General features: G+C 43.2%; 5 protein-coding genes across 6 annotated transcripts in view; 2 read left to right on the top strand and 3 right to left on the bottom strand.

Annotated features, from left to right (window-relative positions):
• Positions 1-14,634: 14,634 nt before the first annotated feature.
• Positions 14,635-17,947, bottom strand: LOC139063924 (general transcription factor II-I repeat domain-containing protein 2B-like). The gene has a single exon (XM_070547041.1). The coding sequence runs from the start codon at positions 16,820-16,822 to the stop codon at positions 15,017-15,019; it is 1,806 nt and encodes a 601-aa protein (XP_070403142.1). The 5' UTR covers positions 16,823-17,947; the 3' UTR covers positions 14,635-15,016.
• A 3,299-nt stretch (positions 17,948-21,246) lies between these two features.
• On the bottom strand, positions 21,247-47,659 carry gba2 (glucosidase, beta (bile acid) 2). Its single transcript, XM_054747689.2, has 17 exons — positions 47,245-47,659; positions 37,301-37,392; positions 36,408-36,523; positions 33,857-34,075; positions 33,527-33,766; positions 33,339-33,441; positions 33,119-33,272; positions 28,110-28,235; positions 27,854-28,038; positions 27,603-27,707; positions 27,402-27,509; positions 27,178-27,329; positions 26,992-27,098; positions 24,542-24,684; positions 24,285-24,400; positions 23,955-24,146; positions 21,247-21,597 (listed from the first exon to the last, which is right to left on the bottom strand). The coding sequence occupies exons 1-17, from the start codon at positions 47,436-47,438 to the stop codon at positions 21,382-21,384; spliced, it is 2,568 nt and encodes an 855-aa protein (XP_054603664.2). The 5' UTR covers positions 47,439-47,659; the 3' UTR covers positions 21,247-21,381.
• A 1,159-nt stretch (positions 47,660-48,818) lies between these two features.
• Positions 48,819-55,251, top strand: rgp1 (GP1 homolog, RAB6A GEF complex partner 1). The gene is made up of 9 exons (XM_015946770.3): positions 48,819-48,972; positions 49,162-49,277; positions 49,559-49,692; positions 49,796-49,879; positions 53,445-53,594; positions 53,750-53,896; positions 54,015-54,142; positions 54,216-54,393; positions 54,910-55,251. Exons 2-9 carry the CDS (start codon positions 49,162-49,164, stop codon positions 55,131-55,133), a joined length of 1,161 nt encoding a protein of 386 aa, XP_015802256.1. The 5' UTR covers positions 48,819-48,972; the 3' UTR covers positions 55,134-55,251.
• Positions 55,252-55,665: 414 nt separating this feature from the next.
• msmp1 (microseminoprotein, prostate associated 1) lies at positions 55,666-57,044 on the bottom strand. The gene is made up of 3 exons (XM_015946771.3): positions 56,805-57,044; positions 56,608-56,716; positions 55,666-56,003 (listed from the first exon to the last, which is right to left on the bottom strand). The coding sequence occupies exons 1-3, from the start codon at positions 56,908-56,910 to the stop codon at positions 55,823-55,825; spliced, it is 396 nt and encodes a 131-aa protein (XP_015802257.1). The 5' UTR covers positions 56,911-57,044; the 3' UTR covers positions 55,666-55,822.
• Positions 57,045-63,745: 6,701 nt separating this feature from the next.
• Positions 63,746-69,872, top strand: part of pik3c3 (phosphatidylinositol 3-kinase, catalytic subunit type 3) — an 11,843-nt gene continuing 5,716 nt past the window's right edge. Inside the window, exons 1-16 of one of the 2 annotated variants that reach the window (XM_054747688.2) lie at positions 63,746-64,030; positions 65,446-65,634; positions 65,718-65,861; positions 65,934-66,063; positions 66,207-66,233; positions 66,663-66,749; positions 66,870-66,965; positions 67,034-67,105; positions 67,260-67,364; positions 68,209-68,301; positions 68,385-68,570; positions 68,919-69,049; positions 69,202-69,283; positions 69,372-69,439; positions 69,525-69,630; positions 69,802-69,872. The exon at positions 69,802-69,872 is cut by the window's right edge and continues 46 nt beyond it. In XM_054747688.2, coding sequence (XP_054603663.1) covers positions 63,966-64,030; positions 65,446-65,634; positions 65,718-65,861; positions 65,934-66,063; positions 66,207-66,233; positions 66,663-66,749; positions 66,870-66,965; positions 67,034-67,105; positions 67,260-67,364; positions 68,209-68,301; positions 68,385-68,570; positions 68,919-69,049; positions 69,202-69,283; positions 69,372-69,439; positions 69,525-69,630; positions 69,802-69,872 — 1,652 coding nt within the window. In that variant the 5' untranslated portion in view covers positions 63,746-63,965. The remainder of the gene's footprint in view (positions 64,031-65,445; positions 65,635-65,717; positions 65,862-65,933; positions 66,064-66,206; positions 66,234-66,662; positions 66,750-66,869; positions 66,966-67,033; positions 67,106-67,259; positions 67,365-68,208; positions 68,302-68,384; positions 68,571-68,918; positions 69,050-69,201; positions 69,284-69,371; positions 69,440-69,524; positions 69,631-69,801) is intronic. The other variant, XM_015946767.3, reaches the window with a different exon arrangement.

Raw genomic sequence — 69,872 nt, forward strand, 5'->3', positions numbered from 1 at the left:
TCACTGAGGCTTTCTCATAAGCATAATGCAAAGCAGCCAATCCTTGATAACAAGGGGGCCATCCCTGTGCCACATTGTCAAGTTTTGCACTGTAGTACGCAATAGGTTGTTTCCGACGTCCACTGCATGTGTCCTGCATTAACACTGCAGAGGCATACATGTCATGTCTGTTTGCGACGTACAGCAAAAATGGTTTTGTGTAGTCAGGTGTTGCTAAACTTGGCGCAGTTTGCATGTCTTGTTTGATGGTTTCAAAAGCTATCTTAGCTTCATTTGTCCATTTTAGAGTCGATTTTAAAGACTCACTTCCAGCATCTTTAATCAGTGCCCTAAGTGGTGCGGTTTTTTCAGCATAGTTTTCAATCCACTCGGAGTTGAAACCAGTCATTCCCAGAAATGTCATCATTTGTCCAACAGTTTGTGGTTGTGGAGCTTTGCTCACACCTTCCATGTGTTCTGGTGAGATGGCGACAGTCCCATGGGAGATTACTCTCCCTAGGTACTCTACCTGTGGTTGGCAGTACTGAAGCTTTGTCAGAGAGGCTTTGTGTCCTCCCCGAGCTAACTTCTGGAGGACTTTAATGGAGTCACGATGGCAATCATCGATTGTTCGTGCGCAAATCAGTAGGTCATCAACATACTGAATCACAGTGCTGTTCACCTCGATGCCTTCGAGGCTCTGTTTCAAAATCTGATTAAAGATGTGTGGACTGTGTTTTAGCCCTTGTGGTAGCCTTCTGTACGTGAGCTGTCTCCCACGAAACGTGAAAGCAAAAGGATATTGTGATTCTTTGGCCAATGGGATGCTAAAAAATGCTGAACACAGATCAATTACCGTGAAGTATTTAGCTTCCCCATCGATGTTACTCAGTAATGTGCTTGGATTTGGCACGTCTGCGTCAAAGTCAGTGATCACTTCATTTACAGCTCTTAAATCATGTACCAGTCTGTACTTGAGCTTGTCTGCTTTTAGCACTGGCAGAATTGGAGTGTTACATATGCTATAGGTTTCTTTTAGTACTCCTGCTTGAATTAGACCTTCAATAGTTGCATTTATACCCTCTTCTGCTTCTGGCTTGAGTGGGTATTGGGGTTGATAAGGCAGTTGTTGCCTCCCTAAGATGATGACCAGAGGGGCAACTGGTTTCCTGTTCAATAACGTGTGTCTGTGATAAAGAATAGAAAAAGGGACACACGTTGAGCTGATGTCAGTTTCACAACAGGAAGGTTTATTCTTCTCTCCAATTTTGACAAAACATGAACAAAGGGTGGCTTAAATCCATTTACAACATCAGATTCAAAATGGATCACAATGAACACATTTATTTCACCAAGATAAACAAAACACAATAGGGTACTCTGTACTTTGTTTTAACTACATTTACAACATCATAAAATTAACTCATTTTTAAACATTTTAATTCTCGTTCAGCATTAACTTATTTATGTGAAATGTATTTCCACTGTTCTTATACAATCTACAACTATATAGAGTGCAATGCTCCTTTAATGGCGTTCACTACTACTGTGCAGTCAGCATTGATCAAACAGTTTCCTTATAACACTCTATAAATGTCTTCATCTTAAACCACAAACTTGTTCTTGTAACCACAACATCAACCAGAAGACTAAAACGTAGCATAAAACCAATTTATCAGAGTGCCTACCACCTTAAGAGTTCACAGTCCCGAAGTCTCTCACACTTAGCTTCCCCACACACACTCAGTATCCCACATTAGCCCAGTCCGCTAGCATTAGCATCATTTTACCCGCAGCCTCAACCCACAGTTCAGACACAACTCAGAACAAATCCAATTTCTTTAGCGAGTTGCGCTCAGTACCCACATGAACAACATACTCTGTTTGTAAGGTCTGCAGTATACATTCACTTAAATGCCTTTACTAACCTGTGATAAAGAATAGAAAAAGGGACACACGTTGAGCTGATGTCAGTTTCACAACAGGAAGGTTTATTCTTCCTCTGTGCCCCAAAACGCTACTCGATACCACTGCGCGTAATGCGCCCTCTAGCGGCTGTATGCGGAATAGCATTGTAAACTGACAGGTACACACATACAATCATAACAGTTTTCCCCATCTTATTTCTGATACCAGATTTTACTAGAAAGCTATTTTCAACTCTCTACACTCTCCCCCACTTCAAGGAATGGCTCCTGACATTTGTTTCTTCATGTGTGGACCCATCAGTTTATGGGTGCGAAGTTATTGTGATAGTACGGCTGTGAATAGATGGGGTGAAAGAATGATGGGACGCTGTGTGTCCACATCCAGGGTTGGCTAGCCGAAAGGGTGTTCATATCTGCCCTCCAGTGGCAGTATGATGGCTGACCCAGTACGTTGTACGTGAGTCTTTCCGCTGGTCTCCCCCTCCTTTGTGACCTCCTTACAATGTCATTTTCTCTGTTTTCTCCATCACTTTCCTCCTTGCCTTTTTCTGCTAACTCCTCAGCTTCTACAACATCTTGTTCACCCCCATCTTCTGGCCTGTCAAGTGGGCAGAACTCTCTTGCTGTCGCACGTAGCTTGGGCTCACTGTTAGACTTCTGCTTTGGAATGACAGTTTCCTGTTGCTGAGGTTGCTCCTGTTGAATGGCAGGTCCTTGTTGTTGAGGGTTCACGAGTCTGTAGCAGGGAATCTTGCTCCGGAGGCCGTAGTGGTAGGTATAACTACCTTCCTCATCAGAGCTACTTGTCGCTGTTTCATGGACCTTTCCTACAGGTTGTCTTCGCTGTTTTGCTTTTGTCTTTTCTTCCACAGGAAGTTCTTCCTCGAAAGGTAAGTCGTTCACTGGTAGTAGAAGGTTTCTATGAAGAACCCGCATGGCTTTACTACCTCTCTCTGGCTGTACCTTATAGACGGGTCCATCTCCCAGTCTCTCCACCACGCGATGTACCACTTTCTCCCAATATGCGCGCAGTTTTCCTGGCCCTCCTCTCTCTGACAGATTTTTCACCAGTACTCTGTCACCTGGCTGGAGGGTGGCACCTCTTACATGTCTGTCGTACTGCTTCTTGCTTTTGGCTGAGGACTGCCGGCTGTTATTTGCAGCTATTTGGTAAGCAACTCGCATCCTCTCGGCCCACTTTTGAACGAACGTTTGGTGGTTTTGTGCCTCAGTGTCTTTGCCTTGGTGGAAAAGTAGGTCAACTGGTAGCCGTGGAGCCCTGCCATACAAGAGAAAAAATGGAGAGTACCCTGTTGCGTCATGCCTTGTGCAATTGTAGGCATGCACGATCTGAGGCAGATGATCTTTCCATTCACTCTTTTTCTCTTCTTGTAGGGTGCGCAGCATTTGAAGAAGTGTGCGATTTAACCGCTCCACTGGATTGCACTGAGGATGATAAGGAGTGGTGCGTGAGTGTGCAATTCCTGATAGTTGTTGCAATCTTTGGAACAGGCTGTTTTCAAACTCACGTCCTTGGTCATGATGCAACTTCTCTGGATACCCAAAGCGAGGAATAAAGTCCTGAAATATCTTTTCAGCAGCTGCCTTCCCTGATTTGTTTCTCGTTGGGTATGCCTGCGCAAAGCGCGTGAAGTGATCAACGAGAACAAGGATATACTCATATCCTCCTTTGCTTGGCTCCAAGTGCAAATAGTCAATAGAGACCAACTCAAAAGGTGCACTGGTGGTGAGGGATCCCATTGGAGCTCTCTGCGGGATATTGGGATGCTTCTGTTTAATACACTGGCATTTTTTTGTCACGTATTCTTCCACATCTTGCTGCATGTACGGCCAATAGAACCGTTCTCGGGCCAGATGGATCACCTTTTCAGAACCTACATGCCCCATGTCGTCATGTAAGCTTTTCAGTACTACTGATTTGAGCTGTTCAGGGAGGACCAGTTGTCGGTTTTGGTTTGTTTTTCTGTAAAGTAGTCCATTTTCTACTTCTAACTTGTTCCACTCATAGAGCAGTCTCCTCGTCTGTTTAGACATTGTTTTTTTTTCTTTTTCATTTGGAGTCCAAGCTCTCAGTTTCAAAGAAATAACTTCTTTAATAGCTGGATCTGCCTGCTGTGCAGCGGTGATATCCCTGGGAATGATGTCTGAAACGCTAGTGTGTGGTACAGCATTCCCATCATCACCGTTTAGTTGCAATGCAGCCACCCAGGGAACATCATCGTCTTGCACCAATTTTGTCCCCTGCCACACAGCAGAGACCACCTCCGGTGACACTGTCTCTGTATGGTCATTCATCTGCTGCTGCAGGTTCACGGGATACCTGGACAACATATCGGCATCCGCGTTCCTCTTCCCTGGTCGATACTTAATGTCAAAATGGAAATCTGCCAACTCCCCAACCCATCTATGGCCCACAGCATTCAGTCTTGCGGAACTCAAGATGTAGGTCAAGGGGTTATTATCGGTATAGACCGTGAAAGTTGGTGCATAATACAGGTAATCCCGGAACTTGTCGCAAATAGCCCATTTAAGTGCCAGGAACTCAAGTTTGCCCGAGTGCAGATGATAGTTCTTCTCTGCCGGTGTTAAGGTCCTGGAGCCGTACCCAATGACACGCAGTTTGTTGTTTTGGCGTTGGTATAATACAGCTCCCAGACCTTCGTTTGAAGCGTCTGTGTGTAACACAAAGGGAAGATCGAAGTCTGGGTAGGCCAGGATGGGGGGGTTTGTCAACATGTCCACCAACCTGGACACCACGTTCTGATGTTCAGTAGTCCAGGTGACAGGTGAGCGAGAGGGAAGTTGCCCCTTGTTCCCTTTGGTCACTGGACTTTTCCCCTTAACAGTCTGAGGCTTGATGGCATGACCTATCTCAGCTGGGCTTTGGAGAATTTCAAACAAGGGCCTCGCTAGTCGTGAAAAGTCTTGGATAAAGGACCGGTAGTAGCTGAGAAATCCAAGCAACGTCCGGACTTCTCCCACTGTGCGAGGCTTCTTGTCTTTCAGGGCTAGCACTGCTTCCAAATCCTTTGGATCGAGCTGAATCCCTTCTCCTGACACCACTCGCCCAATATATCGAATTTGTCTCTTAAAGAGCTCACATTTAGCTGGGCGGAGCTTAATGCCGTGTTGTCGCATCTGGTAGAACACTTGTCTTAGATGGTCTACGTGTTCGTCAAACGTTTTGGAATAGCAAAGGACATCATCCAAATATGGCACACAACACTCATCTCTGATGCCCTCTAACACTCCCTCCATGCACCTCTGAAAGGCAGCTGGTGCATTTGTCAGTCCAAAGGGTATTCGTACCCATTCGTAGAGTCCCCAGGGTGTGCTAAAGGCAGTGAGATGTCTTGACTCCTCACTCACAAACCCTTGATGATACGCACTCCCTTGGTCCAAGATGGAGAACCATGAATTGCCCCCTAGGCTGTCCAACAAATCCTGGATCCGTGGGAGTGGATGGCGATCTGGGACAGTTTTGCGGTTAAGCTCACGGAAGTCAACACACAGGCGAAGACTGTTGTCTTTTTTTCGCACACACACTACAGGTGACGAATGGGCGGAAACAGACTTCCTAATCCACCCCCTGTTCAGGAGATTTTGGATATACTCCTTCACCTCCTTAAACAGTGGCCGTGGAATGGAATTGTAGCTTTTTTGGACTGGAGTGTCATCAGTCGTATTGATTTTGAGCTGTAAGCCAGGGACACACCCTATGTCTCCTTCCTCACGAGCAAACACGTCTGATTCCTCATAAAGCATTTGCCGTACCGTGCTCTGGTCAGGCTCAGGCAGGTGATCTAAATCAACATTTGGATGCCATCTTTCCTCCGCACTACCAGCACGGCCATTTTCCTTCCCATTACTTTGTTCTTCACTGGTTGGACTTGTTTGGGTAGCGCACAGAAGGGTGTCATGGTGTGGTTCTCCAGGCCCCTGTATCGTTGGATGGATGTTTACAGGCGTGCTTTCCACCACTTCTTCAATGGATCCTAACACTGCTTTTGGAGGTAAAAAAACCTCATGCCTTGTGGAATTCTGGATTGGTATTCTCACTATTTTTGAGGCGCCAGCCGGCACATCAACAAGCGCAGGAAATAACTCCAACCCATCTGGCATTTGCCAGTCTACATTGGGCTCAAACAACATGACTCCTCCTCCAGGAAAAGCTCTCATGCGGCATTTCACCTGACAGATCTGACTGCGGGGGATTGTGAGTCCCTTCTTTCCAACTCTTAATACTGGACATTCTGACTCTTCCAGGGGTGACTTTGTGTGAACCACTGACACCAGACTTTCAGCATTAATCTTCTGAATTCTCAGAGCTTCTGAAAGGAGACTTACTAAGTGGCCATCGTCTCTTTGATCACCATTCCCTGCAATCATCTCCTGTATCACATTGAAGCCTAGTAGCGGGCTGCTTAACCCTCCGCGACTTACTAGCATGGGAACATAAATAGCAACTGAGCCGTGCCTGCTACTTGTGATCTCAAGAAGAACTTCTATCCACCCTTCAAATGGCACCTCTGTACCATTAGCTGCAGTAACTTTGAGTGGGTGGTCTGAAAATAGGCTTTCTAGTGGCCTAATTGTCACGTTTGGTAAGGCTTTTTGCACCCAAGACTTCTCCACAATACTTACTTGGGCCCCACTATCCAACAACATTTGAAGTTTGACCCCATCAAGATAACAGGTTACCATACATCTACCCCCAATCAGCTGAGCGACACGCTCCCTTTTGGACGCTTGGCACGATCTGGAGGTCTTGGTTGAAGAAGAACTTTTCTCTTTGGAATGCTGCTTCTCTGGGATTGGGGACTCTGCATTCTCCAAGGTCACTGGTGGTCCCCCCCCAGCGACCTCACCCGGTTTCCCGACAGAGTTCCCTTTTGTAAGCAGCCAATAGCTCTGTGTCCCTCTTTTCCACATCGGAAGCAGTGTGAGCAGACGTCGTTTCCTTGGGATACACATTGGTGACATTTCCCTTTAACTTCAGGCTTGGCTGACTGTTTGATGTGGAGAAAAGAGTTGTAAGTGTTTTCGGTCGCCACATTCGCTACTGGTGTGAGGGCTTTCTCCAAACTTTTGGCCAAAGATGACACTTGGGCTGTTAACTCCTGTATCGCATTGCGATTGGCCTGCACCTCTGCCTGCACTTGAGTGGCGTTCTGTTTATCACTGTCCAGCTGGGCTGTGTTGATACTGATTGCTTTTTGTTTGTATACCTGTCCCAACCTGGTTTTCCTCTCAGTGTCCTCCCTCAGTGATCTTGTGATCACCTCAAGTATAAAGTCATCAGTCACATTCATGTCTGAAATATGTGGTTTAAGATCTCGTCTGATGTATGAGCATTTTTCATTCATCCCCTGGTAAAGTGAATGAAGAAACACCCCCTGCACCAGTTTACCATCATATTGAAAGTCTGTACCTTGTTTAGAAGCAAACATTATACGCTGCTTGACCCCCATTAGTCTATACATAAACTGTTGTGGGCTTTCTTTGTCATTTTGCTTTGCGTTACTTAGTTCCTGGAACAATTCAGTGCTGCTTTTATCCCTAAGATGTGCTTTAAGGAACCTTGTTAACTCAGCAAGAGTCAGGGTGTCTTTGGTCATGAGCATATCTTTAAAGGTACCAGGCTTAATTACCTTGAGCACGGTTCTGACAACCTCAGTTTCTGAGAACCCCTCAGCTAGACCTTCATCAATTTGTTTACATAGACAGTTAAAACTCAAATCAGAAGCTGAGTCTGAGATTTGACCACCATGTATCTTAAACTCTCTATGTGGTAACAATGCCGCAACATCTGTCAATTTCACTAAACCAGTTACAGGATCAGCAATCACTGATGTTGAGACTCTCTTATTCATTACTGATGCCACTACTGCTGGTTCAGTCTCTGGTACAGCCACAGCATCCCCTTCATCAGAAGCTTGACCACGTTCAACAGTTACCTGGGATGCTTGCAGGTCATCAATGAGGTCACGAAATGCAAGCAGACGAGACATGCCCTGATCTTCGAGGCTCTTCAGTCGTTTACTTCTCAGAAAGTCAACGATAAAGTCAAAGAGCTCCACCTCGGTTGCATCCTCACCGGGAGCATCTTCCACCTCTTCTTCTTGACACCATACTGCAAGTTTATGTAGCAGGTCCCTGTTAGCGGCTCTGGTCAGCTGATGAAGCTGGTTCTGGATCTCCCACTGTAGGTCATGTAGAGTGGCCATGTCTGGATACCTGGCGTCAACCGTCACTACTGTTGTGCATCAGAAGGATATGGATCCCGCGATTCTTGGCTGATTAGCACCTGACCACCATGGTGCTAATCCCGGACGAGCCCCCAGAATTGTTGCCTCCCTAAGATGATGACCAGAGGGGCAACTGGTTTCCTGTTCAATAACGTGTGTCTGTGATAAAGAATAGAAAAAGGGACACACGTTGAGCTGATGTCAGTTTCACAACAGGAAGGTTTATTCTTCTCTCCAATTTTGACAAAACATGAACAAAGGGTGGCTTAAATCCATTTACAACATCAGATTCAAAATGGATCACAATGAACACATTTATTTCACCAAGATAAACAAAACACAATAGGGTACTCTGTACTTTGTTTTAACTACATTTACAACATCATAAAATTAACTCATTTTTAAACATTTTAATTCTCGTTCAGCATTAACTTATTTATGTGAAATGTATTTCCACTGTTCTTATACAATCTACAACTATATAGAGTGCAATGCTCCTTTAATGGCGTTCACTACTACTGTGCAGTCAGCATTGATCAAACAGTTTCCTTATAACACTCTATAAATGTCTTCATCTTAAACCACAAACTTGTTCTTGTAACCACAACATCAACCAGAAGACTAAAACGTAGCATAAAACCAATTTATCAGAGTGCCTACCACCTTAAGAGTTCACAGTCCCGAAGTCTCTCACACTTAGCTTCCCCACACACACTCAGTATCCCACATTAGCCCAGTCCGCTAGCATTAGCATCATTTTACCCGCAGCCTCAACCCACAGTTCAGACACAACTCAGAACAAATCCAATTTCTTTAGCGAGTTGCGCTCAGTACCCACATGAACAACATACTCTGTTTGTAAGGTCTGCAGTATACATTCACTTAAATGCCTTTACTAACCTGTGATAAAGAATAGAAAAAGGGACACACGTTGAGCTGATGTCAGTTTCACAACAGGAAGGTTTATTCTTCCTCTGTGCCCCAAAACGCTACTCGATACCACTGCGCGTAATGCGCCCTCTAGCGGCTGTATGCGGAATAGCATTGTAAACTGACAGGTACACACATACAATCATAACAGTTTTCCCCATCTTATTTCTGATACCAGATTTTACTAGAAAGCTATTTTCAACTCTCTACACAATCTTGCATTTGGCTTCAATTCCACTTGAACTGGAGTTGCCGATGTTACCAGTCCAACATCCGTGTCATGTTTAGACCATAGCTGGAACCTGTTTTAGCATGTCGGCTTTCAACTCGTTTTGAGCTGTTTCTGATTCTGCTACACCTTGCATGTGTTTTTTGTTTGTGACTGTTACAACCTGTGGTTTTGACATCATAGTGGTATCGCAGAGAATTTTTATCATTTCTGCATTTTTTGTAGTGTAGATTAGCGGGTTATCTGTTTTCTGCCACTCTGTTTTAGTTGCTGTTAACATCATTGGTCCAAGATCTCTTGACTTAAAGCCTTTGTTTACCATTAAGGTAATGTGTGGTGCTGATTCTGGCACAGTGTGCCATTTTTCAATAAATGGGTTTTCTTCCACATTCACAGCTGCACCTTGCTGTCCTATCACGATGTATTGTGACACTAGCCTAACGTGCAAGTCTTTTGTTTCTTTGTCCCATTTTTCTTCAAAGATTCTACTGCATGATGGATCATAAGTCATTGTGCAGTGATAGTCACTGAACGGTACAGTAGCTTCTGGGATTTGAGCTTCAATAAATTTTTCCCATTGTTGAAACATCTCTGAGACTGGCTTGTTAATGTCACCAAGCCAGTAGACCTTAGCGTGTTCTGTCTGAGCAGTCATTTGAAAGTTTATTCCAGAGCTATCTACATAAATTCCTTCTGGTGTGCACCAGATTTTTGTTTTTAATTTACACAATGCATCTCTTCCTAGTAGATTAACTGGAGTTTGGTCTGAAATCAGAATTGGGATTACGATTTCACTGTCATCAACTGCTAGTCTTACATGAGCTGTTAAGGGGTTTATTTGTTTTGTTCCCGAGAACCCTGTTGTCTTTACGCTTTTCTCAGACATGGGGAGATGAGTTGCATAATTTGATTTTATGCATGAGTAGGTTGCCCCGGTATCAACTAACATTGGGACCGATTTGCCTTCTATTTTAACATTGATCACTGGTTCTTTATCGGCGTTAGCTGTTAAAATTGGTAGTTGCTCCTCCCCCCCAGGACCCTCCGGGCATCCCTAGAATCCTTGTTGTGCTGCCCATGGATTAACTGGACCTCCTCTTCCCCGGTTTGGTCGTGTTCCACGACCACGCCCAGACCATTCAGGGTTTGGAATTGGATTCGGACAGTCTCGATACAGGTGACCCATCTGGCCACACCCCCAACATGAACCTGGAAGTGGGGGTCGGTTCTGCTGCACCCAGCCTTGTCGGGTTGGGTAGCGATTGGGGAAACGATTTGGAAATCGTCTCTGTGGTCCAGGCTGCTGTCTACCATACTGGTTTGGGTAGACATTGATAACCAGTTGAGATGGAGTTTCAGGCGGGGCCACAGCTGTCTGCAATGCTTGGGTTTGGCTGTCACTCTTGCTGTCACTTTTCACCACTGCCGCCTGGGTCTTCGCCTTGTGCTGGAGATCATTTATGTGCAACTGCGTGAGTTTTCTCTGAGCGCACTTTTCTTGCTCAATCATTTTGTTATTGTCTTTCCGATAGCGGTCCACTGCGTGGACTACATGGTCTCTGAACTGTGCATGTGGCATTGAGTCCAGTCCCACAACATCCTCCAGTTTGTCTCGCACAGGAGTCGGGAGAGCAGAAATCAGGGATGTTCGGAACAGAGAAGTCATTATTGGCGTCCCCTCAGGACCCTCCTCCGTCTCCAGCTTCCACCGTCTGAGCTGCCTGTCAACGAATGACGCAGGACTCTCAGTCTCTGAAAGTGGCTCACCTTTCAAAGCTTTGGGGTCAATCCTGTTGGGATATGCTGCTCTTAGTATGTTCCAGAGTGCATTTCTGTGTGTGTTAAACTCCGTGCCGTCAGCCATTGGGTCCAGCATCCATTGGACTCCATTGGATGCGAGCAATGTTCCCATAGCTGATGTCCCAATAACTCGAGCCAAAATAGCTTTGAGATCTCCAAGGGCAAGCATTCGCCCAGTTGTCTCCTGTTCCAAAGCCCTAATCCACTTTCCAGCGCCATCTTGTATGTGGGGCAGCCGCGAAACCAAACCAGTGAGGTCGAGGCTCTGCCAGGGAATATAATTAGCTCTTGTGCCCTTAATTAAAATTGGGTACTGACCATCATTAGTGTATCGAATAGGTGGTTTTAAGTCATGTCTGGGTCTCAGATCACGGCTTTCACTGCTAGGACCTGGTTTTTCCTTCTCTTGAGTCAGACCTGTATTTGGATCACCACGCTCTGGTGAGTGAATGCCTGGTTTGTAAAAAGGCTTGAAATTTTTCTCCTTGCTTGTGCTAGTGGTGTTCTCACTAACCTCATCTGAATGTGTGCCTGTGATGTGATTTAAGGATTTCCGCAGGCCTTCAGATATGTCCTGTATAATTTGGTCAACATCGTTTAGCTCATCATGTACATCCTCATCCTTGTTCTCAAGGTCAATCCAGTATGAGTTAGCCTTCTGTTGCCTTTTCAAAAAATCCTTATGTTCTGCAAAACAATCAATCTCCCTTCGTCCTTCTTCACTTACCGCTCGACGTTCTGTACTGCAATATTTTGGATGCGTTCCACGAGGTGGAGTTGTTTGTTCGAATTCTCTTTCCTCACTTCCTTTTGCATGCTTTTCTTTGCCAGGTGCTTCATCTGATTGCTGTGATGTTGTTAATTTTAAAATTGCATTGTCAACATCTAAACCCTTAGGACCTTTGTCGAATGTGTTGCGCAAATCAAAATCTCCCGTAATTGTAACGGTTCCCAAGAGGGGATACAGGCCCTCTTCTGCTGGGGCCTTCACTTCCTTCTGGGGTTTGTCCAATTTGTCTTTCATTTTAAGGATGGCCTGTTTAAAGTTCTGTCTGTAAATCTTTCCTTCATTCCTGAATAAGTCCAGGATCTGAATTTCCTTTTCTCTTTTCTGCTGTCTTTTCTTGGACCCATCTGCTTTATGATCCTGAATTCTCAATTCCAAATTGTCGCAAGCTGCTACATCGAAAGTGCCATCAGATGGCCACGGATTGCATAGTTTTCTCGTCCGTTTCGACCACTTCTCTGACATGTGCTTCATCTCTTTTGCTAAAGCAGGATTCTTTGCTGCCAAAATTCCTGCTGGCGTGACCGACATTTTGAAGTTTCATTGACACTTATTATTCCTCTGATTAGTAAGCTAGTTTGTTTATTTATAATCTCCTGAAAATAAAACAAGAATTGAAAGTTGAAACAGATACTGGTGACATATGATGCTGTGGTCTTGAGTAATCTGTTGTTGTTCTGTTTACACAAATGTTGAACAATTTATCTTCTTATTGTAAATGCCTTAAAATCAAATCTCTTCTGGTTTAACACTAAAGTAAAGTTAGTTCAAAAAGCTTTAGTTATTGTTGAAAGAAAAACTTAATGCCTGAAAGTTTTTATAGGTGAACCTTTTAAATCTGGATTGAATATGTATTTATTTGCCCTCAGCAGCTGTGCTGCAGTGGCAGGCTAAAAATAGCCTTATGCTGAATCCCAAACTTGTGTGCAAGCAAAACTCAGCCCACAGGGTAGGGTTTCTCTACGCCCTATGGCTCACCAACCAATCCACACACAGAGGTGGAGTCAGAGGCGGGATCGCCTCTGTACTTCTGTGTCTGTGCGTGTGTATGGAAAGGAGCGCACACACAGCTTGAAGGTGGAGCTTGCGCTTCTGCACTGGCCCCTCTGTCCAGTCTAAGCTTGAGTCTGACAGCTGAGGGTGTCTATGGAGAAACGAACAGATCCGGTGCCACCAAGCGCATTCAGCCTTCAGGATTTAACAACTCTCAAACAGCTTTATAACATTATAATACAGGAAAGAGTCAACCACAATAGAGACCGAATCAGCAGAAGAAAAATCAGTTTCTCTCTAATTTATCCAAGCAATAGTTTAAACAAAATCAGAGTATTTGAACTTTCACGAGTAAAACAACCACACACACAGCAAAGCTTTCACACTTGCATAGAGATGAGAAAAACACACTTCAAAGCAATTTGACACCGAAGCAACATTTCATGCCAAACACTCAACACGCATAAACATTATTAATTGTTTATTAATCATAATCTATATTTCTCATATTTCACATTACCCAGCTGGTAAAAATAGTTATCAAGCTTGTGCACTTCAGCATATATTTTTATTTATATATATGTCACTCTAAAAACTTATTATTTTAACTTCTGGTTTTCTGTTTAAAGACTAATCAGAACAAGATCACAGACTTTGAAATTTGTATAACATTAAACATCAAATTTTAGCACTGCAGTGAATAATATTGATTAGTTTTACACCGTTTTTAAAGCTTCTCCTAGTTTTTTCTCCTTTGTTTTTCTTTTTCCTCCTAATTCTCTGGCGCCTCACACACACCGTTTATCTCACACACCCACTTGTCTCAGCTCACACCCACTCTTATCACCGCCACACACACGCTTATCTCACACGCCTGTCCCACACACAAAACTTCTCTCACACACACACAAAACTTCTCTCACACACACAGAACTTCTCCAACACACACAGAACTTCTCCAACACACGCAGCTCACGAGCTCCAGTGCTGTTCACAGCCTCTCCGCTGCAAACTATGACGTCAACACATGCCTTTGCCAAAAACTCATGAAATTTACCAATCCCCGAGGATTTAACCAAATTACTGGCAAGCTTATCTGTCACAACTTCAGCGCTTTTTCTCAGATCCCAGTCGTTGCCCGGCTTCACCGAGACACCCAACTGGATCTCAATGTCGACCTTTTTCACTTGTCCTCCCTGGACTTTTGTCAGCTGTCAAAATCTATTCCAATTCTCACTGCCCCACCTTTAATTTGTCACTTAAACTTTGTCCGTCATCAAAATGACTCAGCTGACTTCACACATGTGTGAATGTTTATCACCGCTGTTCTGGACAAACGCCTCTTCTTGTTATTATAACTTCTAATTTATGAGAAGGGCATGTTTTTTCTCTCAGACCAGTTCACAACCCACGGAATAAATCCAAAATTGAACAAAAACTGTTCTTACCTACAGGCCCAGAAGTCAAAATTCCGTGGACTGCGAAGCGATCCGAAGAGCACGCCTCTACTCCCCCTACGAGGTCGCCAAAATGTGGTTCTTTTTCCTTATCAAACACAAGAGAGAGACAAGTTTTGTCCAAACACAGCGTGGGGCGTTTATTTACACAACTCATCCATACATCACCAACACTTCATGGGGACAGCGTCCAGCTTCGATCTAAACACCTCGGCTGGAAATCCTTCTGCAAAAGCCCTCTCTCCTACACCACGCAGCATCAGTTATACCAGGGGTGGGCAATTAATTTTTACAAGGGGCCACATGACAAAACCCGAGTTGCATCGGAGGGCCACATTAACGACATCTTGAACCCAAGTTGGCTTAACTTTCTTAAATAGTAAAATTCACTAAATTATATATCACAAATAGCTGGTACTGGTAATCAGAAGAATACAACTAAAATAAAATAATGCAAATATTTACATTGGGCTATGCTATGTGAAACTGTGGCGCATATTCCAAATAAAACAAAAACAACCGCAACCACCGAATCAATGTCATTTTATTTTAACATGTTTAACTCAACAAACAAGAAGTTTATAGAAATGCAACAATACAATGACTTGTGTTATGTTTTCTTCAGTGAGAAATAAGTGAGTTTTTCAGTGAGAATAATCCAGCCTGTTTTGGTTTTGAACAAGGGCATTGAAATCTGGCTGAATGGCTGAGGTGGCTATGCGAAGAACAGCTGAGAGGTGGTCATCAGTGACAGAGGACCTGTGTTTGGATTTGTTGAACTTCATCACCGAGAATGTCTGTTCACAAACATAGGTAGATCCAAAGAGAACTAGCATCCTCTGAGCATGATTCCTCAGGTGTGGAAAGTTCTCTTCTTTGAGGGAGGAATAAAAGTCCAGCAGTGAGACTGACCTGAAGTGCTCTGCCAGAAGTGTGTCAGACTGCAGGTCGATGAGTTCCATCTGAACATCACTTGAAGCATTATCCACACTGCAGGTGAAGGGAGAAGAAACCATGTTCATTTCATTTTCAAGAGCTTTGAAATCTTGAAATCGCCTTGAAAACTCTGCATGCAGTACTTCTAACTTGGCTGAGTACTTGTGGAGGTGATTGGCATTTGGAATAGCCTCCTTTAGTGTTGGCAAGTGGGTCAGAAAGTTGTCCTTCACTTGGCTTGAGATAAACTGCAACTTCCTCATGAAAGCCTTTACTGCACTGTACATCTCATGCACAAAAAGTCCCCTGCACTGCAGTTTGACATTTAGTTGGTTCATTAGTGCAGTCACATCCACAGCAAATCCGAGGTCTGCCACCCAATCTTCATCTGAAAGCTCTGGGACGGCATGTCCTTTCTTCACACAAAAATCCTGAATCTGTTCTCTCAGATCCCAGACACTTTTCAGTACCTTGCTTAGGCTGAGCCACCTGACAGAGCAGTGGTAGCTGATGTCACCATGTTCCATCTCATTTTCCTCCAAAAGAGCAATAAACTGTCTGTGATTTAATGCTCTTGCTCTGATGAAGTTAACAGTTTTAGTTACAACATCAACAACGTGGTCCATCTTTAACACTGTCTTACACAACACTTCCTGATGTATAATACAATGCAAAAATGTCAATTTCTGCACAGGATTAATTTCTGTTACTTTATCCTGCATTCTCTTTAAAAGTCCTACATTTTTTCCAGTCAGATTTGGACAACCATCTGTTGTTACACCTGCCAGATTGTCCCATTTCAGTCCTAATTTTTCCAAACATGCATTTACCTCTATGAATAAGTCATTGCCGGTTGTTGTTCCTTTCATTGACTGCATGGCAGCCAGCTCCTCCGTGACTTGAAAGTCTGTAGTTATTCCACGTAAAAAGATGAGAAGCTGGGCGGTATCACGCACATCACAGCTCTCATCCAAAGCCAGAGAAAAAAATTCAAAGTCAGCAGCTCTGTTCTTCAGCTGAAGCTCCAAGTTCTCAGCGATGTCCTCAACCCGCCTCGTCACAGTACGTCGGGAGAGTGAGACGTTCTCAAACGCGTCCTTTTTCTCTGGGCATATCAGTGTAACTGAGTCCAATAAGCACTCCTTAATAAACTCTCCATCAGAAAATGCCTTACTTTTCCTGGCGATTTTGTGAGATATTACATAACTTGTCCGAACGGCAGCCTCTCTGCTGGTGTGAAGTTTGGTGAAAAGTCCTTCTTGGGTTTGCAGTTTTGCTAGCAATGCATCAGACACCCCTGCGCGCTCTTTTTCAGACAGATTTCTGTATTTATCCTCATGTTTGGTCGTGTAGTGGCGATTCAAATTGTAATCTTTTAACACAGCGACCTGTGTACCACAGACCAAGCACACAGCTTTACCTTTAATTTCTGTGAACAAGTACTTGGCTGTCCATGTCCTGTTAAAAACGCGACACTCGCTATCAATTTTTCGCTTCTTAGCGTGTGCTTCCATCTTGAGGCTAACATCATTTATGGCTGTTCACCTTCACTCAAAGCCGTATATTTATGTCGATGCTCAAAGCTCGCGACACGCAGATACGTCAATGTGGAAGTAGCGTAGCGGTTTTCAGAATAAAAGCAGCACCGTCGTATTGCACTCACTACATATATTTACATAATCTAATCATTATTGAACTCACGCGGGCCTGAAAAGGATACACAAAGGGCCGGATGTGGCCCGCGGGCCGTGAAATGCCCAGGTCTGAGTTACACCCTTCAACTCCCACCTCCCTTTGATTAACTGATGGGCTGCTACTTCCACCTCCTAATATGGTCAAAAGTAGTTGAGACTTACATAAGCTGGACTGAACAACATGTTGTGGAGCACGTACTCAAAAGCTGGGCTTGATAAGCAACTTGCCAAATTGCACGTACACAGGACACTGCTTTTAGCTCCTACAATTGCTGTGCTGATCCAATCAGAACCTTCCTAGTCTGAAGTGTGGCAGAGTCTCTGTGGTGTTTATTTTATCTGTCAGCTTTGATTCGTCCAGAATCAAAAACATCCAGATTAATATAACAGTTCCAACGCCATCTTAAAGTCAGTTCTCAAGATCTCTTCTCAAGATACCATGAAGTTCACCGCATGTTAAGTGAAGTATGGACAGACCATCTATACTTCTCTTAAGCTGAGAACCATCAAGCTGGGAAAAATCAGATGTTTTTACCAACCAAGCAGCGGTTCCTTCAGAATAAAAGCTGAACTCGCTGACCCAAGCAGGGCCCCCTTTTGACGCTGTGAAACACCTGTCGCTTTTTACCTGGAGACGATCCAAAGACTGGTTTGTCATGCTGTCGACGCTGTACCATCGGCTCCAGTGCCAAGGACGGTCCGTGGACCTGGCATCCGGATCTGCACGGAGGTCTCACTGAGGGTATGTGGATGTGACACAAATGGCGTCTCATGTGTTTATGACTACGAGTCTCAAACTCTGATCAGTTAGGAGCAAAACATCATCTCCCACTCAGACTTTGCTTCTCTGGATACGAGGGTTCTGAATTTGACACTCATTCACCACACACCATTCACCTCACACTTCATTCAATCAGAACATCCATCATTAGAGAGTTATGGGCCATTCCCATCTGTACCGGGTCGGCCCGGGCCGGGTAGCCCCAGTCGGCCCCAGCCTGGCCCGGTTGATTCCACACATCCTTGCCTTAAGCCCATGTGGGCTGATTCTACCCACCAATCAGAGGCTTGCTCTAATGGAAGGTGTGAATTTGCTGTCAGCAGTGGGTGTGTTGTCCCTGGTCAGCCTGAAGCAGACCCCCTCGAGAAGAGGGCTGAGAATGAGCCTTGGTTGGCCCGGAAAAATACCAGGCCACCCAGATATGTAAACAACCTACGCTACCCGGCCCGGGCCGACCCGGTACAGATGGGAATGGCCCATTACTCTTGTTAAATTGTTTAAAATGATTTAGTAATACATTTCCTTAAACTCTTCTCTTGTCTCTCAGTTAATACAAAGTGTTAATTTAAAATCCTGGTAATAAAAAGATCCAATCTTCTGATTAAACAAACCAGTGTCCATAAGATGGATTTCATACTCGATATGAAATTTAATGTCTTATGGTCCTTAATTAAATGTAATTAACATCTATCATTACACCAGTATAGTAAAAGAAACTGAGAAAGTGTTTGAATACAACAGCTGATTTAGTTTGATCCACTTGTTTAATCAGATGAATTAAACTTTAATTAAACTTTTAAGTATTATACGGCACACTATAATTATGTGGTTTAAAGGGCAACATTGAAAATAAAGTAAATTTAATAACTGCAAATGAGGATAGAGGTAACTCTTTTCCAAATGTGCTCTTATTAACAATAAAGCTATAGAAACCGTACAGGTATGCAATGCACATTTGTTAGAGCAGTCCACCATAAATACTGATAGTATCAAACTAAATGTCATTTTGTTAAATTATATTTTCAGGTAAGAATTGGCGGCCCGTAAGCCTACTAATTTACTAACAAGACATAATGAGACATAACTGTTCTGTAATGAAAATAGATCGTTTTTACCAGTTTTATCCATTTTTTTATGTTTTCCCCCACCCTTGCATCATTCCTGTCCCACTGCCTCTCTGATCCTGTTGTGCAGGAAGTGACACCGTAGCTGTGACCATAGATATCATGTGTTAACTAGATCCCTCGTCCGCGCTGTTCGTCAATGGACCCTGACGTCCGTACGCGGCGGCCATCTTACTTCGGACAGCTGCCCTTCTCTAACACTGGTGTTTAGTGGTGCATGCACTATTTAAACAACTCTTAAGTGTAGCTCTTTTTTTTACAGTGCAAGTAAGCTCAAAATGCTGAGACAAAACAGAATACAGCGATAAAAACATGTGAAATAAAACATCAGTGGAATAAAAACAGACTCCTGCTCTGCTTGCAGCCAAACACTAAAATAGACATGATTTTTTTAATAGAACAACGGTTTGTGCCACACTCACATTCCATAAAATAGGAGCAGCAACAGGAATTGGAATTAAATGTTAAATTTATGACTATGTAAATATGATAAACAGGATTGGCATTAACCGCTATAAAAGGTTTCAGGCTGGCTTTAAAGGGGACCTATTTTTAAGCTGTAATAATTCTTTTTAAACATGTTTATGAAAGTCTTAGAACCAAATCTCTCACAAAAATTAATTTCCGTAGATCTGTTCTTGACACTTTCAGTACCTTCCAGAATGAGTGGTTTCAGGGACTTTAAGAAGTCCAGCAGTTGCTGGCCACACCCATCAATCCACTGATAGGCTGCCATGAGAAAAGGAGTTCAAATATGTGGAAGGGGCTTGGAGTCGAGCTGCTGCTCCTCCAGCTTTGACTGGAGAGGATGATTTTGTGGTAATTGTCCTTATTATGATGTCATAATAGGGGGACTTAAAATGGCTTTTTTAGGCACATCATTCCTAAAACCAAACCCTGACAAATGTTTGTAGTGTTCATAGAAGTAGACATCCATATGGCAACACAAAAAGTGAGTTTTGCGTGTATGTCCCCTTTAAGAATTTTTAATTGGCCCCACTGAGACCATTTTACTTCATCTGTCCGATCAGAACTAATCTTTATTTCTCCAAAGGGAGGCTGTTCAATGAGCTGTCTACTGGCTTCAAAAGATTTTAAGTTAACTATTATATAAATTTCCTTAAATAAATTTAAAGCTGAAACTCTCATTTGGCTCAGTGTGTAAGCAAACATATCAATAAAACATGCAACAAAACTTTTATTTTATTCATTTATTTATTTGTAGATTGTCATTAATATTACATATTTTTGAAAAACATTAATACGCTGTATATTACGATTGACATGCAAAAAAGGCACCAAATACTATGAAGATTTTTTAAATCTTTCATTACTTACACCACTGATTATAAATCACAGCTTTTAGCACTGCCTTTAAGTTTATAGAGTAGTAAAAAAAAAACTTCCTAAATAAATGTGTTCCAGGTGTGGCAAGGTGGAGAAACAAGGGCCCAGGCGGGATTTGATCCCCAGACACCCGGGTGAGAGTCATGCGCGCTAACCAGTCAGCCAAAGGGGCATCCCCTTGGCCAAGTAGCCAGGACGCATGATCAATCGGGACACTGTGACAGGACGCTCACACTGCCACACAGGAGTGAACATACTATTTTTGTGAAATGTAGTGTTGTCATGTGCATCATGTGACATTATGTTTCCCAATCTTTTATTAGCACAGCATGCAAGTAATTGTTTCAATGCTTCAGCTAAATATAGTTATTTTGTCAGTTCTTTAAAGGGAAACATTGCCGTTTTGGCTTGCTTTTAGCACCCCCCCCCCCCCCCCGTGTCAGTTTTAATTCACTGTCATAAAAACAAAACTGAAACCCTCCTTGCTGAGCGTTCGTGTTTTTATCACCTCAATCCAACTGCTGCCATGTCTACTCAACCTTCATTAGTTTCTACAGGAGCGGATCTTCACTAAATCAAACTAATCAAGTGTTGGTGATCTAAAACATGCAAGACTCATGTCTCTGAGCTCTCACAAAAATTCCTAATGTTGACTCTCGTTTGATTTCTGTTGTGGTCGGACGATTGTTTTATTTTTTTTATCTTCATCAGATAAATGTTCTGTTTCTTCTGAGGCTCCACCGTGATAAACACGTTACAATAAATGCTAACCCGGTATAGCTCTTCTGTTCTGAGGTGTAAACATGGATTTCTGTATAGCGTGATCTTGTAAGACGTCAGGGGACTGGTCCGGAGACTGAAGTTGCAAGTGTGGTATGAGTGACATTTCATTACCCTTGTAAAGTGTCATTTTACCACATACTGGCTCAAGAAAATGAATTAAAAATATGAGAAAGTTGCTTAGTATGCCTTTAATATGATTCCTACAAAAATAACAGCTTTATAATTAGCTAGCAACAATGTCACGTGCCAAATCTCTGACCAAATCACAGAAAACATCTGGACAAATAAATAGTGAGACAGGTGGTGCAGATGACCCGCTGTCTGCACTTACACCCCCTAATGGTTCAGGCTCTGGTTCCGTCTCCATTTGTAGTGTGATCTTTCTGCGACATGTTCAGGGCGAGCTGGATGGCCCAAACACTGAGAGGCCTCATGTAGGCCAGAGAGCGATAGATGTTCTTCTCACAATAGGCTTCTGGAGTCTGAAAGGCCATGCCAAGACGTTCCCAAACGGTCCTGTAACAACCCTCCGCCGTGCGCATTCCCTCCTCCAGCATACCCTGAAAACACAAGTCACGACATTTCAAACTTACAATCACAATGTCAGCACACGACAATACTTTTTAGCTCATTTTAAAGGGAGCCTTGCTACAGAGGAGCTTTTTAACCACCTCAGTGATCTCAGCACCAGAGATTTGAGAGGCCAACCCAAAGTCCCCAGACTCAGCTTCCTCACTGGAAGACGTGTTGGTGGGATTGAGGAGGTCTTAAAAGTATTCTACCCATCGATCCACAACGTCCTGAGTAGAGGTCAGCAGCACACCGTCTCCACTATAGATAGTGTTGGTAGCGCACTGCTCCCCCCCCCTGAGGGGACCAGAATCTCCTCGAAGCCGTGCGGAAGTCTTGCTCCATGGTCTCACCGAACTCCTCCCATGCCCGGGTTTTTGTCTTGGCGACCACACGAGCCGCTTTCCGCTTGGACTGCCGGTACCCATCAGCTGCCTCTGGAGTCCCACAGGCCAAAAAGACCTGATAGGACTCTTTCTTCAGCTTGACAGCATCCCTAACCTCCGGAGTCCACCAGCGGGTTCGGGGGTTGCCACCACGACAGGCTGTCTCAACAATGGAGGCACGGAACAGGGTCCATTCAGACTCAATGTCCCCCACCTCCCCCGGAACATTTTGGAAGTTCTGTCAGAGGTGAGAATTGAAGCTCCTTCTGACAGGAGACTCTGCCAGACGTTCCCAGCAGACCCTCGTGATACGTTTGGGCCTGCCTGGTCTGACCGGCATCCTCCCCCACCATCTGATCACCAGGTAGTGGTCAGTTGACAGCTCCGCCTCTCTCTTCACCCGAGTGTCCAAGACATGCGACCGCAGGTCAGATGAAACAACAACAAAGTCGATCATCGTGCTGCGGCCTAAGGTATCCTGGTGCCAAGAGCACATATGGACACCTTTATGTCTGAACATGGTGTTCATTATGGACAATCCATGACTGGCACAGAAGTCCAATAACAAAACACCACTCTAATTCAGATCAGGGGGGCCATTCCTCCAACCACACCTCTCCAGGTCTCTCTGTCGTTGCCCACGTGAGCGTTAAAGTCCCCCAACAGAACGAGGGAGTCACCGAAAGGAGCGCTCTCCAGCACCCCCTCCAAGGTCGCCAAAAAGGGTGGGTAGTCTGAACTGTAGTTTGGTGCATAATCACAGACCATAGTCAGAACCCGTCCGCCCACACGTAGGTGGAGGGAGGCTACCCTCTCATTCACTCGGGTAAACCCCAATGTACAGGCACTAAGATGGGGGGCAACTAGTATGCCCACCCCTGCTCGGCGCCTCTCAGTGGGAGCAACTCCAGAGTGGTAGAAAGTCCAACCCCTCTCAAGGAAACTGGTTCTGGAGCCAGAGCCATGCGTTGAGGTGAGTCCAACTATATCTAGTTGGAACCTCTCAACCTCACACACCAACTCAGGCCCCTTCCCCACCAGAGAGGTGACATTCCATGTGCCAAGAGCCAGCTTCTGTAGCCGAGGTCCCTGCCCTCGACTACCACCCGTCACACACTGCACCCGACCCCTTTGGCCCTTCCCACGAGTAGTGAGCCCATGGGAAGGGGGAGCCACGTTTCCTCTACGGGCTGTGCCCGGCCGGGCTCCATGGGTGAATGCCCGGCCACCAGGCGCTCGCCAACGTGCCCCACATCCAGGCCTGGCTCCAGAGGGGGGCCCCGATGACCCACGTCCGGGCGAGGGAACACGGTTTCCATTCATATAATTCATCATAAGAGGTCTTCTGGCTGCTCTTTGTCTAATCCCTCACCTAGGACCTGTTTGCCATGGGTGACCCTACCTGAGGCAGAAAGCCTCAGGCAACTTAGCTCCTGGGATCATTGAGACACTCAAACGCCTCCATCACGGTGAGGTGGCAGCCCAGGGAGAGGGCTGATTGGCTTAATGAACTGACCTGTATTGGAATGTTTATTATGTGAAGTGCCTTGAGACGACTCTTGTCATGATTTGGCGCTAGATAAATAAACTTGAATTGAACATGCTAATTATTAAAAACTATTTATGCTTTGCTGTTAAATAATATAAAAAACATATTCAGGTATTTTAGAAAGTATAAACTTTTAGAATTTTTTAATTCACAAATATCATATTCCAAACTAGCTGAAAACTAATGTTTGGATGAAAAATGCCTGATTATGAAAATTTCAGTAGAATAATTGTTATTTTACCTCTACAGATAGTTGCACTTAATCCAGGGATGACCTTTTGCTGCTGGCTGCAGTGCTATTTATGCGTTAAACCAGATGACATCATCTGAACGTTGTCCGAAGGCAACATCATCGGGGAGCGATTCAGCTGCGATAAATATAAGGCTAATGCTAACACACACGTGCCCTCACCTCATGGATCATGGTGGCAGCCAGTCCATACACCACTCCAACCCAGACCTCATCTGATTGGACGCTGGAGCGGTCGGGCGTTCCTTCAGGACGCATGCCGTTGACTGCCCCCATCTGCCCTTGAGCAAAGCTCATAACATTTAAGTTAAAGACGGATTTTAATGCACTCTGGATCTTTTCCTTTGGGAAAACCTGGAAGGGAGAAAAGAAGAAATGGTCTTTAATTTCTGGAGCTCAGATTTAATAAAGAATATTTTGAGTCCAGCTGATCTGGTTTGTTCAGGAAATTTTTTTATTACAGGAAGATCTTTGTTGTTTTTTTAAACTTGCCCGGAATTCTCCTTCTCCCAGCCCTGAGGCACAGAGGAACCAGTGTCCAGCACACTGATCAGACATGACACTGTTAGATAGCTCTCTCCCACTGCTGTCATAGTTGTAGTATTTGCCTAAATATGAGAAAAACAGATAAGGAAGTTATCTTAAGTTCCTGACATGGATAGCACACAATAAGAGCATTCTTTACGGTCCTCATCAACAGTAGATACTTATTAAAGGTCATTTGGCACTAAAACAATGTCGGAGATTACCGTTCCACAGCAATTTGTCAAAAGCAGCGCAGCCTCTGTCCAAGATGTCTTTGTAATGCCCGTGTTCCTGCTCGTTGTCCAGCAGTCTGGCCATTTTACACATCACACACAGGGACGCCAACCACAGCCCACCACAGTATGCACTGTAGCATATTATACCAAGACCATCAGAATCGGTTATACTTCTCAGAAACAGGTTAGTTCTGACCAGACTGATGAGCTAAAGGCTAGTCTGGGTGGACCCAAAGGTGCTCTAACCTAGCATTTATGCTAGCGTGTTTTATAAACATTTACATGGCACTTCCTGTAAAGCCTAAGACAGGGGTGTCAAACTCAAATTCACACTGGGCCGAAATCAAAATCTGGGACGAAGTCGCGGGCCAAACTTAATATTTTTTGAAAAAGTGACAGCAAATTAGCACATTTTCTTCATCAACATATTTGCAATTTTGAACCTTTTAATTTGGACACAAACATATTTCTGCATTAACACTGAATGTGGAATAACCAAATTACACACGAGCAAGTCAGTTACAAATAAAACGCATCAGTGGTATGCATTACTTATGGTATATTCAACATTTTTAAAATCTATTCAGGATTTATGTTTTCTTGTTGTTTATTCATTTTTCTTATGTTTTATTCTCCTTTTTCCCTCCTGTAATAAGTGTCATCGCTGCTGTGACATCTAGCTTTCCCCACTGAGGAACAATAAAGGGATTTTCTATTCTATTCATCTATCTGCAGCCTTTCCACTTCCTGTTTTATTGTAGGTTAAATCTTTTCTCACGGGCCAACAACAAAATAAAAATATCATTTTATCTTAAATGAAAATACAACATCTCACCCGTTAACTTTCATGTTTTGGAGCAGAAAAAGAGCATCAAACCAACATATTTAAAGCTCAGTTTGCTCCACTGGTTTACTGTGATGCTCACCTGTTCCAGCCAGATACCTGCATCATGGGGTTGATCTGAGCTGAGGAGGAGACTCCTGTTGTTTTGTTCATCTTCATCATAACAATGACAACATTAGATGACAACAGGTGCTCACATAGGTTTGTGCTGCTGAACATGTCTGAGCAGCTTGACCACGTTGTTGTGTGTCGGGGAGGAAAAATAAAAACTACAGCAGCCACAGAGTCATGCTGGTTTGAGCGTGTCGCTGCTCGCTGGAGTTATATCAGCTCTGTCTGGAAGTTAGTTGCAAAACTTTCTCTTTCAGTCATGAACACATTACTGAGCAGCTAAAATCTCCGTTTCTGGGCTTCGACATCGGCAAATAGCTGAGTAAACTCGGCGCTGAATGAGAGGAGTGTTTAGTTTGTCTGAGACAGCGGAGCTGCTGACAGTGGCGGTTTTACCATTAGGCATAGGTCGGCGGCCGCCTGGGGCCCCCTTACGTTGGGGGCCCCCTATCCCTGACTGCTGGCACTTCTCTGTTAATGCCACAGTGGCCCATTCCTTTAAAACTCGATGCACAAACAGGAAGTGATTGGTAGTCATTCCACTCCAATCCAGTTGGTGGCAGTAATGCACCAAATTGTTGTTTGCCAAGTTCCATAAGACCACAAATAAGAAGAAGGAGAGGCGGGAGCGTTCGTAACAAACTCGAGGCGGTAGTCAAAACATTAAGCATGAAATGGAGTTATCCTAGTGGCTCCAATAAGAGGAAGCAGCTTGCTTTAAAAAAGCTTTTATCTTCACTTCCAAAAGTGATGTCGTTTTTCTATGTAAACATCAAAAGGAAGCAGAAAGGAAAGACAATGGAAAATGTTTAAAGGGAGGAAAACATTGACCAAAATGGAAAATAGAAGAAAAAAAATAACAAAGGCAAAAGCACAGGAGCACTGACAGGAAGAAGAAAGCAGAGCAAATACTGAAGCACTCAAAGGGAGAGAAAGACAGGAAAAAAGAGGACAACTAATAAAAATGGATAATAACTCATGTCAGAAGAGGGGAGAGTTTCACAAATCCAATTAAAAGATAATAGAAAATTTTGTGCAAGGGGCCCCATGTCTGTGTTCGCCTTGGGTCCCCAAACAGCTAAATAAACCACTGGCTGCAGACACCAGACGCTGGAAAAAACACAAAGGAGGGGGCTCTTCGGCTCCGCGCTAACGCCGCAAAGCATCATGGGAGTTGTAGTCTTTGCGGTAAAATTGGCCAGTGGGTCAGTTTTAATATATTTTTTATATTCATCTCGCGGGCCACATAAAAATACTCCACAGGCCTTGTGTCTGACACGTGTGGCCTAAGACATTCCCTACTGGAACAACACTCTTAGCCAAACTCTTCCTTTGCACAAACTAGCTGTTGCGTGTCAGTCTGCTCAGAACCAATCCTAGTTTCTCCACCTGAAGGTTTTAAAACTTTTACAGAAAAAAAATGACTTGACAAGAGTTAAACTGTCCATTTTCTTTTTAAAAGACTGGTTTTGATGTGCCTCACCTCGGTCCAGTCACCGTCCAGCCGTCATACGTCTGATCTGCGTATCCTGAGTTCTCTATCAGCCCATCGCCATCCTGATCAAACTTCAGCTCTGACTGCATCACAGCCTAACAGATCAGGCAAGCATGCTTTAGATTACCACAACTGATAACTCCCTTCACACGGATGTGGTAAAACCGGTCTCACCTGGCAGATGGGCCACATGTCCTGCAGATACTGCCTGTCATGTGTGAGATGAAAGTCCCTGTAGACCTGCAGGACAAACTTCAGGTTCAGGTCCTTCCAGTCTGCGGTGTCGTGGATGAGGTAGGCGTTCACCCGCTGCCACGGCTCGTCGTCTACGAAGACACATAAAACGTCTTTATGTAGGAAAAGTTTCCTCCCCACATCGAGTTTCCTCCTCCTCCTACCTGGGTCTCCTAAGTCATGAGGCACCACGTTTTTGGTCTTGACAGCAGAGTATCGTCCGTTCATCAGATGGAGCCTCTCTGTCAGGTCCTGCTGAACCACACTGCCAGCTGAGGAGAGAGTCACCTTCTCAGAATCAAACACAATTTCTGCTCCTTTAGACTTGGAGGGTTTTCTGGATCACTGCTGAATATTCCACTCACCGATATCATACTGAACACTCAGGGCTAGCTTGGGCCACAGCATGATGAGAGCAAAGGAGGCGTAGAAGTGCACGTCATACGTGTTGTACATTCTGTATTCTTGACCTGGAAACGAAAACATAAAGGTTTCAGGATTTGGAGTACGTCTTAGAAAAACGGCGTGCCTTTTCCCCAGATCGTTTTTTTTAATCAAAAGAACCAGAGGGGGATCAAAAAGCTTTCGTTTGCAGTTTGACGGACTATTTTCCGACCTTCAAGGTAAGCAAAACGTCCGTATTCCTTGACAACAGCAGGCTGAGCCGGCAAACCCCCGTCCTCGCTGCGCACGCCACCGCTGACATCATCGTCCTCTAATAGCTCTAACCACACGGTTCCCCCGTCAGCCACGAAGTACAGCTCGTTAAACAGAGCAGACTTGTACCAGGAGGGAAGAGAGCTGTGGAAAAGAGCACACAAATGAAAAGAAGAGCAGAAGAACACAGCTTTTAAAGCTGTGAACCAGCGTACCTGTCCTGTGTTATGGGTTCCTGCCACTCCTCCATGCGTCTCTCCCACTGCTTGTAGTGCGTTAGTGCGTAATGACTCAGCGAGGGGGACGCGTCCCCTTTAGTCCCAAAGAAACGAGTGTATCTCCTGCAAACAGAAAAGCCACAAGACGTAGGAATTCATCCAGGTATTGATGATCAAACATGCTCGTTAACTAATCATCAGCAAGCGTGACCATCTCTAAAAACAGCAGGAGTCTACCCTGATGTCACTTCCTCTGAAATCATTTGGTAGCGTGACTCAGACATCCACACGTGTAGCCGGGTATCCCACTAAAAACTAGGGATGCACAATATATCAGCATCAATACCGGTATCGGAAAATGTTCGTCATTTTTTAACTTATCGGTATCGGCTCGATAAATAAAACTGGGCCAATATTAACAACCGATATTGTTTCCATTTGTATATCTGTTTCAGAGGGTGAGGGGGGTGATGTGTGTTTGTTTAGTCATGTGACAGTGAGTGTAATCCTCTCAGAAGCGTAAACGTGTGCGTTGTGTGTACATGATAACGTAAATTCTGCTTCAATAATTTTCATTCTATACAAAATCTGCTGATTTTGGAAGCATTAATGTCAGTATATCGGTATCGGCAAATAACGGTTATCGGCCATGACAGTGATAATAGTATCGGTATTGGCCCAAAATTTCATGTCGGTGCATCACTACACTAAACAGATATTTTCTCCAGTTTGGCCGGTCAGTCACATGAAAGTGAAGATTTACGACACCAAAAACAATTCTTTAAATGACTCCAGCCAGATTTTTGAGCTCTATATTTCCAGCAAACCTAATTCCATTCTCCCGCCCTCGCCTGCCTCTCTGACATCAAATCTTGGTTCACCTCAAATTTTCTTAAACTCAACAGCAATCAAACCAAGATTCTTCTTATTGGTACAAAATCCACCATCTCCAAAACTGGCAGCTTTTCCTTGACCATCGACAGCGCCACAGGCTACCCCTCTCCGCAGGTTAAGAGTCTGGGCGTCATCCTCGACAGTTCCCCGTCTTTCCATGCCCACATCAATAACATAACTCGGTCAGCCTATTTCCATCTTCGATCCATAAATCGTCTTCGCTCCTCCCTGACCCCTCATGCTGCAGCCATTCTCGTCCACAGCCTTAACTTCTCGTCTTGACTACTGCTGTTCACTTCTTTTTGGTCTCCCCATTAAACTCATGAACTGCAACTGGTCCAGAATTCAGCAGCCCGCGTCATCACTGGAACCCCTTCCTTTCTCCACATCACCCCCGTTCTTCAGCAGCTCCACTGGCTTCCACTCAAACTTAGGTCCACCTGCAAGATCCTCCTCCACTTCTTCAAAGCAACACATAATCTTTCTCCTCCCAACTTATCAGACTTCATTAATACTGCTACCCCATCACGTTCATTCAGATCCTCTTCTTCTCTCCACCTTGTTACCCCTTCTGCATGCCTCACTACCATGGGGGAGCAGAGCTTTCAGCCGCTCTGCTCCCCATCTTTGGAACGCACTCCCCCCAGACATCAGAAACATTGACTGCCTCACCCTTTTCAAATCCAGATTCAAGACTCATCTGTTCAAAACTGCTTATGACTTGTTTGATCTGTTTTATTCTGGTATTTTACTGTATTTTATTGCGTGCTATCTTGTAAAGTGACCTTGGGTGTTTTGAAAGGTGCTTTTAAATGGGCAGCAGTAGCTCAGGTGGTAGAGCAGGTTGCCTCATGATCGGAGGGTCATGGGTTTGATTCCAGCTCCCGCCAGGGGTATCCTGCTGTTGTGTCCTTGGGCAAGACACTTCACCCAACTTGCCTGTGTTAGTGGTGGTCAGAGGGGCCGACGGCGCCAAATGGCAGCCTCGCCTCTGTCAGACCTCCCCAGGGCGGCTGTGGCTACAAGTAGCTTACCATCACTAGCAGTGTGTGAATGTGAGTGTGTGGAAAGTGTCTTTGGGTGTCTAGAAAAGCGCTATATAAGTTCAATGCATTATTATTATTATTATTATTATTATTATTATTATTATTATCATTACTGATTTCATAAGTCACTGCCCACGAGCCCTGTGTTTACTCTCTCGTTTTTACAAGCACATTTAAGATGCCGGGGACAACGTTAAGGATGGTTGTTGCCCACCTCTTAGTCATTCCAAATCCAAAAAATATTTTTCGACAAAGACGTCAAAGATTTGGGGAACTGCTGCCACCTACAGGCTTGTTTCACACAGCAATGGATTTTCCTGTGGACCCAAGTATCTTTCTTAAATGGGCCTCGGAGGATATTTGCTTTTACAAAAATCTGGCTATGTATGTTGTAATGAGATCAATAGAGGGTAAATTGGATTAAATAAATTGCTTAAGAGCTATTTATATCTATTCTCATTACTTTATGACCAATAGCTGTAATACTATTATTAGAGAATATCACCTAGCTTGGCCTTAGGATGATCCATTTTAAGGTTCTTCTAATGGTTTTAAGTGTCTTAACGGTCTTGGGCCTTCTTATCTATCAGAATTGTTCTTACCATATGAACCCTCACGGCCTCTGCGCTCCTCTGGCAGGCGTCTCCTGGTCATCCCTAAAGTCAGGACACACACTCACGGCGAGGCGTCCTTCCAGTGTTATGGCCCTCGCCTCTGGAACGAGGTGCCAGAGGACCTCAGGGCCGCAGAGAAGGTTCATGTTTTTAAGTCCAGGCTCAAGACCCATCTTTTTAGGTTAGCTTTTACTGTACCATGTTCAACGCCTTGGGCTTCCTGACAGGGTTGCGGAAGGCGCTTTACAAATAAAGCTTTGATTTGATTTGATTTGATTTATCTAAATATTTTCTACAGTTTTATTTCTCATTTTACATGATTATATTTTATTACTTGCTTTGCATGGTGGTCGACTGTAGCTTCCTGGGTGTTCTATAGGTAGTGTTTAAGTGGAGGTGGGGGTCTATGCTCCCCCTCCACTGAGCACCCTGACTTAGTGTGGAAGACCTGATGCTGCCGGGGCAGACGGCTCCTCTGATGGTGTTTCCTTGCGTTACATTACTTGGCTCATCTGGACTCAGCCAAATATAATTTTTACTTGTGTGTGTGTGTGTGTGAGTCTGTGTGTGTGTGTGAGTCTGTGTGTGTGTGTGAGTCTGTGTGTGTGTGTGTGTGTGTGTGTGTGTGTGTGTGTGTGTGTGTGTGTGTGTGTGTGTGTGTGCTTACATATGTCTGTTAATGTTTTTAACCTGTTATGGGAATCTGGGGTCATTTTGTAAAGCATTTTGAATCGTACTTTGTTTGAAAAGCGCTTTATAAATAAACTTGATTGATTGATTGATTGATTAATTAATTAGAAGGTTCTAGGATTCTTTTAAATATTAAGGGATCGTCACACTTCGCTTATGATTAAAGAACCAGTCAAGTTTGCAAACAAATAAGAATTTATTTTACAAACAATTTTAAACCTTAACAAATGGTTTAAACTATTATTTACTGTGAGTGGATGCGAACTAAGAGATGGGTGTCTGGAACTAGGTGTGAATATAGTATTTCAGAGTCAAAATCTCCGCATCTCAGAGAGAGGTGAGTTCTGGATAATAAAAGAATTTGGTTTGCATCTGAGCTGTAAGCTGTTCTTATCAAACTGCATACAGACGCTATCTCACTGTGTTCTACGCACCCAAGTGGAGGCGCCTTGCGGATCTGAAACGTCAGGGGGTTGGAGACCCCGGGTGCAGAAGTCCGTAGACTAACTGCTAGTACGACCAGGTCGGTCCAGGATCGCTCCAGGTAACACAGGTGGACTGGATGAAACCAGAGCGTCTCAAAACAACTCTGAAGGAGTGTTGCAAAATCAGCTTGGTTCTGCAGGAAAAATCTCTCAGTGTTCTCGGCTTTGCAGGTGCAAAAGCTTAAGGTTTTGACAGTGTGTTAAAATCCTTTGGTGGCTCAGCTAAAGGTGGCCAGTCTTAAAGCTTTGCTCTCCAACCCTCGTTCTGTTGGAGGTTCGAACTTGTCTCCGGGTGGAAGCAGAGCGGCTGGTTTTATAGCCCGCTGTTTATCTATCACCAAAGTTACCAAGAATTCTCAGAACGCACCCTCTGTGATGCAGAGCCGCTGAGTCTGCGAAACAAGGTTAGTTTATGTGTAATGCTTCTTAATTCAGCCTTACTTCTTGTCTGGTGTGAGTGACCTAATCCAGCAAACATACTTAGTATCATTGAACAGATTCGTGAAACATTTCATCATTTATAATTATACATTTAGTGATTATTAATTGTAAGATCTTCTTTTCTTCAAGGATTATTCTGAAATATAAAAATGATCACTTATATTATGACATCTTTTTTTCTTCCAGGAATAAAAGTTTATTTTAGGAGGAACCTTGGGGAAAGGAATGCTACTGTTCATCTTTATTATCTGATGAAGCTTCAGTTCAGCTGACGAAGCCATCTGATTAAAGAGCCTGCGTGCAGACGTTCCATCTCCTGTCAAGGTAAAATACAGCAGAACGTGTGCAGCAAGGGTTATTTGCTCTGGCCGTGCACATGAGCTGTGGGATCTCAAAATCAGTCCATTTGGTGACGTTATAATGTCCACGGCCTTAAGTCTGCAAATCTGCATCTGAATAAACCGCCTGATGTCTAGAACAATGTCCCTTACCGGTAAAACACGGTAAGAGAAATTAAACATGTCCAAAGCAAGAGCTCATCCCAGCTATACTGTCAGCACGGAGGCAGAGGAAGCATGGTTTGGGGACAATGCAGTCACTGAATCTACCATCTAACCTCTGTACAGCCAAGTGTTCTACAGTCACATGTGAGAAATTTATTTGACTGGAACAACCAAAATGGCTGAAAACATTAAAAAAATACCCGTTTCAATTAGGAATTTGTAGCAACTTTGCGCCATAAATAAAACAGCGAGGTAAAATAAAACCTCTTAATAATCAGCGACACCTTGATCAACTCAACTTGCTGCCAGGATGTGATTTTGTGTTTGCGGTACCTGATATGTTCCCTCTCTCTTGACCCAAAGCTTATCTTGGGCATATCCCAGGCCAAGCAGAACTCCAAGCTGTTACTCTTCTGAGCGGGTACCAGGCAGCCCACAGCTAAGGCAGCGGCTACTTTTTCTCCCTTTGGTGTTGGCGGGCTGGATCCTGCAGAAAGAGTGTAACATCAATGTACTACCTCTTTAAATTTGGAGCAAACATGTCTGCACCAACCTGTCGGAGAGTCCAGCCGTCCGTCTGTGATCAGGTCGCTCCACAGACCATTACAGGTTCCCTTTGGACTGAAAGCCGTCTGGTGACTCACCTCCCTGTCAGCCTGGTACATTTACAAGCACAAGTCACTGAAACATACACGCAGCAATTTATTACAAAAGTAAAAAAAGCTGCTAATCAAATCAAACCTGCTCTCGGGCTGCGATACACAGGGTGTAAGGGTTCACTGGAGTGCAGTGATGCATCAGGACTCCAGACACCACCTCCCCATCCTTTTCCAGATGGAAAGGTTCATTCCAATGGCCTCCGCTCTTATCGTCCTTGTTTCCTGATCCGTTGAGCATTGTAAACATGATGGACACGTCTAAATCGTAGTCGTTCTTGTTCTCTATGTCCCACACAAATACTGCCACTGGGAGACTTGAATCCTAAATGACACAGAAGACGGTGGTCATGAATAGAAAAGGAAAGAGGCACAAACGTCTAGAAGACAGAGGTGATGGAAAAACACCTGTTACCTCGTAATCGTGAGGGATGATGGGAGAAATCTGCCTGCAGGTGAGGGTGACGTTCTGTCCAGGCAGGTGATAAACAGTCCAGGCTCGAGGGTACAACGCGTGGTAGAAGGCATACTCCCCACAGTAACCCCAGTTCCAGCCTTGTAACGTGGGGGGGCGCTCCACGGACAGCACCTGCTGGTAAACCGTTTGTCCTCCGCGACGCAAACACACCGTGAACTAGGAAAACACAAGCAGGACGACGTATTACAAGCCTCCTTTTGAAGACTTCCTCTTCATGTTCGAGGAACATTTCCTCACGACGCTTCCTGACGCACGTGGCAATGTGCCGGATGTTGAACAACACCTCCAGTCCAGGCATCTTTTATTCTTTCAGCTGAAGAGAATGGCTATTTCAACAGAGGAGGGCAAGTTTTTCCAGTTACCGAACACTCACGCCCTCTCCACACACACGCCGTCACGGGTGTGAGGTTACCGTTTGGAGCAGATGATGGATGTGAAAGGTAAGTTTAGGAATGAGTCAGGAAGTGTGACTCAGTCTTACTCGGTCAGAAACCACCTACGTGCACCAGAGTTTGCATCAGACTTTTGTGTTGTCCACCGTTTTAACCGACAGGGTCCAGATCTTCTCGGGGTCTTGTGCTTGCCAATGACGTCACACCACAGCAACGCCACTTGGAGAAAAACTACATAGCACCCCATTTTTCACCCGACTGAGCACTATAATCAATATCAGACTCCGCCCCAAAAACATTTAACTAAACTGAGCCAAATTATAAACGCCCCATTGTTCATGAGCTGAGCTCAAAGATCTGAAACATTTTCTGAATACACAAAAGATCCTTTACTCTGAAATATTGTTGACTAATCTGTCTTAACCGGTGTTAGTGAGCACTTCTGCCGATTACTCTAAGGTGTGCCTTAGACTGGCCACAATAAAAGGTCACTTTGATCACACAGCAAAATGCCACAGATGCCACTAATTTTGAGGGAGCGTGCGATTAGCATGCTGAATGCAGGAATGTCTACCACAGCTGTTGCCTGTGAAATTAATGTTCATTAGGCGGTCTCCAAAGTGGTTTCAGAGAATTTGGCACATGATCCAACCGGCCTCACAACCACAGACCACGTGTGACCACAACAGCCCAGGACCTCCACTTCCAGCATGTTCACCTCCAGGATCAGCTGAGACCAGCCACCTGAGCAGCTGCTGCAACAGTCGGTTTGCATAATCAGAGAATTTCTGCACAAACTGTCAGAGACCGTCTCAGGGAAGCTCAACGTGCTCGTCGTCCTCATCGGGGTCTGGGCCTGACTGCTGTTCATCGTCATAACCAACTTGAGTGGGCTAATACTCGCATTCGATGGCTTCTGGCACATTGGAGAGACATTCTGTTCACAGATGGAAGAGAGTGTGTGTTGTGTGGGTGACACAGTGGTTCGAGTGACTGATGGTAGCAGTGGGGTATGGGCAGGCGTATGTTACGGACAAACACAGGTGCATTTTATCGATAGCATTTTGAATGCAGAGGTACCATGACGAGATCCTGAGGCTCATTGTTGTGCCGTTCATCCACGACCATCACCTCATGTTGCAGCATGATAACGCACGGTCCCATATTGCAATTACTACACAATTACAAATACACAATTTCTGTCACCCATTGGGCTCTGGATCGGCGTATAAGACCGGATGTTCCAGTTCCTGCCAATATTCAGGTACATCGCACAGCTGTTGAAGAGGAGTGGACCAACTTTCCACGGCTACAATCAACAACCTGATCAACTCTGGGCCACAGAGATGTGTACAACTGCGTGAGGCAAATGGTGGCCACACCAGATACTGACCAGTTTTCTCAGTTCAGTAAAAATGGGAGCAAAAACAAATATGTTGCGTTTATATTTTTGTTCAGTGCACAACCCCGAGCAGATCTGGTTACCAGAGATCATTATGTACCAATGCAACTTCTATAATTTGTCCGGACCAACCAAAATCTTCTACGTCAACATCGTACCCTAACTACTCTAGTCTCCTTTCATGGAACGTTGACATTGCAGCCCCACAAATAACACAAGTCTGAACATATTCCGCCATCTTGTTGAGTTGCAAAAGGCTAGCTTCTATTAGCTGAGAAGTGCGCGGTCACAAGTCACAAGCCAAGGTGGACGAGACCATGAATTCCAGCTTTTCCTGTCACATAGAGGAGCCTGGCTTTATCTGACCTGATCGTTTCCCTACCATTTCTATGGCTGATGCAGATGTGAAATTCAGATTAATTAATTAATTAATTATTATTATTATTATTTTACTTTTAAGTAACTGACAATGTCCATTTCAGCTTGTAGTAAGTTGATTAAAACCAGGCATATATGTGGGCAACACATCATTGTTTCAGCTGAACTCAACTGAGGGACGTAAATAAATGGGGCATCTTTTTGATATTTACATGAGGTATGCAACATAAAATATTATAGCTTCACTGATGTGTCCTCCATCTTTATTTATGTGAATGTACACTTGCAGGTCGGTGCCCAGTACAATGTCAGTTACCTGGTTAGCTATGACAGTTTTGTAGTGGTACATCCCAGGGTTCAGCTGCCATCTGCAGAACTCCCCCCTCCAGCCTCTCGTAATGGTTCCTCCTCCAATGCCCCCAAGGGGAGCACCTGTAAGACAGACAAAAGAATAAAAGCTCATTAAATAATAATCCCAAACTGCTCAGGCAAGAAGGGCTTATGATCATCCACTAGTTCATGCATTTATTACATCAAGACTGGATTACTGTAATTCATTACTCTCAGGAAGTCCACAGAATGTAGTTAAAAGTCTTCAGCTTGTCCAAAATGCTGCAGCTAGAGTTCTGATGAGAATTAAAAAGAGAGATCATATCTCTCCTGTCTTAGCTTCCCTACACTGGCTACCTGTTAAATTCAGAATAGATTTTAAGATCCTCCTTCTCACATATAAAGCTCTTAATAATCAAGTTCCATCATACATCAGTGATCTGATTGTTCCATATGTTCCTAACCGAGCACGTCGCTCTCAGACTGCAGGTCTACTGGTGGTTCCCAGAATATCTAAAAATTAGATGGGAGGCAGATCTTTTAGTTATCAGGCTCCTCTCTTGTGGAACCAGCTCCCAGTTTTAGTCCGTGAGGCAGACACCTTGTCTGCTTTTAAGACTAGGCTTAAAACGTTTTTATTTGATAGGGCCTATGGTTAAAATCTGATGATAGCCTAAATCTGGACAAGTGGGGGAGTACAGGGAGGTGGAGTGTACAGTCGGTAACGACAGCGCTCCCTTGCCCTGTCTCCAACATGCCTCCATCTAAAATCCTGTGTTTTGACGCAAATTATAATATTCAAATACACATTTTCCCAATAAAGAGCACTGTAAATGGTCACTAATAATATAACCTTTTGTAAAACAGAACTGCACTCACCATATATTTGATGCAATGGCTGGGCGCGAAACATGTCGATGAACGGAGCCTTCTTCTCCACCTGAGTCTTCTTGTACCACCATTTTAGATACCTGGTAGGAATAATCAAGAAGAACCAGAACAGAAACAAAGCAACTGTTAAAGTCTGTTCATACTCAGTTAAAATCAGCGCCAAGAGATTGAGGCTTTACGCCCTCTCAGCCAATATTCGAATATTATGGGCCATTCCCATCTGTACCGGGTCGGCCCGGGCCGGGTAGCGTAGGTTGTTTACATATCTGGGTGGCCTGGAATTTTCCCGGGCCAACCAAGGCTCATTCTCGGCCCTCTTCCCGAGGGGTACTGCTTCAGGCCGACCAGGGCCAACACGCCCACTGCTGACAGCAAATTCACACCTTCCATTAGAGCAAGCCTCTGATTGGTGGGTAGAATCAGCCCATTCACACCTTCCATTAGAGCAAGCCTCTGATTGGTGGGTAGAATCAGCCCACATGGGCTTAAGGCAAGGATGTGTGGAATCAACCGGGCCAGGCTGGGGCCGACTGGGGCTACCCGGCCCGGGCCGACCCGGTACAGGTGGGAATGGGGCTTTAGACTCACACACCGGCAGAGAAAAAGAGGGAATTGTGCAACAGGAACACAGATTTACAAAATGAGGGCAGCGAATGTCTAGTGGCAGATCTACTCTATCTGAGCTCGGCTAACAGAAAAGGCCATGTCAACAACTCCCAGAGAGCAGTTCTGCAATAGAGTCAATAATCTGTTTATGATCCAAACTCTGGTCTGAGTCATGCTGGAGTTCTGAGAGATACAGGGGACGGGGAAGAGGAAAACTGCTGGTTTTAGTTTAGATGCAACACGTTTGGCACAGAAATACAAGATTCAAAGCTCTAAATATATTTGAAGCAACAGTTCAGATCAGAAGTCGATCGATATTGTTTTTCCTATTGCAGATACTGATGCCGATGCGTAGAGGTCATGTTCAGCCACTGGCCGATATGTGCTGCAGATATTTTGGGATGATTTTCATGGCCGATATCTAGACATTGTCTACCTTACTTTCATGCCTTAATGTCACTAATAACAACAGCTGATGCACAAAATGCTTTAGTCTTATTCAGCTTTTCAATTCTGGATTTAACCAACTGTTACGTCTTAATTTTGTGTGCTGCTCAGTGTTGGAATCAGACGTATAACAAAAGAAAAATAATTAACCGACCAAGTATTAAATATCAAAATAGGTACTTAATTAGAAATTTGAGTTGAAAATAATTTTTAGAGCATTTATTAAGCAGATGTTATTCAGAAACGTAAATATAAATTTTTATTCTATTCTGTAGCAGCACTTGGTAGGCCGATATATCAGTCTACCCCTAGTTCAGGTAGTTAGTGGGGGAAGGGTCTAGGTCAAGTTCACGAGGAATAATTAATTAATTAAATAATTTATTTATCTGCTGTATATAACTTTTCTAACAGTCAGTTTAGAGAAATAAATTAGTTTCACCAGAGCTAACAGTTACAGCATTACTAAAATAGATTTCTTTTGACTAGAAAATGGCATTTATGTTTGTGAAAAACCAATTTAATAACCTTTAAACTACCTTCAACGTAAAGTGGTTGTGTTGTTTGGCTTAAGTAGTTTGAATATTAGGGGGTGGTGTCAAAAAGAGAAAATAAATCCTCAAATGAGCTTGTATGAAGGGTCCTGTATTACTTGATGTATGGCCGATAACTTTATTTTCTACTTCTGTTTAACGCCGTCACAGTTGCTAGGCAACATGACATATCTCATCCCTCTTTTCCACCGGACTTTTAAGCGTAATGGCCATAAAACGTACTTCGCAGCAATTAGCTGCCATTACAGTGGACGGTTGCGTCCCAGAAGCATAGGGATGTGTTGCTTACGTTTCAGTTCTATTTTTTAAATGCTACGATTCTGCCAAGGCTGCCCTTTGTCACCGATTCTGTTCATAACTTTTATGGACAGGATTTCTAGGTGCAGCCAAGGTGTTGAGGGCATCTGTTTTGGTCACCTGAGAATCGGGTCTCTGCTTTTTGCGGATGATGTGGTCCTGTTGGCTTCATCAGAACGTGATCTTCGGCTTTCACTGAAGTAGTTTGCAGCCGAGTGTGAAGCAGCTGGGATGAGAATCAGCTCCTCTAAATCTGAGACCATGGTCTTGAGTCAGAAAAGGGTAGAATGCCTTCTCCATATGAGGTCCTGCCCCAAGTGGAGGAGTTCGAGTATCTTGGGGTCTTGTTCACGAGTGAGGGAAAACTGGAACGCGAGACCGATAGGCAGATTGGTGCTGCCTAAGCAGTGATGGGGGAGTTGTACAGGTCTGTTGAGGTGGAGAGAGCTGAGTCAGAAGGCGAAGCTCTCGATTTATCGGTTGATCTACGTTCCTACCTTCACCTATGGTCACGAGCTTTGGGTAGTGACCGAAAGAACGAGATCGTGGATACAAGCAGCCAAAAGGAGTTTTCTCCGCAGAGTGGCTGGGCTCTCCCTTAGAGATAGGGCGAGAAGCTCGGTCATCCGGGAGGGGCTTGGAGTAGATCTGCTGCTCCTCCACATCGAGAGGAGCCAGTTGAGGTGGCTCGGGGATCTGGTCAGGATGCCTCCTGGTGAGGTTCTCCCGAGCACGTCCAACCGGGACGAGACCTAAAGGGAGATCCAGGACACGTTGCAGAGACTATGTCTCTCACCTGGCCAGGGAACGCCTTGGGACTCCCCCTGAGGAGTTGGCCCAAGTGGCTGGGGAGAGGGAAGTCTGGGTCTCTCGATTTAGGCTACTGCCCCCGTGACCCGACTCCGGATAAGTGGAAGAAAATGGATGGATGGATACGATTCCAGAACGCTGCAGTTCAGATCGGGTCAGACAGGATGTCAAACCAAAAAGCTGTGTTACACACCTGGAAACTATCAAAATAAAAGTCATGTGCAGATTTCCAGTTGCTTAACTAGTAAAAGACATACGTCATCTCCTGTGTAACAACAGTGACTCCTGTGTTTCCAGGAGTCAATGTGCTTTTTAACCCAAATACCTCCCTCCCCTGTCCAAACGGAGGTGACGAGCGCTGCTTATCGCGGCTGCATGCACTGATGTGAGGAGAGTCCCCAACCCTACCTCCCCACCTAGTGGACACTTATGTTGTGTAATGTCTGAAGTCTGTTGCATTTCTGTCTGAGGTGTTTTTTGCATGGCAAAGCTGCCCTACCTGTGGAGGGTAACTCTGAAGTGCCTTTTTTTCCTCCACCTGAACCAATCCTCATATAAACCCTCTGATCTATATTAAGGTAGCGCGACTCGGGTTGCGAATGACCACAGTCACCAATTCTTGTCATGTGTCTATGGCTATGCATGTCTGATCTCAGAATTGTGTGTACTGAAACTCTAATTTCCCTCTGGGATTAATAAAGTATTTTTGAATGGAATTGAATTGAATTGAATTAGGGCTGGATAATACACAAAAAAAGCTTATTGATTAAAAAAAATTTATCAGTATCAATAATTATTGATAACTATATGAAAAATGCAGAAAATACATTTCAAGTGAAGCTTTGGCCATTTTATGTAATTATTTATGATAAAACAGGTCGGTTGGATTACCAGACTTGGTTTTTATCGATTCTGCAAATTTTACAAACCACTGTATGTTTATTGTCAGACTTGTAGGACTTAAAATATTGTCACACTGGTAATGTACTGTAACCTTGTTTTGGCACAATTTCTTCCACCTCATGATAAGAAGAGCATGGATGGATAGATTTCTTCCACCTCTTCTTGTTGCAACATCTTGTTTAGGTCGCATTGCTGTCTGTTTTGGTTTGAGAGGAGAGGGCTTGGTGACGAAGCATGCTTGGGTCTGTGATTTTGATTGGTTAGGTGAAAATATTGACTCTAGTATGAAACAATCAGGCTATAATGGAAAAAGGAACATTTTTATTGAAGTTTTTATTGATCCATTAATTTTTCTATTGCACCCTAATCAATAGACAGGAGGTGCAATAGAAAAATAAATGGATCAATAAAAATGTTCCATTTTGCATTATAGCCTGTCGGATTGTGAAGTATCGTTTTGAATCATTGCCCAGCCCTAGCCTACATCATATCAACGTAGGGCTGGGCGATAAACCGAAAATTTATTGTTATCAAAATTTCTGACTTTAACCGATATAATTTTTCCTATGTCAATAAATTTGGTAATAAAAAAAATGAAAAGATGTGTGTGAGCTAGCAATGATAATGTGACTCTACACAATATACATGACAGCCCCATCTAGTGGACAACTTTGTTTTTGCACATAAACGTAATTATCGTTATCAAGGTGAACTCCTCAGTATACGGTGATATTGATTTTAGGCCATATCACCCGGCCCTATATCACAGTGCATAAGAATCACCTCTATGGATTTCTGAAAAATCATACATAATTCCTGAAAGGGAAAAAAAATCTGGATTGCAGCTTTAACGAAGCTCATCAATGCTGATACCTCAGGTTCATCAACAGTTGAAATTTTACAAATCTCAGCTGTGTCTGACAACGGGGCAACAAAACAGACCTCAACATTTCACAAAAAAGGCCCCTCTAGGCAGCTCAGCTCCATTCGGGCAAAGAAGAATGGAATCAATTGAAGCATGTTATTTGAAGCCACAGCAGGCTGCGTTATTGTCCTGACAATGTTGCCCTGCTGAAAATGCAAGCAATGTTCCGGATCTGTGAAGAAAACAGCCCAAACCGCTAATCTGAGTCATACTCAACATTTCTAAAGCTGCCAACTTCTCTTTCTGAACAATGTACCTCTAGTATATATTGAAGGTCTGTTAAACTTTGTAATAATTAACCTGTACTGCCATGGCGACAATAGTCAGCAAAACACACCCAGAGAGAGATAGAAAAGAGGTATAGAGGGAGTGTAGAGTTTGTTTTACTGGACATAATACGGTGAAACAACTCTGTTCTAATGGCTCAAACCTTTCCTGGAAATCTTAATAGTTCTAGGAAAAGTACATCTTGTTTGTTTACATGTTATTTTTGGACTTGGTTCCGATCCAACTACTGCTGTGTCATAATTATAAAAAAAGACCATCTCAAAACTACAAACTCTGCAGTTTGAAACCAAATTGAGTCAGAATTTAGAATTTATAGCCATTAACTGCAGATAAAGCCAAGTTTTGATATTTCAAAGGCAAATGTAATGCTCCTGTTTGTGGGGCTGTTAATGATCACATGTACGTTCTTCACTGCCGGAGCAGTTTTACAGTAATTTCGGAGGACTAAAAGTTAGTATATTTCTAAAGCTCATAGACCTTTGGAAATAGTGATGTGTCGGTCGCTAACGAACCGGCTCTAAGAGCCGGTGCTTTGAAGTGAACGACGGGAGCCGGCTCGTCATTGGGAGTCGTCCCTTCCCCTCCCCCCTCCCCCCTGCCCCGGTGAAAGCCACAGGCGATTGGTCAACATGTGTAACTGCGTGTCCAGACTGTCCACACACAGAGAAGTAGGGGGCGGGGAAGAGGGAGGATCATACTCAGACACACAGCAGAGCACATGTGGGAGGAGGGAGACAAGAGGGAATGAGGAGGAGGAAAAAGGCGAACGAGAGAGAGGAGAGTGCGACGAAGACGGTGAGAAAATGAGCGCCAGAAGTCGGAAAGTGGAGATTTCTTAAAGTGTTCAGTTATTAAATCCATAGAAATGATAAATATTTGATATATTGCTTTTTTTACATTAGTAAATTAATTTACATATAGTTTAGCATTATTTTGGTTATAATTGTACTCTACGCAACAGAAAATCGGAGGAGCCACTTGGGAGCCGAAAGAGCCGGCTGTTTTTGGTGAGCTGAGCCAAAAGAACCGTCTCTCTAAAAAGAGCCAGAATTCCCATCACTATTTGGAAAAAGAATACCAAATGCAGGCAATCAAAAGACTGGCATCACCCAAGTAATGCATTTCAAAGCTTAAAACATACTTGACTGATCTGGCTTTCAATGCAGGTTAACTTGATTAGTTCACTTTTGTGTTATTAGGCCCGAGCAGCGAAAGCGCTGCGAAGGCCTATTGTATTTGCTCTGTTTATTCTTCTTCTGCCAAGTAAATTGGCTTTTTGGAGGCCTTAACATACCCGAAAACTCAGAAATTTTTGCACACATGTCAGGCGTGGTGTGAAATTTTGTATTTTAAAGGTCCCAAATAAATCGCAATAAAACTAACTTCATAGTGCCCCCTAGAATGTGAAAAATACCCCCTTAGTTTATCGTACAGTTATGAAATTTTGTACACTTGTAGTACTCAGCAGTCCGAAAAGAAAAGCCTTTGCAACCATGGTCAACATCAAACAGGAAGTCGGCCATTTTGGGCTGAAATGGTGATTTTTACCCGTTTTGGCCGTTTTTAGGGTCCGCTTCTGATTGATTTACGTGAACATTTTCGCAAGATCGTCTCGAAATTTGTGGGAAATTGCTCAGAAGGGATGGGCGATCAAATAGAAAAAATAAAACTGACTTTTTGTATATGCTGAGGGGGCGTGGCCAAGCCTCAAAGTTCAATTACTCGCCAATTACTTTAGTGGTTTTCGCACACGTTGTTTGGAGAATGATGCCCCGTCGCCCTTTTCACCGATCACCTTCAAATGTCTGCTATATACTCTTAAGACATAGGGGAACAAATTCAACCGTTGGATTTTTCTAAAGTTTAAGCCTCAAACTTTGACCTGTGACCGCGTCACTCTTTTTCACAGCTCCCTATAGGACTCCTTTCACCCAATCACCAGCATCTCTGGCAAATAGCAGTAGACAAGTTGAGGTCACTTGGTCTCCAGTACTGGCAGGTTTCAAAAAAAAGCGAGGCTTTGGGAGCATGGCGAAATTCGCTATCACGCCATGGAAATACATTTGCCTCTCATTTCCTCAGTTATCATATCGCCATGAAATTGCTGGTGAGTGATCCTAGTCTGACCCCCCAATACAAATGAATGGTATAGGTTGGTGGGCGTGGCCTATTTTCTGAAATAGCGCCCCCTAGGACCATTAAAACTCAGCCCCAAGCCATGCTTTGACAGAGGACTATAAAAATTGGTACACTAATGTAGTGTCTCAGGACCTACAAAAAAAGTCTCTTGCTTAATGTTGCTTAGGAAGTCGGCCATTTTGCTAGGAAGTCGGCCATTTTGGTCCAAATACTCGATTTAGTGGTTTTCGCACACGTCATTTGGAGAGTGATGCCTCGTCACCCTTTTCAACGATCATCTTTAAACTTCTGCTATATACTCTTAAGACATAGGGGAAGAAATTTAACCGTCGGATTTTTCAAAAGTTAAAAGGTGTGGTCGTGGCTAAGCTGCAAACATTGACCTTTCGCCATTACATTCATTGACGTAATTACTCCCATGCACATGATCAGATCTATATCAAACTTTGTCTGTGTGATCACAGACCACATGTCAAGACGATGACAATTTGGAGAGCTGAGATCAACTAAGCCCCGCCCCCTGACAACAGGAAGTGTGGGCTCAGAGGAGATGCTGAGTCAGGGTGAGGTGCGGACGAGCAGACCTGGCTGCCGGCCAGGACAGAGCGGCGCGGAGCTGCGAGGACCGAACGACGCTGCTTACAGCTTTAATTTGACTTGTGTTTTTAGCGTATATGCTTTTAGTATTAAATGCATTTGTTTTTACAAATTTCAACCGCAATTTGTTCTTGATTGTGTTGTGTTTTTCCTAGCCTTGTTCAGCACTTTGGCGTTGTCTACATGTCTTTAAATATGCTATATAAATAAACTTGACATTGACCTATAGAAAAAACATATTGAACGCCCTCTATCAAACAGCCTAAAGGTGACTGTGACATATAGATGAGTAAAATTAGGAATTCAAATATGTTGATTGTAGAATAATTTGTAGTGCTTAAGACCGAGATTAGAGCATGCTTTTGGACTGTTTCTGCCCGGACCAGTTTAGATGTGACACACACTAAGCCTGATCACTTTTTGTGAGACAAAGGGCCTCAATGCCATGGAACCTTGCCTTGATGTCTTGGTCACGCTCCGGTTGCCTAGGAAATACGTCATCAAGAACCGCCAAGACGTGTTCCAATGTTCATGTTCTACCGAGGCATCGGTTCTCCGTTTGTTAGCCGTTTAGCTAGCTGAGCAAGAATGCACAGGAGGTGACTTGTAGCCTAGCCTTAGTCAGAAAGTTCCCACAATACACCGCAGTATTTTCAAAAGGATGGCGGATCAGAAGCCGGCAGCTACTTCAGGGGCTAATTTAAAGTTTAAACGTAAGTCAACTAATTGTAGCTATCGGGTTGATTCCATCTTTCAGTTCTTTTTAAAACACAGATTGACGGGTTGATATCTAAAATGTTATCTACGGTTGGTTAGTTGCTTAGTAGTTGCAGCTTCGGTGGCTAGCGGGTAGTAACTCGCTTACATATTTAATTTAACCAATACTTACAATTTAAAAAGTAAAAGGCTTGTTATATATTTATATTGAAACTTATACGTATAAAACATGTTATCTCCCGTGTCACGTGACGTTACGTGACCGGTCACGTGATGCAAGTCTGTTCCATTTAATTGTTTTTTTTTTGACCAAGGAAGGACAGTGTCCTCGTAAGCAAGGCACCTGGCCTCGCAAGACATCTCGCAAGGCCAGGCGCCTTGACATTGAGAAACACCCAAAGTCATGTATGATTTCTTAACTTGATGACTGTCTGTAGCTTGTATCTGCCAAGGTGACTTTACTGTTAGTCAGTGATTACATGTTTCTGCTAATGCCAGCTCTTGCATTAGCATTAGCATAACTAGCGTTTGTAAGCATTAGGTAGCTAATAACGCCTCGTCAGACAGTGATCTCCAGCTCCCCGCTGGAGTGGTTCACAGCTGAGTGTGAAGCAGCTGAATTGAGAATCAGCTCCTCTAAATCCAAGACCATGGTCTTGAGTTGGAAAATGGTAGAACGCCTTCTCCGGGTCAGGGACGAGGTCCTGCCTCAAGTGGAGGAGTTTAAATATCTCAGGGTCCTGCTCACAAGTGACGGAAAGATGGAGCGCAAGATCAATAGGCGGGATGATGCTGTGTCTGTAGTGATGCGGGCGTTGTACCGATCTGTCGTGGTGAAGAGAGCTGAGCCAGAAGGCAAATTTATGGATTTACTGGTTGAGCTACATTTCCTCCCTCACCTATGGTCACGAGCTTTGAGTAGTGACCAAAAGAATGTGATCACGGATACAAGTGGCCAAAATTAGTTTTCTCCGCAGGGTGTCTGAGCTCTCCCTTAGAGATAGGTAAGCTCAGTCATCCAGGAGAGGCTTGGAGAAAATCAGCTGCTCCTCCACATCGAGGTGCCAGTTAAGGTGGCTTGGGCATCACCCTGGTGAGGCTTTCCAGGCACGTCCAACCAGGAGGAGGCCTAAAGGAAGACCCAGGACACTCTGAAGGGACAATGTCTCTCAGCTAGCCTGGAAATGCCTTGGGATTCACCCGGAGGAGTTGAACCAAGTGGCTGGGAAGAGGGAAGACTGGACCTCCCTGATTAGGCTACTGTCCCCACAACCCGAAACCGGATAAGCGGAGGAAAATGAATGGATGGCTGGATAGATAATGCCTTGTCTTTTTCTCATTGCTTTGTGTCAGCATAAGCACAGACTGTTGTTTATAAGAGTAGCATTGTATTGTTTACACAATATGTGGCTGCCCTTAATTAAACATAAATAAATCTGATGCTATGGAGTATTTTTACTGAGTGAACCACGTTAAAGCATAAGTTAATCTCAAACGTCATAGTTTCAGCCACTTCAGCTAGTGATGTTGCAAATCGCAAAAGTTTTCAAAAACAAACTTAAGTCTGAAATGTGCATGCATTGTGATCTCACTTCAAGAAAGAGATTAAAATATGACATCATTGCTAGATGCTAAAATGAGATATGTCTCACCTGATTCCAAGGCCAATGTGGTCCCAGACATTAGAAAGCGACACATCTTTTGCTTGAAAGGGCTTCCTCCTTTCCGTGAACTCATGCGCCAAACAGATTCGCCAACCTTCCCTGGGCACCCTGTATCCCATTTCCTTGGAGACATACCTGCTCATAAGCTCTGCTGAGGATTTCTCTCCCCAATCTGAAGTCATATTTAAACTAGGTTTATAGTGGGAAAAATGGAATTAGAGATCTTTAAGTTGGTGGAAGGGAGCCAAAAATACTTGACAGAAGGCTGCCACCACCTTTGGTAAACACAACTGTGCTTTGACCATGGGGAGAAAACAGAGAGGAGGTAGTTACAGGTGTGCTGAGTGAGCAGTGTGAGGGATCATAAACCGGTTCTCAGTGAGTAATCCTGGTCAAGGTGGAGGCCCTGGTGCCATTTTAAGGTCCTCAAACTAGACCGCTCTGCATCCCTCGAATGGGTCCGGGTGTGACTGTGGAGCTGACAGCACCAAGTAGAGACTAGATTGGATGGCTAAAGGGTTTCGAGCAACAGGAAGTACAGAAGATGCCTCAATCACTTAGCAGGAACATCTGCAATGACATCAGAGAGCGCAACTAAATTGTGAAAAAGATATGACAAAAGTTAAAGGAGGGACAAAATGTTGTTGCAAGCCTTTTCTCTCAGTAACCGGCAAAAAACTGAAAATCAATATTTTTATTACCTCGCTCACACTACATTTAATAACAGCAAAGCATTTCTTTAAAGCTTACGAACAATCGGAGTTGTTTACTAGCAGCCAGCATCAATAAATTGTAGATGGTAGTTTAGAATTAACCTGTGCGACAGCGCAATATACCGCTCAAACACGACCAGTGTAGCCTCTGTTAGCGCTTCGCTCTACACGTAAATTCTTAATGGGTTACTGTAGCGCTAAATTTTACCCTTTTCCTTGACTTTCAGACACACACTTTAATAAACGAGCCTTGTTTGAGAATAAACCATCTCTACAGGAAAGGTGAACCCAATGTTCAGCATACTGGTTATACTTACTTCATTGATTGTTGTAAAAAATCATTTTGTTGTCAGAAGGTACGGCCTGGCAAAATTTACTTCGGAGTGTATAGCCCACAACCGAAAGAGGCGCTACCATTTTGAACCATAAAAGGGGGGATTTGGCTAATTCTGTTTTTTTCCTCCTCCATTTGACAAAATTAGTATAATTTGGCGAATTTGAAAAAAAACTTGCATTTAATTAAAACGTTTTATGAATTCGTGATGAGAATAGCGCACATTTATTATTTATTGTGAAATGTTTAGTATTTTCCTCCCCACGAGTTAATGGTAGCAACGTCTGACTTTCAATGCTAGTAGTCAAAACAAAGGCCAACGAAAAACTATTCCTGCAATTATTTGTGACTTTTAATTGAATAGAATTTGAAAATAAAACAAGAATTGTTAGATCTTTTGTTAGTATTTTAGCTATTGATAATCCCAAATGAATATTTATTTATATGACTAAATTTTAGGACCACTCTGTTTTCCTCTGAGTTGTGATTTGTTGTCCAGTAGCGGAAGCAGACCATGTACATTTTGTTATGTTTACGGTAGCTCGCAGCCGTCTAGTTTAGCTAGTATGTCCAAATACATAGAATGTAATGTCAGACTGTGTACTTTTATTTCAGAGTAGTAAATTTAGACACACGTTGAACTAATTCGCAGTCTCGTTTGAGGCCGAGGTATGTAATAAAATAACTTTTTTAGGAAAAAATAGACTTCAGCTAATTGCCGTTTGCCTGTGCTGACGGACGGATGGAGATCCATTCATACAAGATACTCAAAAAATAATTTCAAATCCGAGTGTGTGTTTGTCTTATGTGAAGATGGTCGATTATTTGTGATTATTCGCTTTGCTTTTAATGCTGCAGATGATCGAGGTGGTGGCCTCCATGGCCCGAGGCCCCGTGTTTCTGGCCGGGGAGCTAATGGAGTGTCTCATAACGTTCACCAACCCCATGTCCCACCTATCCACATCTGCAAGCAGGTATGATACTGACCTGTCACATTACTATCTGTACGAGCGTTTAAAAATAAGATAATTTAGCCTTCTTGCTGACTAACATAAACATAAACTTCCCAGTCTTTAGTCAAATCTGTTGACGTCTGAAGTTGTTGATGTTGATTTGTGTCCACATGAATGTATACATCAATAGAACTTTGAAACCTAGAGTAAATCAATCCTCATTTTGTTGTTTGTTTCTGACATTTTGGACCACTTAGACTTATGAATGAATAATTTAGTCACTCACCCTGCCTGTGTCACAGTGAGATGCTCGCATGGGCCAGTGCCCAGATCCACTGTCAATTTCATGCCAGTGAGAACCGAGTGGCCCTGCCGGCTCAGGGCAACAAACAAGACGTCCAGGCTGACAGCGACACTGTGCTGATTCCTAGCAGAGGTGAGAATGACGGAGCACAAGAGTCCCAGATTAGCCCACATTTTACATTCTTCTCTGAGACTTCTGATTTATAAAAGTTTTATAACAAGGACATTTTCTGCAGGAGAGCGAGGGCAATGTGTGCTGGACACACCTCCAAAGATTTTGTTCTGTGACTTGCGCCTGGACCCTGGAGAAAGTAAAACATGTATGTATTTTTTAAAGGGTGTCATTTTATTTTCCAATTCTTAGAAAACCCATAATCAGCTTGTAGAACCTCTTTTAGCAGCACATGTTCTCTTTGATCTCATCAGTTCCTCACATCGCGGTGAAGGACCTAGAGTACAGGAATGTGCTATGTTGTTTTAAGAAATACCCCAACAACTTGAGTTAATCAAGTGGCTTTCTTATGTAGTCAAACAACCAATTAAAATGTATTCTGAAGTTGGAATATAAGAAACAGTAAGAGTAAAGGAAAAACTGGACTGTATGATTGAAACATGACATACATTTTTACTTTAAAGGTGCAATATGTAAAAACATAGTGAGAATTTTACAGTGAGAAAATCCCAAAAGAGTGTAATCTTTCAGACATTTTGGAAGGAAGGTTATACCAAAACATATTTCATATCCAGCTGGCTGCGGGGATTGTTAGTTTTTTTCCCTTTGAAAACAAAGGAAGGAGGGACGTAATTAGGGTTGTCACGGTAACCGGTGTAGCAGTAAACCCCGGTAAAAAAGTTGACAATAATAATAACCGTCATAATTTAAAAAATATATATATTATCTCGGTGGGTTTACCGTGGCTGCGGGGTAGGCGCAGTGACCCTTACCAGCCACCGTATCATCTGCTGAAGTTGCCGGCGGCACATGCGCGCTTTGTTGTTTACAACCAAAACTTTCTTGAAGCTAAAGCTGAAATAATGGCTAAAGGAGGAGACGGCAGCGCTCAGGACATTCATTATCGCTCAAAGAAGATAAAGTCGGAAGTATGGGCGATTTTTGGATATTTGAAGAATGCCGAGGGACAGTTGATAGAAGACAGCTATCCTGTTTGCAGCACGTGCAGAAAAAGTGTCTGTGAAAGGCAGCAACGCTTCAAATCTCATGACATGTCTGCGTGACCATCACCCACAACTCTACAGTCAACGCAAGGCAAGTTAACGCTAGCGTTTTAGCTAAAATGCGTAATCCGAGGATTTGGGTTGAGGGAGAATGCAACGAGTCACTATATAAACTAGCCGCAGCACCGCTACCTGCATATAAACCGTGTCACGGACACCCCCATATTGAAATGACGTTATGCATTACGGGGCTCCCAGGGACAGATAAGAGTTGGTCTCTCTCCGAGAATAATTATGAATTTATGACATTTTCCCAAATCTGCAAAGCTCACTGGAAGGACACAAACCGAGGACAATATTTCCTGATATAGGGATTATTACTCAAGTAAGGGTAAAAAAGTATCTGATTAGAAGGCTACTTGAGTACTGAGTATCATCTGGTCTAATATTTTTCAAATGATGACATCAAACAGACAAAAATAAGAAGTTATGGGCAAATATTGGTATTTTAAAGACTAAAAGGGAAAAATGTAAACAAATAACATAATTACAGAATAACAAATTGTAGGCAAAATTTCGACACAAACTGAGGACAATATTTTCCTGACATACAGGGTTTATTTAGTTGTCTGAGAATGTAACACGTTTAAAAAAATACCGCGATAATACCGAAAACCGTGATAATTTTGGTCACAATAACCGTGAGGTTAAATTTTCTCACTGTGACAACCCTAGACGTAATTACTGTTTACCAACAGCGAGTGTGGGGTTGCCACGTCACCTATACTGCAGCGCCGACAATTGTAATTTGACGACAGCCGGCAAAAAGCTCCAGAGTTGTTTAAACTGGTTGCAGTTACCACATTTTACCACCGGATGTCATTTTTACTTCATTTCTACATAATGCACCTTTAACTGAATAAAACACCATGTTTTATCAAATCTGAACCCAAAGGAAAAATCACAAAGTTCTTAACAGAGATTTGGTTAGCTCTGTCGTCTGTGCACACATGTATATAACTGATACCTTCATTTTGGACAGCCGCCTTATTTTAGATGATTTAGAATAGAACATTAATCCCACAGTGGGGAAAGTCACTCGCTACAGCAGCGCATGAACTTAGAGAAAAGGAAGAAAAATAATAACAAGATTAAAGGTAAACACACAAAGGCAGTAAGCTATTATTGTAACCTTCAACCACTAAAAACAAGGAATAAAAAGGAAACTTGTGTTTCCAGAACTATGCAGCATAAGAAACACAGACATACTAATGTGCATCAGGTATTACACAAGTATCGAACACATACTGAATGTTAGAGGTGCTGAAAAAAATTGATTCAAGTCTGAATCGGGATTCTTATTTATAAAGATTCAAAATCGTTTCACAAAGATTCAGAATCGATTCCAAGAACTCAAATATTTGGCATGTTACAGGTTTGAGATGCACTTTTTTGGTCTTTGTTAGGAGAGTCAGTACTCCGTTTACTTTTGTGGTCCCATAAATTGAGATGATTTATGTTTGAATCTGCTGATAAGAGGGGACATGAATGTAATTTTTTCCATACTCAGAAATTTGAGATATTCTCATATTTATTTTCTAAGTTGATAAATGAGTACTCAGGATTACTCATGTAACTTGTTTCTACACATACTTGAAAAGTATTTGACTGTGTTACTTTCAAAGCTACTGTTAGGTAACTACAGATGTGTTATATTTTACACGGTAAGCAAAAATAAATGTTGCCTTTTGGTCGAAAGATTGTTTCTGTTTACAGTTTTAGAATCACTCTATTTTACATAGTAAATTAGCATTTTTGGAGCACGACTTGGTTAAAGTCTAATAAAAATGTCCCATAGCTTTAACTAACTTGTACAACAAAGTAGTTCATCCTGGAGCTGACACTCTTTGTTAATACTGATTGTGAATCGATTTAAATTGAGAATTGATTCTGAATCGAATCGGCACCCCAAGAATCGGAATCGAATCATATCGTGAGTTGCTCTAAGATTCGCATCCCTACTGAATATAGTATTGATGTTATTGTGTACCAGGATAATGCCAGTTCCAGTTAAACTGAGGAGTTATAAACTCTTACTGCAGAGGAGATGAATGACTTACAGCAGCAGTCTGTTTTACATCTGCGATGTCTCGGTCTGCCTCTGCCACTCGTTTGACCAGAATACTCTTACCAATGTGTGAATATGAAGAGACCAGTAAAAACTTTTAAATATATTACGTTCAATTCAAAAACAAATAGGAAGTTGATGAGGGAAGGCAAACACTAGGGTTGTACATTTTGCCACTACTAATGAAATAAAAATCAGACTTCTGCATTGGTGTAGAGAATTGTTCATGGTCTACTGTAGTCCTGAAAGGTGTTTGGAGTCCCAATCATCACCCTACCACCTCCGTGCTGACATCAAGCAATCACGACTATAGTCTGGAAACTGCCTCATAATCTTCCCTTAACACACATGTTGCAGAACTACAAAGTACCTAAACAAAGGTGACTTGGCTGTCACTGAATCAGATAACTGTTAGAAAAACAGAGCACAGAGACTTTCCGCATTTTTACCATGGTTTAAGAATATCTGAATAATGCACTTTTATCACTTCTGGTGTGTCGTTGTTAATAATCAATTACTTGTTTGTCTTTAATTAGCATAACCTTTTAACAGGACTGTTTCCATTCATGAATCCGTCACAGACTCGTACAGCGAGATGGTTCCCGTTGACGGACCTCCTAGTTTTCGCGGCCAGGCGGTGAAGTACGTCTACAAACTGACCATCGGCTGCCAGAGGGTCAACTCTCCCATCAAGCTGCTCCGAGTTCCCTTCAGAGTGCTGGTTCTGCAGGGTGAGCTTAATCTAGACCACATTTTTTTATCTCAGTTCCCACTGTTCTCACATTTAGAACCACGTTTTTGGGTCAGCTTTCCTGCGCAAGGAGACAGGAGTTTGTTTTTGTTCATAAGGAATCAAATGAGAATTTGAGTGTTTTCTAAATCGCAGGAATGCCAGAGCCTCCGTTTCCTCAGGATGAAGAGGTTTCCCCCTCCAACCCGTTTCTGGAGGAAGAAGAAGCGAGTCGCAGGGACGCGCGGGCTCTAGAGAGAGCACTGGACATGCTGATGGTCACCACCTCTAGGCGCTGCCCTCGTAAGCCTGCCTCTCTATCCTGCTTCTCTTCTCCAGACCAATCTTAATTCTGCTGTTATTGTGAATTTTTCTGTAGAACTTTGAGCCTTTTTTGTGTTGTTTTGTTCTTTACCTCCAGACATGTTTAATATCACCAACATGCGCGGAAAAGTGGCAAAGTTCTGCATCTTCAAGACCGTTTACAGACTCGGAGAGGACGTCGTCGGCACATTTAACTTCTCCGAGGGAGACATTCCCTGCCTACAGGTGTGTGGTGCTTTTACTTCATGTCCCACGTTTACTCCTAATGTAATGGCTCTGAAATTCTGGCTGCGCTTAGTATTCAGTGAGCCTTCAGAGTGAGGAGGAGATCCAGGAGCAGTACCAGAGACGACCCGGTCAGGCCATCAGTGTGACGGGACATGGACGACACCTGGAGTCCTGCCTCCACACGGCCTCCAGTCACTTCTCTCTGCCCGTCCCCCTCAACGTCACACCAGGCTTCAGCACAGACATTGGTCAGAGGACCGCCCAGTCTTCTCCTGCTTGTTCTTCGTCTTTGTCTTCTTTTTCTTCTTCCTACCACTGCTATTATTATTATTATCTGGTTATCTAGAGTCTAATTAGCACCTTCCCCAACAGCGGTGCTTAGTTCCTTCCTGTTTTAACTTCTTTAGGAGATGAAACTACAGCTTTGTGAGGAGCAAGGAGGCTCACACCTATAGGCACCATGCAACAAGTACGCTTGTTTGCCCAGGGAATCCTCCCAGAGGACACACTGTGACGTATATGTCACGATTTATCATTAGCTACTGTGAAAAGCACCATAAAACCAAAACAAATGCCTGTCAGATTTTTTGGCACGCAGACAAACTATATTTCTCCAAACTGAGGCCATCCAAGAAGCTTTAAGATGGCAGAAATGTCTAAAATACGTAGCTAGTTTGTTTCATTGTTGTTTTATTCGTGAACATTTGTGTTTATAAATCACCTTTTTGTTGTAACACACTGACTCCTGAACCTTTACCCCTCAGTGAGTCTTCGCTGGCGGCTGCACTTTGAGTTTGTCACCGCCCGGGATCCTACGGAAGCCCCAACTGTCCTGCAGAACCAATCGGAGGACACCATTTGGGCGGGGGCGGAGCATGTGGACGTGGACACCTTCAGTTGGAATTTGCCCATCAAAGTGCTGCCCACCAACCCGGCCCTGGCGTCCTACGTGTCTCAGTTTACAGGGACCAACAGCATCCGTATTTGAAGTCAGAATGTGTGTGTGTGTGTGTGTGTGTGTGTGTGTGTGTGTGTGTGTGTGTGTGCGTGTGCGTGTGCGTGTGTGTGATCCAAACGACCAGCTGTATGTTTCTGCTTATTTTCTAGACGCATTACGAAATGCATTTATTGTGTTGTAGCTCTACTGAACCAATCATTTGTTTCTTTTTAAGGAATGCATCTCTTTTGTTTTGTATTTATTTCACGTTTAACTTGTGCATTAGCACGCTAGCTCATTTCCTCTCCATCCATGAAACAAGCATTGTGTAAACGATTCCTTTTTTCCTTGTATGAGCTATTTGCTTCAGGCTTTAAGAACTGCAAGAGAAAAAAATAAAACTGAATGTTTATTGCAATAACTGAGTGCTTTTATTTGGGAGGATAATGGGTTACAGCAAAGAAGATATAAACTGATATTTACAATAAGCAGGTATTACAGTGATTTAAGGCGGCACTGCTGTCTAAAGCAACATCTAAAACGTTCATGCAGGCAGGTTTATGTTTTGAAAGGAATAAAAACACTTAAAATGTGGTTATTTTCATGTAAAGCTTCAAAAGGAGATAAAAACTGCACTTAAAACGTTAAAGTGTGGAGACACGGAAGTCTGGCGTACACAAGAATCACACAAATGGTTCATTATGTGTTTAAAATAACTTCACTGGTGCACGTAATCGTCTCTAACCCTCAAGCTGCTGCTGCTGCTGCTGCAGGTGAAGCGATCCGTGGCTCGGATCCTGGTTTGTTTCACCTGGGTAGCACAGCTGGCGAGGGTCAGCTGTCTGGACCAGAAACACTTTGCAGGTCACTGGTTCCACCCGTACCTCACACCAGGCGGGGAAGTCCACCGGCCGATGCACTCTGGATGCAAACAGAGACTGTTCATGCTCGTTTTAAAATTGTTCGATATTCAAAACTCTGAATTCTTAATTTTTTAAGAAAATAATTTGACTATTCACCACTAAAAATGTATATTTTGGGTCTTTATTTAACACCAAAACAGCTATTTAGATAAAAGAAAACTACACCAGTCTTCAGTTTAAAACATGCAGATGAATTCGGATCACTTTAGCTAAAAAAATCCTATGTTCTCAAACAGCGGCGGACCTAGAAAAGCATTTATGAGGTGGCAGAGGAGCATATTTATCAGTATTTGCATAGCCATATGTGTATTTGGTTTAGGTTATCATTTACAATGTCCGGTTTGCCACAGCTACTGAATTTACTGCTGGCAACAGGGGTACCAAGGCTTTCTGTTAGGGTAGCAGTACCCACCTTATGCCACCCAGCAGATCCGCCCCATTCTCAAATCAATATAAGTTTCTTTTTTTATTTATTTTACTTTTAATAATATGAACTTGAGACCCCAAATGTCCTCATTTAAATATAATCCCCTCTGTCTTTCCTGTACTGACAGACGGCCCATCTGGACACCAAACCACTCTCAACTGTTAGTGTTACTCACGTCTCACAGCAACCGACACCAACAGGGTGCAGACAGGTGCAGTGCATGCAGGCATCGTCCATCCAGGATTCCCCCAGGGAGTACTGCTTCCCCGCGAACACACACAGCGCTTGGACGACACATGGAAAATATTTTTCTTATTTAAAAGAACGACTGCAATTTAGGAAATAATAAAGTTTCAAAGAATGGAGACTGACCTCTTGAGTTGAAGTGGCACTCCAAGGGTGCAGCTGAGCCAGCGCTGGCCCAGATCAGCAGGAACCCAGCAGACACAACCACCCAGTTCACCATGGAGAGCTCCATCTTCGTCTGCTCTGATCAGATTGTGGTTCCTCTTTTTCTCATGTTCCCCCCTTTATACATCCTGAGGATTTTACGACCGTGGCGTGGAGGTGTGGTCAGCGTTGATCTGGCTGTGGAAAGTGGCGCCATCGGTCAGGAATGAGGAGGATCTGTTGTGTAGAAAGGGAGCGGTAAACAGAAGGGAATCTTGCATCCTTGCATCCTGGCACCCCAAAGAACCCCTCGTTTTGCTTCAATGGGCATGAACCTCCATAGTCATAGAAACAGTGACACATCCGTGTGATGACTAAGCGATGGGGAGATTGAAGGGAGGTGATCTGGAGGGAAGTAAGAGAGTAATCCAGGGAGAGTAGGAGGGATGGGATGGAATTATCTATCACTATTCATCACCCTTTAACCTCTTTTGATTTAGAACTGCTCAGGTTTATTGTGCAGCAAGGACTGGACCTCTGATGATGTCTCATCAAAGACTTATGAAAAAGGTTTGCCATGATCAAAATTTGATAGTTCGCTCTGACAGAACCAAGCAGTTTGTGTAAAGCCTACGATCGTTTATTTATGCATATTTCTAGAACTGGGGCAAAGAAACAAGCTTACATTTCACATGACAGTAAAGCCAATACCGTGTAATTTCAACAGTTTTTAATCAGACTCATTAGACTCAGCAAATTCATAACAATTATTGGCACAAGATTAAAAAAAAGTTGTGATGTTTGATATGTCGGCTTATTCACCAATATCCTGTAAACCAGTATAGTCTAACTCTTAATTTCGGACACTGATGCCAATACCAATATATGTGGGGTCCTCCTTTCTTAAAAATAGATAAAAACATCATCATATTTCTCCTATCGCGCACACTTTAACCTTTAAAGGTGCCCTAGCAAGTTATTTTCTCAACCGGACTACAAGAACCATGAGTGTTTCTCAATGCCAAGGAACCTTGCCTTAATGTCTTGGCCCCGCCCCGGTTGCCTACAGTATATGAGATACGTCATCGGGAGCCGCCAAGACGTGTTCCAATGTTCGTGTTCTACCGAGGCGTGTGTTTTCCATTTGCTAGCCGTTTAGCTAGCTGAGCAAGGATACTTAGGTGTCTTGTAGCCCAGCCTTGGTCAAAAATTACCCACAATACACCGCAGTATTTTCAAAAAGATGGCGGATCAGAAGCCGGCAGCTACTTCGGGGACAATTTTCAAGTTTAAAAGTAAGTCAGCTAATTTAAAATGTTTTTTTTTTAGATCCAAAGAAGTTATCTATTGTTGGTTGGTTGCTTATTAGTTGCAGCTTTGGTTGCTAGCGGGTAGTAACTCACTTATATATTTAATTTAATAAACATATACACAATTTAAACAGTAAAAGGATTGTTATATATTTATATTGAAACTAATACGTATAAAATATAACGTTATCTCCAATGTCACATGACATTACGTGACCGCCGTGGAAGCCGCGGTCACGTGATGCAAGTCTGTTCCATTTATCCGTTTTCTTTGACCAAGGAATGACAGTGTCCTTGTAAGCAAGGCGCCTGGCCTCGCAAGACATCGCCTCGCAAGCTCACAAGTCGCCCTGACATTGAGAAACACCAAAAGTCATGTATGATTTCTTAACTCCAGCCAGTGACTCCTCATGAACCTGACTACAACTCATATTACTGCAGCATTTGTTATTCCAGTCCGCGTGGCAGCAGATCGCAGGTTCAGCCACACCATAAAACAGCAATAAGTCAGTCTGAGGCAAAAGTGAACCTCATGGCTATAGCTTTTCCATCTTTTCCCCTGTAGACATTTGATTACGCACAAGTAGGTGACCAGTTCAGGTTTATGCAGAAGGAAGGAGAGAGCTCTGGTTAAACGTTCCTGCTTTAAGAAAACCGTTAAATTGCATTGTTGATGTGCTACCAGGGCGCTCTAAATATTGATTTAAAATTAAATCAAAGGAAATTGTAATGTATTGAATGTTTATTAATTACTATTTCAATAATACATAATACATAAACATAAAAATGAAAGTAAAGGGGGAAAAGGTCGATCATATTTTTTTTAACCCTGTCTGTCGAGTGACTGTTTAGCCTGACATCTGATAAATATATTTATATTTATCTGGTTATATATATATATATATATATATATATATATATATATATATATATATATATATAGCCATGCCCTGATGTGGGGCTGGGGGGTGCGTCGACATGGTCGGGACATAGAAGGGGGTGCGCGGCTAAATAAGTTTGGGAACCACTGGGTTAGACTGAGCAAATTTATGGTTGTGTGTCTAAGCTTATGATGTGTTACACTATCTTCCCATCTTTTCCTTTGAAACATTACTAATTTGCATAGCATTGAAGGTCAAATATGGCACAGACTTTTTGGTATGCTACATTAGACATCTCAAGCTGCCTATAGGGAGCCTAAGGGTGTTTCTAAATGTCAAGGCGCTTTGCCTTGCGAGCTTGCGAGGCGATGTCTTGCGAGGCCAGGCGCCTTGCTTACAAGGACACTGTTCTTTCTTGGTCAAAGAAAACGGTTAAATGGAACAGACTTGCATCACGTGACCGCGGCTTCCACGGCGGTCACGTAACGTCACGTGACACAGGAGATAACGTTATATTTTATACGTATTAGTTTCAATATAAATATATAATGAGCCTTTTACTTTTTAAATTGTGTATATATTTATTAAATTAAAAATATAAGTGAGTTACTACCCGCTAGCAACCGAAGCTGCAACTACTAAGCAACTAACCAACAATAGATAACTTCTTTGGATCTAAATAAACATTTTAAATTAGCTGACTTACTTTTAAACTTGAAAATTGTCCCCAAAGTAGCTGCTGGATTCTGATCTGCCGTCCTTTTGAAAATACTGCGGTGTATTCTGGGCAATTTTTGACCAAGGCTAGGCTACAAGACACTTCCCGTGTATCCTTGTTCAGCTAGCTAAACGGCTAACAAATGGCGAACACACGCCTCGGTAGAACATGAACATTGGGCTCCCGATGACTTATCTCCTAGGCAACCAGGGTGGGGCCAAAACCTCAAAGCAAGGTTCCTTGGCACTGAGAAAAACCCTATGTCACACCTATCTTCTTCCACACCATGGGTCCCCAGAAGAACGACAAAACGAAAACAAGTCAATGGGGCTAAAAATGCTATTTTCTAATCCTGTTTGTTATGTGCCTGGATTTCACATGTGATGTCCGTGGATTTTAAAGATGCATTCTGATGCCAAGAACGCACTTATTTTCGAACGGGGCCAAAAGTAATTTTAGGTTTTGTGTAAAAATATGTCCAGGACTACAAATGCGCTTCATCAAACAGACACAAAGAAAATCTGATGAAAAATGACTATGTTTAGCGAACTTTGAATCCTTCCATCAGGAGAAAAGAACCACCATAAATCTGGCCATGTGGTAAGTAGCAGCTACGCTAGGGGAGAGATTTTGTGGTGATGTCATATATGAGATGTGCTGACATCTGATTTTGTAGACATAATAATTACAAACTTTTACAAACTGATAAGTCTCAAAGTGTGTGACTGGCGTGGTCAAAACACACATCATCACTTTACATTTAAACTGAAGTACAACATATGTGTGATTCAGGGCGTAAGGCAAAGCAGATTAAAAAATAGCTCTTTTAAACCCTCTGTCAGGAATCTTGGTGTGGCCAAGCAAGCAAGGTGGGTTAAGTGACTTGCCCATGGACAAAGCAGAATTCTCTGTCTGGAACCATAATTGAACCTGCAACCTTCCAATTACGGGGCAACCTGCACAAGTAACACATCTTACACGTCACAAACACACAGACTTTATAATCGCTCTGTTATTTTCTCTGTACTTTTTTGGCCATTACTCTGCTCTTGAGCCACTGCAGCTTAGACTACTGTAACTCTCTTTTCACTTGTCCAAGTAAAACCTCTCTGAACCGTCTGATGGTGGATCAGAATGTCTGTGCTCAACTTCTGACCAAGTCCTCCAAACACACCCACATCACCCCGCTTCTCCTCCAACTTCACTGGCTGCCAGTCAACTTCAGGGTTCATTTCAAGATCCTGATTCTGGTCTATAGGGCCTTACATGGACAAGCACCATCATACATTGGTGATCTTCTTAGTCCCTACACCCCCAGCAGGTCCCTGAGGTCCAGTGATCAAAGCCTACTGGTTGTGCAGCACCAGGCTAAAGACCAAAGGTGACAGATCATTTGCTGCTGTGGCCCCCAGACTCTGGAACTCTCTCCCCCTGAGCCTGAGATCAGTGGACTCAGTGGTCTCCTTCAAAAAGCAGCTGAAGACTCACCTGTTCAGGCTGGCTAAGGCGTGCCCTTCATCACCACCCTCTCCTCCTTCTACCAATTCCAATTAATTATGGGATCAGCTGATTTCCATCTTTCCTGTTCATTTTTTCTTTCCATTTCCTTCCATTTTTTAACCACAAATTTTTTGTTTTCTCATATTTATATTTTTAATCTCTTTTAAAAAAAGGTTTTTTACTTTTAAAATTGTTGTTCTTGTGAAGCACCTTTGATTTTGAGAGGCGCTATAGAAAAGATCATTTTCTTTCTTTCTAATCATGTTTTAGGTGGGCGTCTGCACAAGTAACACATCTTACACGTCACAAACACACAGACTTTATAATCGCTCTGTTATTTTCTCTGTACTTTTTTGGCCATTACTCTGCTCTTGAGAATTGTTCATCATAAATTGCAGTATTTATGTCTGGAGTTGAGACTAAACTTTCAACAGTTTGATTCACAATTAGTTCTTAAAAGTCAGTTGCCAGCTGGGATCTGAATAGCTGCTGCTTTTCAAATCTGTGTTTTGATCTTTTCTTTTGTCATGATGCTAAGACAAAATGTTAAGAGGTGAAAAATGCCATCTGACCTGACTTTGCTCTGCTCCAAATGAAGTATTAGCTCATCTTCTTCCATTGGTTTTACTGTGTGTGGATGGAGGTCGAGATCATAGGAAAAATCCTCTCAAACCTCTCACAGGAGGCCCAGAGGCCTCATAACGTTCTACTTCATGGGTTTTCTCTGATACCTCCTTGGTAGTTGGAGTGTGTTGATCAGTCAAGAGTGCTTTTCTTATTTACCCAATCTGTAGCTGCTTCTTGGAAAATGCGCACTTCATCCCTCTTGGATTATTGTAGACCATGTTAATGTTCTTTTATTTTAAATATTCATTTTGAAACAGCAGGAATGAAATCTAACGACACAGTCGTGGGTGTTGCTGACCTCCTTGGAGCTTATGAGTCCCTTACAACTTCCCTGACGTGTCAAACATGTTGTCTGTGACAAAATGGAGGATCAAATCAAAACAAAAGATGAAAATTTTCCTGTCACACCTTTTAGCTTCATGGATGTGCACTTAATTGGGGATAAGTGCATTTTGACTGGAATCGTTAAAAAATAAGATCTGACAAACAATTGTAATACGGCAATGACAACGTAACTCCAAAAGAGCTCATTTTATGATCAACTGAACAAATTTTCTGTTTTTTTTTTGCTACATATTTTTCATTTATTTAAAAATATGTTAAATTTGGCTCTGCTGTAGATTTAGTTTGCTGTTTTTTTTTGTTTTTTTTTTTTTGCTTGACATGTCTTCTTTTCTTCCACTTGTTCCTTAGTTTTTTTAAAACAACAATTGCACCATTTGTTGTCATGGTCAAGCTAAAGAACTGGTCAGAAATGTTGTTGAAATTTTTGAATTGTAAAATAAAAGAATTTCAGAAGTCTTAAAGAACTACTTATAGAAAATACATTAAAGCTCTAAAGATGATGTGTCTCATGAACAAAGTATAAATACATTCGTGGTGGTTTACAACTCCTTCATAGTTCTCTACATTTTCATTATGCATTAATATTTAACTCTGAATTCAGGTATACGTACTTGCATGATTTTTATAAAGTCTGTGGGCTTTTCATTTATTAAAATTCAGAATGTACTGTAGAATTTAAAGTCACAGTGTGTATTTTCTCCAGCGATAAGGGGCAGAATATACTTAAATCATTGCAAGCAAGTGGTAATTTTGTGTTTGAGTAAGCCCTTACTATCAGATGGCCATTAGGGTAAAAAATCTCTGGGAGCACAATTTTCGAGTACTTTGTCAAATTGTTCAACCTCCAGCAAAATGACAAGCACATCAGACTTTCATCACTGGCAATGAGTGAAGAGGTAAATGTGTAAAACAACAACGTTTATGAATGGAGAAGGTTTTGTAACCATTTGTCACAGATCAGTAAAATGCTTTTTGTCCTCAAGGGCTCATGTAGAAGAAAACATGATTTCTAATATGATGTTGCCCAGAGGCTTACCCACTCCCATGTATTTTCATCTGTGGCTTCAGCTAGACCTTACTCTGTATTTTAGGCCCGATTTTTATGGTTATATGTTACAAAGCCGCCAATGTTTTTCAACTACTGGGCATCATTTACTTCATTTTCAACAACATTTCAATGGATCTTTCCAGAGATTAATGAGAAAAACTACACATTGTCTCTTTAAGTCTTATGGTAGTAATGGCTTTTGGGGTTTAATGAAGTTATGAACTTGGTAGCTGCCAGCCTGTGTTATTTTCTTGAGCCCATTTTATTTTATTTTTTTTTTGCGTTGTGCTTTTAACCCAAAGCCCCGCCCCTTGTCGTTGTTTTCGGCTCTTCCGCATCAGGCTCTGCTAATCAAAACACGTATTCACGATTGTCCTCATGTTAATCTCCGCCTCATCACATCAACATTCGATTACTATGGCCTGGATGGGAATTTCTGTTGCTCTGTGTGTTGTGTAGCTACAAATAAAAGCCTTAAATCATGCCCGGGGAGACAGCCGCTATATTAGCGTCTTCGCCGTGAATTAAAGCACTTAGCTGTCTTTCCGAGTTGGGTCAAAGACCCGTTAATTATTTAACCTGCTGTCGGAGTGTTACCTCAGCTCTGTGGACTGTTTCTGAACCAAGGCCTTGTCGCAAAGGCTCCTGCAACCGCCCGGGATTTCATGTTGAAGCCGTCTGGGTTGGGGGTAGAACCGAGTGTTTTCCCGGAAGATGGACACTGACAAATTTAACTATGTCTACAGCTGTGATCTGGACATTAACGTTCAACTTAAGATGTAAGTTTCGCTGATTCGGCCATTTTTTTTAAGTCAAGCGGCGGAACTACTTTCTTTCCTGTGACTTGACAGGATGCTTGCTGTTTACATGACACATGAGACTGCTGTGTCATTTTAAATGTTTAAATCGTTTGAAAAGCTTCATTTATTTGTCATATTTTAACCAAATATGGGTCCAAGTGGCTAGAAACGGGAGCCTTAGAGCTGCAAGTTCATTATTTCCCTCTTAAAGATGAACTCCACCTGTCTTTATCTGTTGCAAGAGAGCGCGTGCCTCCTGGTCAATTAGAAAAATGTGCACATGACGTCATCTTTATCCATGTTTACAGCTGTTTGAGTTTATTTATTACATTGTTAATAAAGTAGGGATGCACTATGGCCAAACTTTACATCCTCTGCACTGTTAATACACAGACTGAGTCTAATCTAAGGTTGATCTTATTTAAATAATCTATAATTGTTGCTTTTAATAAAGAAATAGAGACGAAGAAACTGACTGGGTGCTCATCCGAAGAGGGCAATATTCAGTTCATGAAAGCAGGATTGCCAAGCAGCAGTAAGAAATTGACATGAGCTCACGATTATAAACCATCTTAAGTTGGAAATGTTCACCTTCAAAATCAGCTAAGTGGTAAAATCTGGCGATACGATATATTGCAGTACTAGAAGCCATATATTTGTCACTTATAAGACCGAATTTAGACATATCTAGTTATCGCAAGATTCCGTCAGAATGAAGGCGTTAAAACTGCTGCCACCTAGCAGTCGGAGTGTGAATTACACCACACAAATTAAATACAGTAAATGTTTGCACTAAATTCTCAATAAAAAATCGATATGCCAATTTTTATCAATTCAGTATCGTAATTTTCAATGTCTCAACATTTCAGTGTATCGATAAGTTCATACATGGTGGGCTGCATGGTGGCGCAGTGGTTAGCACTGACCTCGCAGCACGAAGGTTGCAGGTTCGAAACTCGGCTCGGCTGCGGCCTTTCTGCGTGGAGTTGCGTGTTCTCCGCATGCATGTGTGGGTTTCCTCCAGGTACTCCGGTTTCTCCCACAGATCACAACATGCCCTATAGGTTATAAATTGTAAGTCGCTTTGGATAAAAGCATCTGCTAAATGAATAAACATAAACATACATCCCTATAATCAGCCCTCAAAACTAATACCAGTGCGTTTGCATAAATAACAGAAGAATGATAAACTTCTGGATACTTGTGTACTTTTATCTAAATGTTTTAAGAGTCAATTGTCAAATTTAGCAAAAAGAAAGAATTAAACAACAAATTTGAAGGTTTTTTTTTAGGACAGAAATGGAAAAACTGTTATACACATTTTATTATAAGATATTTTCAAATGAAGGAGTGTAAAAAAATTTAAACTTAATTTCATTCTAATTCTCCATCAGAGGCAGTTTGGAAGGGAAGCGGGAGCAGAAGAGCTACAAAGCGCTGTTGGAGGACCCGATGCTGAGGTTTTCAGGTCTGTACCAGGAGAACTGCTCGGACCTCTACGTCACCTGCCAAGTTTTTGCTGAGGGAAAACCTCTCGCTCTGCCTGTTCGGACATCATACAAAGCATTCAGCACACGTTGGAAGTACGAACAACAAAACTTGTCTTTAATCAGACCGTAGTTAGGTGTCTACGTTTTATTTACGCGGTGGTTTTTGTCCTGTGAAGCTGGAACGAGTGGCTTCGGCTGCCGGTCAAATACCCAGACCTTCCCCAGAGTGCTCAGGTTGCTCTCACCGTGTGGGACGTCTATGGACCCGGCAAGGCCGTCCCCGTCGGCGGGACCACCGTCACCTTGTTTGGCAAATATGGGTAAGTTTTTCTCTGCAACTGTTGCGTAGAGTTTCCTGCAGATAAACGTTTAAGCTTCAAATCCTGCTCTAGCATGTTTCGGCAAGGGATGCACGACCTGAAGGTCTGGCCGGGTGTGGAGGGGGACGGAGGAGAGCCCACCACCACACCGGGACGCACTAGCAGCAGCCTGACGGAGGACCAGATGGGCAGACTAGCCAAGGTATGAAAACAGCAGAGAACGTAGGATTTTGTTCACGTTTGTGCGTGGGAGTGCCTTTATGACGTCAAAGAGAGAGAATCAGCTTGAAGGTGAAGTAGAAACCTTCAGATGGAGCGTCTTGTCTAAACCATCGTCTGTTCCAGGGCCGTGACCTGCAGGTGCTCAGTGATGTGAGTACAAGAGGAGCAGAATAAGCATTTTGACCCAGGTTGTGGTGTGAACACTCGTATGTCTAGGCTGCGTTGTTCAAACATCACACACACGTTTTGTTTTTAGGATTTCTGCTGCTGCCGTGTGTGTGCGCGCATGGGTTTACGTTGATGTAACACGGTAACTACGGAACTTCAGAGCAATGACGTCTCATGATTAAACTTCTCGTTAAGTTCATTCCATGGTGAGCTCTAATTTTAGTTGTGGCCGTGATCAGGCGTGTGCTTACATTCCCATCACCCCTACTGATGATCGGATCGGCCCGTGTGTGAGCAGAGATGCTGGGCTGGCTGCCGATGTTTGAGTTTGTGCATGTTTGGCGCACCAGCAGCCATGTTGCTACTGGTTCTGCGACATCAACACCTAACCTCGGTCTCCTCTCCACCCAGCTGACAAAGGCGCACCGGCAGGGACACATGGTGAAGGTGGACTGGCTGGACCGGCTGACCTTCAGAGAGATCGAGATGATCAACGAGGTGAGCTTAGCCTGAATTTGTACCAGGTTGGATCTTATTTTGCCCACTGGATGTTACATTCTCATCACAAAAGCACTCACCAAACCCAGTTTAGTTTCAGAACCAAATGTCTCTCTGCAGATTGAGAAGCGTAGCTCCAACTTCATGTACCTCATGGTGGAGTTCCCCCGCATCAAAACAAACGACAAGGAGTACAGCATTGTGTACTACGAGAAGGTATTTTTACTTAGTATTTCATCAGTATTGGTACTGGAGTCAGCTGACGGGGCTTTGTTTTCATTCAGGATGGAGATGATTCATCACCTGTCCTCACCAGCTGTGACATTGTTAAAGTTCCCGACCCTCAGATGGGCATGGTGAGATAACGATGATGTTGTTGATTCATAATGATCTTAAGCTCCAGATTTCAGTTAAATTCACTGTGTGTGTGTGTGTGTGTGTGTGTGTGTGTGTGTGTGTGTGTGTGTGTGTGTGTGTGTGTGTGTGTGTGTGTGTTATTCGTTCTCTCAGGAGAATCTAGTGGAGAGCAAACACCACAAACTGGCTCGTAGTCTCCGCAGCGGGCCCTCGGACCACGACCTGAAGCCCAATGCTGCCACACGTGACCAGCTCAATGTAAGAGACTTCCAAGTATTTCATGCTTTAAGCTGTTGCTTTCAAATTGGTTTAGGTGATTCTTGAATCAGAAACTTTAGCAACTTCTCATAGTTTAACACTCCGCTGACCAAAAACAGCACTTTTGTGGTTTGGGTAGGAACACTAGTGGGAGCTGTCTACCTGCTAGAACTGCTTATTTTTCATCGCTAATTGAAGAGAATACGAATAATCCTACATTTATTTTCAGTACAGTTGCCAGACTCGCACAGAATCATAGCTCTGAACCATCTATTCCCTCAGCAGCAACGACTTTATGGGATTTTTCATGAGTAAAATTAATTAAATTAGAAACAAAATCATTAGCATCCTCCCTAATGCGATTTCTTCTTCCTCAGTAAGTGCGGCAGCATCAGAGGTAACTGTAGAACCTCATCTCTGTTTGAACCGTTTTAGTAGCTTATATAAAAGCTAGCAGTTAGCTTTTTCAGCTTGCCGACTGTCTGTGAAAAGAGCAAGAAGAAGAAAAATGTAGCTTTTTTTTGTTGCCTGGAAGTAAAAGTAAGAGACTAACGTCTTTGGAGACTCTTTGGTTTCACTTTCAAACCGTGTGAAAAAGCAGCAAAATGGTAATCATTTTCTGAACTGCCAGTAGCCCCACATTCATAAAAACATGCTAAAAACAACACATTGTCTGATGGCATCGTCTGCAGCCTGCAGCAGGGCTGTTATGGCAGGTGTAATTCTATTTTCAACCATTAGGGGGAGAAGCAGGAAACTTACTTAGTGTTACTTTAATGGGTGGAGAGATTCTCCGTGTTTATTTGTATTCCCAACAATAAATCGCTCATTATGTTGCCAACAGATCATTGTGAGCTACCCTCCAACCAAGCAGCTGAGCTCTGAAGAACAAGACCTGGTGTGGAAGTTCAGATACTATCTCACCACTCAGGAAAAGGTGGTCATTTCTTCTGTTACCTTCTCACTGACTTGAGTTCTGCACATGCTCATTGCCTCTTCCTCCTCCTCCTCCGGCTCCAGGCGCTGACAAAGTTCCTGAAATGTGTGAACTGGGATCTGCCTCAGGAGGCCAAGCAAGCTCTGGAGCTGTTGGGGAAATGGAGGCCCATGGATGTGGAGGACTCCCTGGAGCTACTGTCCTCTCATTTCACCAACCCAACAGTGAGACGCTACGCTGTGGCACGCCTGCAGCAGGCTGATGATGAGGTATAAAGAGGGGGTGGGTCAGGCTGTAAAAGCTGCCGTTTGGATAGTTTGGTAGCTAAAGTTACAGAAATGTCAAATACTCGGTCTGCATGGTGGCGCAGTTGTTAGCACTGTTGCCTCGTGGCAAGATGAATGCAGGTTTAAAACGCGGCTGCAGCCATGCGTGCGTGGGTTTCCTCCGGGTACTCCGGTTTCCCCCACAGACGACAACACGCCCTATAGGTTATAAATTGTAAGTCGCTTTGGATAAAAGCGTCTGCCAAATAAATAAACATAAACATTTCATGTTTTTATAACGTTTTTCATTTTCATGTGCAGCATGTCATCATTCTCCTCTGTTCTGCTCAGGACCTGCTGATGTACCTCCTGCAGCTGGTGCAGGCGCTCAAGTACGAAAACTTCAGTGAGATTCAGGGAGGCTTAGAGCCAGGCAGCAAGAGGGACAGCCAGGGTCTTTCAGACGACTCCACACCAGACAGGTTAGCTCATAGCAACGTTTGCACAAAACGCTATGCTAAAGAGCTCTGTAGTTTCACTTTTACGTCCAGGATCTAAATTTGCTCCCTAAAAACATCCCTGTCTCTGTTTAAATGTGATTTAATGGACTCTGTTTGTTTTACCATGTTTGTAGTTCTCAGAGTCAGTCAGGCACATCTGGATCATCCTCCGCCCCGCAGCAGAGAGGAAAAGGAATAGACAGTGAGAATTTAGAGGTGAGAAAACGTCCTTTAGAAACGTCCTTCGTCACTGTAAGCGTATCTCAATAAAAGCATAAAGTTGTCTTTCTTTTATGTTTTTTAGCAAGATCTGTGCACTTTTCTCATCTCGCGGGCTTGCAAGAACTCTACGCTCGCCAACTACCTGTACTGGTGAGCACCGATCAGTAAAGCCGCGTGGTCCATTACAGCAGACGCCGTGTGTGTGTGTGTGTGTGTAAAGTCTTATATGTCTCAGGTACGTGATTGTGGAGTGTGAGGACCAGGACACGCAGCAGCGAGACCCGAAAACTCATGAGATGTACCTGAACGTCATGAGGAGGTTCAGCCAGGCGCTGCTAAAGGTGAAAGCTCGCAATGAAACGCAAAACGGTTAAAGAAGGGTCCAGAGTAGCTTCCTTTACTGTTTTTCTTTTGTCACAGTAAAGAATTTATGCAGTTTTTATGTGATGCCGCAGTAAAAATGAAAAACGGGCAGCCTGACGCTGATGATGGTAAACTCTTCCTCCCTGCAGGGCGATCGGAGTGTGAAGGTGATGCGCTCGCTCCTGGCTTCCCAGCAGACCTTCGTGGACAGATTGGTGCA

The sequence above is a fragment of the Nothobranchius furzeri genome, chromosome 2 (assembly GCF_043380555.1).
Source record: "Nothobranchius furzeri strain GRZ-AD chromosome 2, NfurGRZ-RIMD1, whole genome shotgun sequence".
NCBI classification, from domain to species: Eukaryota; Metazoa; Chordata; class Actinopteri; order Cyprinodontiformes; family Nothobranchiidae; genus Nothobranchius; species Nothobranchius furzeri.

Excerpts from the sequence above, each read along its gene's own strand:
- LOC139063924 (XM_070547041.1), bottom strand. The coding sequence starts at position 16,822 with ATGGAAGCACACGCTAAGAAGCGAAAAATTGATAGCGAGTGTCGCGTT.
- rgp1 (XM_015946770.3), top strand. The coding sequence starts at position 49,162 with ATGATCGAGGTGGTGGCCTCCATGGCCCGAGGCCCCGTGTTTCTGGCC. Across the intron at positions 49,278-49,558 it reads CTATCCACATCTGCAAGCAG|TGAGATGCTCGCATGGGCCA; the intron begins GTATGATACTGA and ends CCTGTGTCACAG. Across the intron at positions 49,880-53,444 it reads CCCTGGAGAAAGTAAAACAT|ACTCGTACAGCGAGATGGTT; the intron begins GTATGTATTTTT and ends AATCCGTCACAG.
- msmp1 (XM_015946771.3), bottom strand. The coding sequence starts at position 56,910 with ATGGAGCTCTCCATGGTGAACTGGGTGGTTGTGTCTGCTGGGTTCCTG. Across the intron at positions 56,717-56,804 it reads GTGCCACTTCAACTCAAGAG|CGCTGTGTGTGTTCGCGGGG; the intron begins GTCAGTCTCCAT and ends GTGTCGTCCAAG. Across the intron at positions 56,004-56,607 it reads GGTGTCGGTTGCTGTGAGAC|AGTGCATCGGCCGGTGGACT; the intron begins GTGAGTAACACT and ends GTTTGCATCCAG.
- gba2 (XM_054747689.2), bottom strand. The coding sequence starts at position 47,438 with ATGACTTCAGATTGGGGAGAGAAATCCTCAGCAGAGCTTATGAGCAGG. Across the intron at positions 33,442-33,526 it reads GTATCGCAGCCCGAGAGCAG|GCTGACAGGGAGGTGAGTCA; the intron begins GTTTGATTTGAT and ends TAAATGTACCAG. Across the intron at positions 27,099-27,177 it reads ACATGTGGCCCATCTGCCAG|GCTGTGATGCAGTCAGAGCT; the intron begins GTGAGACCGGTT and ends CTGATCTGTTAG.